This window comes from Sciurus carolinensis, chromosome 4 (assembly GCF_902686445.1).
Source record: "Sciurus carolinensis chromosome 4, mSciCar1.2, whole genome shotgun sequence".
NCBI lineage: Eukaryota > Metazoa > Chordata > Mammalia > Rodentia > Sciuridae > Sciurus > Sciurus carolinensis.
Window position 1 is genome coordinate 127,448,966 of NC_062216.1, and position 72,089 is coordinate 127,521,054.

General features: G+C 38.0%; 1 protein-coding gene across 1 annotated transcript; it reads right to left on the minus strand.

The window, feature by feature from the left end:
* Nucleotides 1–14,939: 14,939 nt before the first annotated feature.
* On the minus strand, nt 14,940–47,720 carry Mdm1 (Mdm1 nuclear protein). The gene is given in 16 exon segments (XM_047551455.1): nt 14,940–17,310; nt 18,537–18,596; nt 20,542–20,794; nt 29,442–29,551; nt 29,643–29,755; nt 30,519–30,818; nt 31,908–32,083; nt 32,407–32,436; nt 37,796–37,895; nt 37,973–38,076; nt 39,235–39,377; nt 39,380–39,401; nt 41,589–41,723; nt 42,784–43,154; nt 46,498–46,612; nt 47,591–47,720. Coding segments are annotated over 16 exon segments (2,184 nt in total). The 5' UTR covers nt 47,609–47,720; the 3' UTR covers nt 14,940–17,176.
* Nucleotides 47,721–72,089: the final 24,369 nt, after the last annotated feature.

Sequence of the window (72,089 nt, forward strand, 5' to 3'; positions counted from 1 at the left end):
AGAAAAACAAGTTAGCCAGCTGGTGCAACAATGAGAAGACAGTGATCTGAGGAGGTTGATGGGGTGGAAAGATTGCAGAACATATCACAAGGATGGGCCTAGGAGAAGCAGAACTCAGACAGATGGGATGTGACCATAGAGGCAGGGGAAACGCTGACAATGTCTGGCTCAAAGGGCAGGCTGGGGGGGTTTCATTCACCGGGCGTCTAAAGAAAGAGCAAAGTAGAGGAAAAAATGACTGGTTTGGTTTGAGCCATTCTGGCACAGAGGTCCAGTAAGTAGTTAGAAACAAGGATATGGAGTGGAGCTGAGCAGAGGCCACCGAGCTACAATACTGAAAGGGACTCATCATCTCACTGATTGTCACAGAAGTCATGAGCAAGGTGGAGCTCATCCAGAGAAAGGATGTCGCGTGTAAAGAGAGGAGTCCACAGAGAGAAAGAAAGACGTTTAAGCAGTAAATGTGGTAAAGCAATGCTGCAATAGAAATGCCTATAGAGTACAACAGGAACAGAAAAAAATAGTGTGTGGTCAGCTGTGCTTGGAAGGTTCTGGAAGTTTTATTAAAAGAAATGATTCATAAGCTGAGTGGGGTCAGTTGAGTAAGTCCCGCTTATGCAGGTGAGGAAAGAAAGATCATGGCAAGCAAAGAGTATTGCTAAAGAATGGTGTGGAGATGTGGAGAAGCTCAAAATGTTGGGAAACCATGAGTAGTTTGGAATTACTGGAGCATGGGGTGCGCAGAGGCAGGAGAATTTTTTTTTCAAGACGTGAAGCTTATAGAGTAGCCAGAGGATGGATCATGAGAGGTTTTATACTCATTTCATGCTAAGGAGCTGAATTTCATCATCACCTATCAGTCTCAGTTTCCTTTTTTTTCTTTTTTTCTTTTTTTTTTTTCTGCATGCCTAAATATGACTTTTGTTTGCTTTTGAGTCATATATAAAGGGAATCTATAAAATATTCTCTTTTGAATCTGGCTTCTTTCACTTAATATTATATTTCAATCTCCTTTGATATAAATGGAGATAACTGTGTAGATGGAGTATTATAGATAAAATGTGCCCAATCTCTAACACAATGCCTGGGTCACTGACATGAAAGAAATGTTAGTTATTACATTGCTGGCACTCCTGCGCTGGCCTCAGTGTGGAAGACGGTTGAAGGTATAGGAATGGGGGTACAAGACTGACTGCAAGGAGAGGACCTCAAGCTTATTTTCTCCATAAAGCCCAGATCAGCTTGTACTTAGGCAATCAGCTTGTCACTCCGCATGGGGCCCTGTGCACCATTTTAAATAATAAAGTCATCAAGAAACAGCACAAAAATGGGAAAACAGACTGATAAGGAAACACATTTATAGTTTTGGCTGCCAAACAGAGTGTCACCTTGTTCATCAAAGAATGTGCACACAGGGCCACTCAAAGTTTTCACTACTCCACCCAGGTCTGCAAATCACCAAAAAAGCCCCATCAGTATGGATTTTGGAGTTACAAATTTTAGCAGAGGTAATACAGAATCTCAAACAAAAAGCATTGACCAGACATACATTCAGAGAAAGGAATGGTCATTCTCTTGAGATATCAGTACCAGGAGGAGACTATTAATAAAAGCAGAAAACTAAGAGTCATATGTCACAGAAAGCTCAAGTAAAATGAGGGCTGAATGGAATCCACTGGATGTCGTCTGTAGAAGGTAATACTATCACTTATTAGAGCACTTTCATGAGCTGTTGAAGCAAGGGTATAGTTGCTATGGGTTGGAGGATATTGGGAGATGGAGAACTAGAAGGGAGACAGGATTGCTTTAGGTAGTCCAGTTGTGCTGTTCAGGGAGACATATTCAACATTGCAATGGAAGTTCTGTGAGGGTGGGACTTTCTTCTCTTGCCGCTTCCTCGGCACCTAGAAGAGTGCCTGGAACATCCCTCAATCCATATCTGTTCCAGTGGGTCTGGTCTGGTGCAGCTGGGAGGGGCCTTTGAGATCATGAAGTTGAGCAGTTTGTCTACAGTCACACAACTAGCTGATGACAGAATTATGCTAGAAAACCAAGATTTCTCACTTTTACTTCAGTGCACCTTTTTTCTATACCATGTGGTCAAAGATGGAAGATACGTGGAAATGAGTGGGAGCAAAAACATTTTAATTCACCATTACAATAGGGTTTTCAGCATATGGAGAGCCTGGTGGGCTTCCCAAGTGAAGAAAGCAAAATGCAAAACAGAGAGTGATCCTGTGTTTTTAAAATAAAAATAATACAACTGATATTGAAAAAAAAAATTGAGTATCACTATACAGTTAAAGTAGCTTTCTCTGCCAGGTAGGATTCAAAGGAACTTCGCTTTTAACAGTACACATTTCTGCAGTGTTTGAATTTTATTTTATAATATATATATATATATATTACTTTTGTTTAGAGCAAAATAAATAGAAGAAGCACTTTTAATGCCTATAGGGAAAAGTTTGTTGCTGTTAGAAATGGATTGGGAAACATGTCTAAGTAGATGAGCGGGTCTTTGACCAACATGTAGAGGTTTTGTGAGGACACCAGGCACACCCTGAAATAGCCATTTGAAGGTTTCTTCAAACACCAGAGGAATCTAGAAGACTAGGAGATGACAGAATTGCTAATACAAAGTAGGAGAAAGAAAAGGTGGTGGGAAAAAATAGGGAGGGATTCCCACTGTGGGGGTCTGAAGTGTGCTAAAAACCAACCACAGATAATCTAGGGATTAATAAGATAGGCACCTACTGAGGAAGAAAATGACTCAGAGATTGGTAGAATCAAGAACAGAGGTTTCCTGCCTCCACCTTCTGGCCCAGCTCCCAATCACATAAGCACGCACAAGTGGCTCTGCCACTCTCCTGCTGCATGACAGTTTGTAAATTACTAAACCGCTAGGAGCTGACTTCACCAGGGCTGTTTGAGGAGTCAGTGAAGCAATGCGTGCAACTATTCAAGCACAGCAGTAGACTCTATAAATTATTATTATGGTAGCTGAATGAAAAGGCAACCTCAGGCTGCATACGCCTTGGGGAAGTTCACAGATTTATTTTATGCTACATATACATTTTCTCTTAATTAAACACCCTTCCATAGCCTTGCATGGAATGGGAATCATTGAGTGTGTGCATGTCCTGCTGGTGCCGATGCTGGAGAACCTCCCACACAGGGGCTGTTTCTTGAGAACACAGTAGACAAGAGATGGGATAGGAGGCTCATTAGTCAAAGTGCAGGGGCTGCTCTCTTTTCTTTTATAGGTTCTAAATTAATAGAATCTTTCTAAAAATCAGTGAGCAGAAAGGTTTAGAAATCCAAGAGATAGATACAAAGCGATATCATTTGGTAGTAATTAGATATTTCCAGTTGGTTTCTCAGTGTTCCTCCAATGAGCTTCCTTTGCTGGAATTGTTTCGAACATCCAAGTAAAGCAGAAAACCATGTCCCCTCTCATCCACAACCCCACAACTCCTCATGTCTTTGTCAAATTAGGATGAGAAAAAGTATCATTCTTCACATCCAGTTCCAGATACCTGGGTGGCTATTACTGCTGCCCTTGCAAGGTGACCTGTGACAGAGGCACTCTGGTATTAATATATATGGATGTGTAAAGCAGTTTAGACTTTTAGACTCAAATAATTGACAAGGGCAACTTTCTTTCTCAATGAAAGTCCTAAGAGAAAAAGACTTCCTCTCTTCCCTGTAAGAAATATCACACATTATCAAAATACAGTATAAAACTTTAATAATTAAAGTCATGTAGCACTAATAGATAAGTTCACAAATAGGCCAATGGAAAAAGAATAGAAAGTCAGAACTAGAACCAAATGCCTACAGGGATTGGTATATGATGAAGATGGCCTCTCTGGCCAATGGAATAGAGATGAACTTTTTGGTGGACTATTGGATAGTCAGCTACAAAAGACAAACTTGGATCCATAACTAATACAACACTCATCAGAATTGACTCCAAATACATCAGAGATGTAAACATGGTGGGGAGGGAGAAATTGGGAAAATAGGATAAAACACAGGTAAATCACTTTGTAACATCAGAGAAGGAGCAGCATTTCTAATTATGGCTCAGAATCCAGAGGTCATTTGAGGATAAAGGTGCACTAAGTATGTAAACAAGTGAAAGCCCTCTTAATGGCAAACTAATCATAAAAATAATATAAAGTCAAAAATGGAAAACTGGACTCAGGAGACTGAGGTAAGAGGACTGCAAGTTCAAAGCCAGCCTCAGCGATTTAGGGAGTTCCTAAACAAGTTAGAGAGACCATGCCTCAAAATTTAAAAAAAAAGGACTGGGGATATGGCTCAGTGTTTAAGCAACCCTGGGTTCAATCCCCAGTACATATATATATATATATATATATATATATATATATATATATATGACAAACTGGCAAAATTATTATAACTCATTTCAGGCAATGTAATCTCCCCAGTGTATATTTTTCTCAGAAAGGGAATGCCCTTAAACATATGAAAAGACTCTCAACTTCAGTCATTTTTTTAAAATTATGTAAGTCAGAACTGCACTAGGAAACAATTTCTCACCTATCAGATTGGCAAAAATCTAAGAGCATGGCAACGTACTCTATATTCCAGGCAGCGGAAAAGGTGGCTGTCTTATCTAATGCTGGTGGGAGAGTCCTGTGCAGGACAATGACAATAACCATCAAAAGTGCTTTAACCCTTTGACCTAGCAATCCCACTCTGGGAATCTTACAGATACAACTGAATAAGGAAAAATGTCATTTGTACAGGTTTATTCATTTCAATGTTGTCTGTAATTACAATTGCATACAACCTAAATTTCTTAATGAGAACTAATTAAAGTTTAGCTACAGGATGGAATACTATGCAGAGATTAAGTAAAAAGTGAATGATGTCTATGGAATGATATGGAAAGATCACCAGGATATATCATTAAGAAACAAGGGGATTGGTTGAAAGGTATAGTTTTCATGTAAAAAAATAAAAGAGAGAGAGAGAATACAAGTATATATGCATTTTTAAAACACGAGAATAATAAATATGACTACTAATTTGGAGCGAGGAACAGAATGAATGGGAACAAGGGTAGAAATAAGACATTTGTATATATAGAGATGTACATTTATATATACCTATATGTATGTGTAAAATCACTTTGTTGTTTTAATTTTGAACTATCTGAATATATTACTTATCCAAAAAAGGAACTGAAATTTTATAGAACCATAATGACATAAAATAAGATATATTAACTGTAAAAAAAAAAAAAAAACATGCTCTGTCTCCTCCCCTTATATAACACCCTCAGGTAAAGGTCGACCCACAGCTTGCAGAACTGTTTTCCTAGTTGGATGAAAGGCAGACTTCATATTTGAAGGGAGGTAGGACATGAGAGTATTAGGTGTGGTTGAGGATAAACCACTATGATCCCTCGAGACAGCAAATCTGGTCTGCACTATGCAGGAGAGCTGAGTGCAACAGGACTCTGCAGTCAAGGGATGGCAGTTGGTAGATTCCATGAGGTGCTCATTGGCCACATCTCTAAAGAGGCTCTCGGCCAGGGTACTCAAGACAGAAGTCTCCAAAATCAGTAAGACATGAGCCTCAGCCTCAAATATACCATTTACATGGAAGGTGAACTGGGCTAGGTAGCTCAGGTTCTGTAAACCTGTTTCCTCATCTGTAAAACACGGGTAATGATAAGGAAAATCACATAAGATTATCCACGTACAGACACTCAGCACAATGGCTGGCACATAGCAAGTGCTTAATAAATAGTAGCCATTGACATTATTATTCAGTCTGTACTAAAGGGAGCCTGTTGTTTTGTTTCTCACTGGGCAAAATATCATGCACAGGCACTGTAGTTTTGAATGAGAGCTATGGAATATTGTTTTTTATTTCAACTAATATTTCAAGTTGAAAAGGGTAAAGCCCGCATTTGCATGTGACTATTAGAGTCACGTGCATGTCGGGGGACAAGTCTTCCTAATGAACCTGCTCTCTGCGGGCAAGCTAGAGGGCTGCCCCTCACTTATTGCAGTTTAACCACGAGGGAGAGAACATCTAAACTGAGGCTGAACACCTTTGCTTGAGCTCAGTGAATCTTTTAAAACCAGTTAAATCATTTGGCTTCAGAAAATCTTCTCAATATAGGTACCAAATAGCCAGTTCGCTGTAGCTGTTTTATAATCACCGTGGTGCCTCCATTTTCTCATTCCCTTGTTCATGAAAACAGTAATATCTGTAACTTAGAAAAGATTCAGTGAATACAGTACTTGGTGACAAAGAATTGAGCCACTACCCAGAAAAATCATTTCATTACCACATCAGTGCAGGGGCGTTTGTCTGGAATCTCCTGAGACATCACAAGCCCTACGAGGCTGGTGCTTGTCTGAAAATCCAATTTAGGGAAATGGAGTATACTTAACTCTAGTGGTATTTCTACAGCCAATTCACAGTTTTACAAGGAGGAATCAAATTAGTAAGACTTTATTGGAAGCGATATTCTGGACTGGCCTACTTTCACAAACACTTTGGCAATGCTGCACTCTCAAAAATCAACAGCATTTGCAATTGATGTGCATGTAAGGATGTTTATCAAGTGCTTACAGAAGGTGGGAGGCTACTTTGATCTGGAAAATCAGGGTGCAAAAGGCAATGGGAACGACATAGAACAGCATCATAATTACACACTGAGGCTCAGAACCAGACCTATGTCATTCCAAATTCCTTCTCTGAGCCCTACTAGTTGTGTGATTCTCAGAAAATGTCTGAACCTCTCTTACCTCAGGGTCCTCCTCTGAAAATTGAGGTAAACAGCAGCATTTACCTCATGGATAACAAGAACATTTATGTACAGCATTTAGTAATAAAGAGCAGACACCTGAAACCTGTCCAGGGTAAACAACAAGAGTACACACCGAATCCAGTTATTGTGGTATATTTAACCATTTTGTACCTGCAAAAATGGCAGTTTCCTTTGGTTCAATCTAATTATTTGAGGCCTCTTTATTATTTAAACCTGTTCAGAGAAGTGACTCTTCCTGGTACAACCCCATCTTGTGTGTGATGTGCTAAGGTTGTACTTAAAGGACAAGCTCCTTAGACTGAACATGGTTATCCAGATCTCCACATTTGATGACAAGTGGCAGATTGGCCTCAGGCTCCATGGAACAACGAGTGGTGCTCTCCTCAGGTTTAGCTGCTGTAGTTAAGATCTAGAGTGTCCCACAAAGATCCATGTGTTAAGGACCCAGTCCCAGCCTGTGGTGCTTTTGGGAGGTGGTGGAACATTTAGGAGGTGGGGCCTAGTGGGAGGAAGTTAGGTCATTGGGGGTGTGACCTTGAAGGGGATTGGGACCCCGGCCCTTTCTTCTCTCTCTCTTTCTGCCTTCTGGCAGCCAGAGGTGAACAAAGCTCTTTCACCAAGTGTTCCCACTGCAACACCTTTCTCCCTTTAAGTTGATTTTCTTGTGTAGTTTGTTGTGACAATAGAAAGTCCATCTTTCTGGACTCCACTGGGGAGATGAGGCAGAGGTGCCTTTTCTTCTCAGTAACTTCCAAACCAGTGGTGTGTTATAGATATTTAAGAGTTTAGCTCCCTAGGGGAAAAGCCCTGACTTCTAACAGTTGAAAATTCTGCAGTATAAATGCTCCCACGATGACCAATTTCAAACAACCAACCCAAGAGCACAGAATGTGCTGAGGTGTATAGTCCTCACTCAGTGAACCCAAGCCTGTGTTTAGAGTTAGGAAACTCAGATAACCCCTCCTTGGAACCAGCAATATCTACTCCTTCTCCTTCCCCTTTCATTCCCAAGTCTGGCCAGTTTTAGTCTCCGGGGGACTTAGAAACATTGGTTTTTTCTGATGACATAGGCATCCAATTTTTATCTTTTTTTCAACTTTCTTTTTTTGAAAACAAAATCTTTTTAAAAGCTTGACTCTCTACTTCTTTAATTATGCAACAAAAAACTCTGTGGTTTGATGAATTATATAATGTAGTAGGTAATAACAGCTTATGGCCTCAGGCTGAATTGGGAGATAGAAACAGGTTAATTGAAAATATCAGGTTGAGGAATGAAGTAGGATGTCGGAGTTTCCAGGACCCCCAGCCTTGGGCACGGTCAAGATGGCGCCTGACGCTGAGCCAAAAGCGGCCAGCTATACAGTAAACAACCAGCGAATTCCAATGATTGGCTAGTTAACGATGTGATTAGAGCATGCCCCCCTCGTGTACCTATTCTATGCTTGCAGCTGTCCGCGGTTTACCTCGTGTGCCCCCCCCCCGATTGGTTGAAGTGTATATAAGCTTGGTGGGTGGGGGAGTGAGGAGGACAGAAGTGGAAGAAGCTGAGGGCGGAAGAAGCTAAGGGAGGAAGAAGCTGAGGGCGGAAGAAGCTGGGAGTGCGCAGAAGCTGAGAGAAGAAGCTGGGAGTAGGAGCAGAAGCTGAGGGCAGAAGCTGAGAGCAGAAGCTGGGGGCGAAGAAGCTGGGAGTAAGAAGAAGCTGAGAGAATAAGAAACTGAGAGTAGGAGTAGAAGCTGAGAGTAGAGGCATGCAAACGGGCGTGAGTCGAACGGGAGAAACGAAGCGGCTGGAGCAGGCGAGAGCCGAGCGGGAGAAGAGTGAAGTGCAGGAGAGGGAAAGAGAACGAGAGAAAGGGATAGATAAGAAGGAAAGAAAGGAAGACTGTACGCAATAAACTTCCAAAGCTTCAGACGTTTGTCGTGTCTCTCTCTGCGGGCAGAGGGAGCGCGATAGTAGGAAGAATCTATATTTACTATATCAAAATAATATCTCAAAAAGTATTCAACATCTCTAGTAATCCTGGAAATGCAAATCAAAATCTAAGATTTCATCTCACTCCAATCAGAATGGCAATTATCAAGAATACAAGCAACAATAAATGTTGGCAAGGATGTGGGGGAAAAGGTACACTCCTACATTGCTGGTGGGAATGCAAATTGGTGCAACCATTATGGAAAGCAGTATGGCGATTTCTCAGCAAATTTGGAATAGAACCACCATTTAATCCTGTTATCCCACTCCTCGGTTTAATACCCAAAGGACTTAAAATCAATATACTACAGTGGTGGGGCCACATCAATGTTTATAGCAGCTCAACTCACAACAGCTAAACTATGGAACCAACCTACGTGTCCTTCAACAGATGAATGAATAAAGAAAATGTGATACACACACACACACACACACATATACATATATAGAGAGAGAAATATAACTCAACTTTAAAGAAGAGTAAAATTCTGCATTTGCTGGTAAATGGATGGAGTTAGAGAATATCATGCTAAGTGAGATAAGCCAATCCCAAAAAACCAAAGGTTGAATATTTTCTCTGATATGCAGAAGCTAATTCATAAGAAGGGGATAAGGGGAAGAGGAATAGGGAAGAATAGAGTTACTTTATATCAGGTAGAGGTAAGTGGAGGGAGGAGAAGGGGTGTGGGGGTAAGAAGGATAGTAGAGTGAAACAGACATTATTACCTCATGTACATATATGACTGCATGACCAATGTGATCCTACAATATGCATCATCAGAAAAATGAGAGATTACATGCTATTTATGTATGATCTATCAAACTGTATAAATGCATTTTAATATCATGTACAACTAATTAGAACAAATAAAATTTAAAAATTTTAAAAAATATTATCTCACTACATCATGGACATCCCACTCCCTTTCCATCTCCCACAGCCCCCACTGACACTGCCTGCCAAGGACTATACCAACATCCCTAGCCTTTCCCTGTCCCTAGCAGGTTGGGGTATGTGCGTGCTACAGGAGATGCCAGACCAAAGGACAACAGAGTGCTATCGTGCACCACTAGAGGGTGACCTTCCTATTCCTTAGGACACTTCCTCAACTACCTCATTTGCAAATTACATTTTTTAAATACTAATTTTTATTTCTCCCAACATCCCTCACTTCCTGTAAAATAAAGCTTTTTGTAGGGTATAAGACAGAGAATAAAATAATGATATTGCAATTATTGAATTCTAACTACATGCCAGCATTAAGCACTTCAAATGCATGAAACTATTTAATTATCACATTTTTTTAAATAACTTATGCTTATAACCCTATTCGACATACTCAACTACTGGAGTCCTGAGAAGTTAGGTAACTTACCCAGAATCACACTACCATCAAGTAGTAGAACCAAGATTTAAACATCCTCTTGTCTGACCCAAGAATATAAAACTCTGTTTAAATTAATGAATACTCGTTGCTGCTTCTTTTCCTCAACTCCTTGTGGTCTGTTAAGGTTGTTAAAAGAAAATCTAAAGGAAGACTTGCAGAGATTGGGTCGTTTACCCAGAGAAAATGTGGCAAGTGAATATATTCTAAATGCATTTGACTTTTTGTCATTGTCAAATCTAAATTCGATGTACCCTGGGAGCCCAAGGAAAAGGTGATTTCTGAGTCCCAGAGCAACTCACATCTTTGGATCCAGAAGGGAACAAGCTCCAGGAATCTCCTGGGAAAGCAGAAGGGCAAACACAGGGCACATGTGCTTTTAGAGCCTGTTGGCTTGGCAGAGGGGAAAGACTACAAGATTTGTCATATTTTTTTTTTATCTTACTCTTGATGCACATAAAAGAACAGTAGTAAATGGCAAAATGAGAGTGTTGGTGCTGTCACTAATGCACCTAAGAACATGTACTCACACACAAACCACACATGCACATTATTGTGGCCTACATGGACTTTTTGTTATTAGCAGTTAGGAGAAAGAATTTAACAAAGGGAACCTGACACAGGAAAATTAAGACTTGCTGGCTCTGCTGTCCTTTAGAGAAAAGGAGGAAATGGAAATTACTCATCACGGAAAATTTGAAAATCCATAAAGTCTGAGTGGAAAATGATCTTTCTCCTTATATGGAATTAACAAAGAATAATAGCTTAATGTCCAGCAAATTGGTTTGTAACTTGCAACTATGACTTGTTTAAGCAAATTACTACCAAGAGACACTGAGATTAATGTGTTACGTGCATCAGAAAATATCTGTGGAATCTTTGCATGCATTTGAACTAATTAATTAAAATAACTACTAAATCTGTATAATGAGGATCATCAGTCTTTCTAGAAACCTCTCCAATCAAAAATATCACATTGCTAAGTTTTACTCTTCTTTTATTATTATTTTTTATTGAAGAATTGTACATGTTGATATATTAGTCTCTATTATTACATATTTTTTTATTTTTATATTTGAATTATAAAATAAATGTGAACAGAATTTTTTTTGGTTCCCACAATTTTGATTCTGATAAATGAAACTGATGTGTTCTTAGAACATTGATTCATAATACTCTTGGCACTCATGTTTCTCAGAAATTAATTCAAATGAGCATTTTAGAGTGTTTGTTTAGGCCAGGTATTATTCTCTAAAGCTCTTTGGAAGTTTCATCTTTGCAAAATTACAAGGTAAACTTCATAGCACTATCACTTCTTTATGGAACTGGAGTATTAATTTTGTCACACAACCTATTTTCAGTTTGTTTTGGTTTCCCCAGTATCTCCAATGTTTTAACCTGAATACTTTTTTAACAGTACTAAAGTACTCATAGTGGAAAAAATTTTCCTGAATGAGATCTACATTTTCCCATAATATATACTTCTAGATTAGTTTCCATTTTCTAGAAATTATAAAATAGTTGTATTTAATTCACCTTAGAAGAGAAATATCTTGCAGCAAACATAGGAAAATCTTTGATATTGGGCATATATTCATTCACAGACCAACCTTTCCTATCTTTCATCAGTAATTATCGTGGGTCCTTTATCTCTGCATTTCCTGTCTCAAGTCTGATAACATCTCCAATTCATGGTTACACTAAAATGGTTTGCATATATCAGGTAATTGATTCCACCTTCTAGAATTGCTGAGTCACAACACTGCAGTCAGAATCTTTTTTGCTTCACCACATAAAGGAAATAGATCATTTCTGCACCCCTACCCAAAACTGCCTCTGCAAGCTGAATGTAGGTCATAAAAGAGGTCTGTGATGAAAGGCGCCAGGATTTCACCACATTTTGTCTTCTGCTTGCTCGATTTAACCTTACCCTCTCTGAAACAAGTTTTTTGTTTTCTCCCTGTTGTTTTAGTAAAAATTTGCCAACATAATAAAACTAATATTTTGCATCAAGTAAACTATGGAAGAGCATATATGAAGTTGTTTAATTCTCTTTAATCCTAGAACTAAATTGGTGAGCTTTTATCTTCATCTGCAAAACAAGAAACATGAGCTCAAAGCAGCTTAACAGTCTTGCTCAAGGAGGAGCTGGGATTAAACCACAGGTTATTGTAACGCCAAAGTTAATGTTTTCTAAACTACCTAACTAACAGAATCACCTGGAAGATTATACATAGATTCCTAGTCCCTGTCTCTGGGCAGTTCCACAGATATATCATGGATAGTCTCCCTCTATATATTTATTACCTGCTATTTGCAACTTTAAAAAAAATCTATATGAATTTCAGTCAAGAAAGGAAACTAAACCAAACTATATTTTGTATAAGCCAAGAAAGATGTGAATGATATAATAACTCTTTTAGTAACTTATCTTGAGCTGCCTCTTATCTCCTTTCTGAAGTAGATTGTTTTCTCCATTAGACAAAAAATATAAAAAGAACAGGAGAGACTGATTCAGTGGCTATAGTAGTGGGCTTATAAATTATCTGTGATAGAGAGCCGGGAGCAGCCCTGAATCATAGCGCTTGCTGATTTCAGTGGTGTAAATACTCCCATTGTGGCCAAACTATTGAGGATACAGCAACCAGCTCACAAAATCCCTGAATTTTAAAGTGTGCCCATGAGCCAGCTCCAGCAAGTTACTGGGTATAGAATATAGAGGGGGAATTGAACAATTTCCCAGCAAAACCTAAAGCATCCAATATGTGGTTTGAATTGATGTGAACTCTTCAAATATCACTCTACGGATCAGCTTTAGTCTATGACTTCCAAAGGCAGCTCTGTGCCCTCCAAGTACTCATCTCACTCAGTTTCCAGGGAAATGCTCTGATAGAGGTCTGGGGAACAATGAAGGCATGATGAATGGAGCCCTTGGTGGAAGAGAAATGGGTGCCATCTTTACACTCTTACCTGTCATGTGCAGCTGTAGTAGCCTAGGGAGCTGCCCCCTGCTTGAGAACACCAGGGTGGGAATGAAACATAAAATGGAACTGAAGGAGGGGCTGGTTTGTAGCTCAGTGGTAACATGCCCACCTAGCACATGTAAAGCACTGGGTTTGATCCTCACCACCACATAAAAATAAAAAATAAAGACATTGTGTTCACCTACAACTAAAAAATGTTTAAAAATAAAATATGGGACTTAAGGAAGCTTGGCTCTATGCCTGAGAACCAAGACTCTCTCTCTCTGTGCCTCCAGTCACTATAAGAAAAAGACACGTTTAGAGGTCAAGATGAACTCTAGCCTAAAAATCCACCACATGGAGTTGAAGAAACCACTGGCCTGCTTTTAATCCAGTAGGTAAACTGGAGGCGCAAGTTGTGGCCAAACATGGTGGTGCATGACCCTCACTGTCCAATGGCAGACTGTTCTTTTGCCTAGAATAGCCTTTGTGCAACAAAATCACCTTGGGAAACAGAGTGATTACAGCAGTTTGACAACTACCTAAGAGCACATTAACAACTACCTACCACATGTAAAAGTACCAAAAGCATATTCCAGAACCAAATATAAATGATTCTAGGATCTACTACCATTTTAGAATATTTGTTCCTTTGGTAAACTTCCAGGAGTCAGAATATTTTTTCTAATACTACTCTATGAATATAAAACTGCAACAAAGAAACAATCTATCCTTGAGCTCCTTAGGTAACCAACCTCAGGTTTGCTCTATGCAAGGATAAATATTTCAAATGTTAATTTGCTTTCATTCCGGTTGAATTCATTTATACAATTCAATGCTCACATTCTCTGCTTTCCTGACTAGAAAAGAAAGGTAGATATTTATATTCCAAGAAGGCAAAGGGGAAATTTAATTCCCAACTAAATCAACCAGAAAGAAATGAATCATGGTAGGTCTTAAATTTTAGTGTAAACAATCCAGAAGAGATAGTATGGGTGGATTTTGAGAAAGGACGCTTCAATTTGAGATTTTGGTCCCATCATTTAGTCTATAAAATGAAGATATTTATACCAAAATTGTATGGTAACATTTCCTGCCATATATTAACATATTTATCATGTTCTTTATCCTTAATTCTCAGCATCATCCTTCAAGAGTTCTTAGCTTGGAATTCAGACTCCCATAGGAATCCAGAGATAAGGCAAAAAATTAACATGCAAAATCTCTCATGTACATCTGTGCATTTTTATCTGGGTACTCAGCCTTAAAGAATGAAATTATGGCATTTGCAGGTAAATGGATGGAACTGGAGAATATCAAGCTAAGTGAAATAAGTCAATCCCAAACAACCAAAGGCCAAATGTTTTCTCTGATAAGTGAATGCTGATCTATAGTTGGGGGGTGGATAGGGAAGAATGAAAGAACTTTGGATTGTACAGAGGGGCGTGAGGGGAGGGGTGGGATAGGTGGGGATGAAACAGACATTATTACAGATTGAAACAGACATTATTATCCTATATTTGTTTGAAAAAAAAATTTATAAAAAAAAATGGGCGTGGGAGTGGCAGTGTGCATTTTAGAAAACCCTTCCATTTTGATTTTGATATTCACTCCTCAATCTGACTTTTGAGATATTTAGACAAAAAGACCAAGCCACTAGTTCATAATATTGATGTGGGTATACTATACCTGTATACACACACTAAAGTAGAATTATATTAAAGGTGAATAAAGATTGGACTTCCCAGGCATTTTCAAAAAGAGAAATGAAAGTTATGTCAACACAAAAGCTCACACACAAATAGTAATTCACAGCTTTATTCATTATAGTTCCAAACTGCAAACAATCCAAAAGTCCACCAGTGGGAAGAATAAATTAAAAGGAACATGTACACCAAACATGAATGACTCTTAAAAATACTGTTAAGTGACAGACATAAAAGATGATTCATTTATATAATTTTTTTCCAAACTAAAATTACCAACAGAAAACAGATTAGTGAGTGCTTGGGGACCAGGGATGGAAGAACATATTGACTGCTAAGGGAAATGAGGAAACTGTAAGGGTGATGGAAATATACCTTCACCGTGTTATTGGCTTCACAAATGTATACAGCTGTCCATACTCACTGAGTTATAATTTTTCTTAATAATTTCAGTTTGTAATACATAAAAGTTTGCCTTAATAACTAACAAAAATTCAATTAGCAAACGGAGCTCCTAAAAAGTAGCACAATGGGACAGGTCTCACTTAACTTAGACTATTCATCCACCAACACAAATTCATATCCTTCAAATTGCTTTTCTAGTATAAGAGATAAACAGTAATGATCACTCAACACTATTCTCTCCCCTGGGCCTCTAGGTAGTTTTAAGATAGAGGTGCGGTCAGTAGTGTGCTGCAGAATTAAATCATCACACAGAGTAGGGTCACAACCTTGGCTCCATAAGAACCATAACCTAATCTAATTGATACCTGGTAGATCAAGTTCATGTGGCATGATTCACTGAAATGGGTACACCCAGATATTATAGTCTGTACTTTTTGTAACAGACTATAATTTATGAACAATTCCCTGAAAGTTAGCTCAATTTCTTTCTTTACTATGTATCAGTGATCAGCCATTAAAAATTGTTCTAAACAACCAAACCAACCAACTTTTAAGGAGGAAGAAAATGATTGATACCTTAAAGCTTCTAAAGGGACAGTAAGTTCCAAATTTATTTTACAACTAATATGCTTCAAAACACATGTGTATAGAAGCTAATTTGTGTTCTCAAGTCCAGCTATTCCCTAAGTTGAAGCTTTAATTCCTTGTTTAATGCTTTAGTAAATTTATGAACAAATTATTTTAAAAGGTCAGTGTAATGAAAGCAAATATCTGTGTATCTACAATTCTTTACAACTTCACAATATAAAATCTTTAACAAATTAACTTATGGTGAACCAGTGATTGCAAAAGCACTTTTGACCAAATTAAGCACTTTAGAACAGACTGTTTTCTTGTTTTCTAACCAATGGACATTAATATTCTGTATATTTTATCTTTCATACTTTTTATATAATATTGTAAAGATTTGATATTTTATAAAATCCATTTTAGAAACTTACACTTATCATGATTTCTAAGATAAATAAGACACTGAACATGTCCTGTAAGTAGAGTAATAGAATCAAAAAGCTTGTTAAATTTTTAAAAAATGAGTCTGCTTTGAAAATTCTAAATTTATCCTACATTTGTGCAAACATAGACTCAACTTCATTGCATTTTGACAGCTGTAAAAAAGTACAACTTTTGATTAACCTGTGATAAGCAGAATATTTCTAAAAGATAGTTATTCATTCCATGTATTAACTTTCTGGTGAAGCCAAACACACTTGATCAATTTTTATTTCAAAATGTCTACAAAGTTATAATTCTTCATTATACAAATAATTTTTCAAAATCCAGACATTATTCAAATATAAGCCAAAGTTATCATACAAATAGAATACACACAAAGATTAAAAATATACATATTCTCAGCAAACTTTGTTATATAAATAAGAAAAATATATACAACTGATATTTTCAAAGTATCATTACGTTTAACACTGCAACCACATATAGAAAGTATTAAAGAAATACTAAAACAAAAGTTAAAATAACAACAAATTCATTTCATGACATCTATAATTATAAAAACACATAGAACCAATCTTAGGGGAATATGTACTCCACACTGGAATCTTAATTTTCACTTTATTTCTTTAGAATATTCTCTCGATGGGTGAAATTCACAATTCACCAGCTATCTTGATATCTAACACAAATGACAAAACATGTGAAGAACTATATAATCTATGTCTTTGTATTTTGGGATTGATGTCAAAGAATTCTTTAAAAGCTAAATTTGCATGAGCATGTATTAAAATTTTCCAAGTAAAAGGAACTACTAACAAATCGAATCACTTAAGCTGGAAATGTCAGAAGAAAATTCAAACACTCAAAAAATCTAAACATGGTGAGCAATACAGAAAAATTATGCCAATGGTTCCCTAGATAAAAACAACAAGGTTTATGTTTTTTCCCCAGAAATTCTCCTTCCTTTTCTGAGCTCGTGCCAGAGTTTGAAACGCTCGGAGGCTAGACGCAGCAGAGCGAGCAGAAATCTCAGACAATCTGTCGTCATCTGTAATGAAAGAATCCCAAGATTATGTTCAGTGCAAAAATATCTCCTGAATAAATATTATGTTTTATATAACATTAACAGAAAATTAAAAACATCAAGCCTTATATCAATGTTGGGTCTATCAGAAAAAATAGTAATCTATTAAATGTTAAGATTTTAACATTTTCTTGATAGTTCATGGTAACCTTCCACAAGTTTGTCTTATATAGATACCAAACATTTTAATGTGAAATGAGCATTTTCTTCCCATAATGTCATTAACTAAACACAGCTGATGATTTCAGTATTACCTGGAAACAATTCATCATGATACTGTTTTGTCCTACTTTCAAAAGCAGTTATTTGGGGCAAAAAAAAAAAAAGATTTTCTAAACCTTTTGAAAAACAAAAGCCATACATTAAACATTGTACTTATAACATATTTCTAAAATAATCTCACTAAATACAGAAATGTTTGACTACTCTTCATTATTATTGAAATTCCCCATTTCTGAGTAAGTAAATCTATATGTTTATTTATAAGCACTGTTCTTCCCTTAAAATAAAGAAAAGAGAATGGCATTCAAAGTTGCCAGATATTTTGCATTTCAAAACATAATTATATTTCTAGCTCAATGAATACTAAAAAAAAGTTCCAGACTTACTAAAGGAAGAAAACACTTTAACATATGTAATCTTCTAATACATAAGTATTAAGGTTCAAATTTATTTCTCAATTCGAAATTTACAAATTCAGTAATTCCACACTTCTTAGTGTGAATCAATACAATAATTTCAATAGTTCACATAAAGATTCAAAATTCTTCCTACTACTATAAGAAGCAAATGATTTTGTCAGAATGGAAATTGAATAGGAGAAAAAAAGTTCATTTTCCCTAGTTACATAAATATTTTCAAGAACTGAAATTGATAATATACAGGCATTTGTAATGGATGTAATATTAGACCAAATTCCTGAGCCCAGAGCTAGGGTAGAAAAACAGAAAGAGCACCTACTGTGTGCAAGGTGCAACCTCTTATCACCTGTTTGCCAGAGATTCTTCACCGCTTAGGCCCCAGTTACTCATTTTTAAAAAATGGGGATAATTTCATCCCCATCACTATCTTAAGGATCTAATGAAAAAACATCTGTGGAAATACTTTGTAAACTATAAAGTGCTAATCAATATATAAACAATCATATAAAAGAACCTGTATTTTCATCTTATGTTATGTGACTGAAATACCTTCATCATTAAAGGCTTCTTGTTGAGGTAACTGGAAATTGTTCATCCTTGCTTTACCCACTTAAAAAAAAGAAGAAGACATTATCCTTCAAAACCACCAAATAGCATATATCAACAGTATGGTTTGAATGTCTGCCTCTTCCAAAATTCATGTCAAAATTGAATTGCCATTGAGATGCCACCGGGAGATGCGACCTCCCAGAGCTGTTCAGGTTATAAAGGATCCAACCTCAAGAACAGACTGATGCTGCTGGCACAGGAGTTAGGTATCTGGCCCCTTTTCCTCTTTCTCCTGCCTTCTCTTTGCCCTTTGCCACGGGACGATGGAACAAGAAGGCCCTCACCAAATGATAGTTCCTCTAGCTTGCATTTCCCAGTCTCTAGAACCATGAGTCAATAAATTTCTGTTCATGATAAATTACTCAGGTTCAGGTTTTCTAATATAGCAGCAAAAAACAAACTAAGACATTATGTTAAACCCTTAAAGAAAGTTGATGATCAGAAATTTTATTAAATTTTTATATCTTGGTATAAATTACTGTCGAAGGGTACTCACTAATTTATAATGTACATAGCAAGTACAAAAACTATGAATAACTTCTTGTAATTCTTTTCAAAGATAATATTGATCTAACTTTAAAGAAACATAGTAGGCTTCTGTTTAGAGATGATAGATTTTATACACATTTATAAAAATGACATAAACCCAGAGAATAAAGACATAGAAGATAAGAAAACAGCAACAAAATTTTGGAAATTGGAAGGCAAACAAAAGGGGAGTGAGGTGTGTAATTCAAGCAAGTTGAATTCTTAAGCCAGCTGAGGAGTGAAACAAGAAGCAACCATCTTCTGCCCCATGGCTAGGGGTCTGGGAGTACTGAGTCTCACAGCAAGCTGTAGTGAAGGTGAAATGAACCAGGAAACCAGCTGAAAATCTTTTGCAAAACAGCTGGTCCCTCAGATTCTTCTTTAAATATACATAGTGACATAAATATTTCTCTCCAAAAGGAATAATGGAGGTTTTATCTCAAAATGCTCATCAGACTACTATGACTCAAAGGACACCCTGAGAGCAAGGGCGCCACAGTCAAAACAGGACTTTTTATACACACAACCCACATGTATATTTATATTTTAAAACTTGTCTCTTCAAAGATAAAACACTCCCTCTTCTGTGAAATAAGAATGGGATGCCATATAAAATGAGTTTACAGTATTAAAAAAGTTGAAATTAAATATTATAGCAATTTTTAAAAATCAAAAGGGGCAAAGGATAAAAACCAAATTAAAATAAAAAGAAAGAAAATAGGAGAAGAAAAAAGAGGGAAAAGAAAAAACCATGCCCAAAATCTGAATAACAGGTGCTGAAAAGAGAAAAAAGAAAATGGAGGGAAGGAAATTACTAAGAAAATTTCCCCATAGTAAGAATTTTCCAGATTGAAAGAACTACAATATCAATATATCAGTAAAATAAATGAAGAGACCCCTTCAAAACACATCATTGTGAAATATCAGGGCATTTGGGTGTAAAAGAGAAGATTTCAAAAGCTGCCAGAAAAGGAAATACCACATGCAAAAGATGAAGAATAAAAACAGCACGAGACTTCTGAAGATTAACAGTGGAGGCTGGAAAACAGCAGAGTAATGCCTAATATTACTAAATAAAAAATAATTTCTGATCTTAAATTCTCTACCCAGGCAACATGCACAATGTCCAGAAACATTTTGGCTGTCGAGTCTGGAGGAGAGGTGCTACTGGTATCTGGAGGGTTACCCACATGTGCACGAGTAAGAACTTAAGACACACCTTGCACTTGTATAAAAGTGAAAAGTGAGCTTAGGTGCATCACAACTCAGTGTCCCAAAGAGATCTTTCCTATTATAAAAAAAAAAAAAGCTACCACAATTTTTAATATATAGTACACACTTGTAGCATTTTACCTCTCTGTGTCACTTTCATTTTAAAAGGCAAAAAAATTGCAAAAAAGTTAACCAAAATAATTACCATTATGCTGAAACTCTGGATCTCTCAGAGAGCCCTGAATTCGACGAGCAGGGTGCCAATAGGATGGAACACACTTTGGAGAAGGTGACTGTCTGGGGGTGTTCGTTGGATATTCTGGAATTTTTGAAACTGGCAGAGCTGCCTCAGCAAATTTAGGGATATTAGCTTCAGAATCTTCCCGCAAAGGCAGAGGATCAACTGTTTTTATACCAGCAGCAGGAGAAGTCAGTAGGAATAGAGCACGACTTCCTTTCTAAACACCAAAAAAAGAAGAGCTACATACACATGTAATCATATACAAATAAAGAAACCAAACACTCAAAAGGCAAACTGAAGGACCATAAAACTAACAGGAGAAAACAGGGGACATTCCATGTAACCTCCATGGGAGTGTTATAAGCATAACACTCAATATCTATAAACAGAATTGGCTATATAAAAATGAAAAATATATACATTAAAAAAATCAAAAGAAAAAATGGCAAACTTGGGGAAAATATACAACTTATATGACTGACAATGAATTATTACTGCTATATAAATATTTAAAGTACTGAGAAAATGAGAAACCTAATTAAAACATACATAAAGAATATGAATAAGCAATTCATATACACAAATACAGCAAACATTCTACTTCACTAATATTCAAAACATAATAAAATAAATGCATTGAGAGACTAATTCTTTTATTTCTCCCTTGAAAACCATAAACTCAGTATTTTCTTGTCTTGTGATATTAATGAAAATTCAAATACCATGCTGAACTGCAGCATATCTACTCAGTTCCTAAATTTAATGAGAATGATCTAAACTTTTTGCTTTAAAGGTAATGGTTGTTATAAGTAACTTTCCTTTTATTTACATTTTCCTCATACATGTTTTAAACATAAAATTAGGTTTTAAAATGTATCAACTGCTTCCCTCCAAGTTAGTCTATTAATTTAATCAAAAGATTTTTATATGATATTGAAAAACATTTTCATTTATGGAATAAGCCCAACCTACTTGAAGATATTGCATTGTTTTCAGTAAGTTGTTAGATTTAGTTGGCAAGTATTTTATTAAAAATTTGTCTCTTTCAATCCCTATCACAGCAAACATAAAATAAGATAAATTTTCTGGTAAGACACTGATTTTTTGTTTACTAAATTGTAAACATTCATTTAAAAAAAACCAGCAATACTCAGAGTGTGCAATGATGTGGAAAAATTGTCATTCTCCCACAGACAAACTGGGAACACAATCTTTTGGGTTGTTTTTGCAAAATACAGCAAAAGTCTTAAAATTCTGTGTACTTTCATCATGCAGCAATACTTGGGGAGTACATATTTACAAAAACAAAGAGAACAATAAGGAACAATAATGTAGCTGCAGGATGGAGTTCTTTATAGCATTTTTCAAAATAGAAAAATTAAGAAATAAAAATCTAAATAAAAGTTGTCAACAATAAAATCTAGTTTAAAAACTATAGCAAACTATAGATTGCATACAATATTGCCATTAAAAATAAGATATTAACAAACATTGAATGGTATGAAAATATGCTCACAATACAGGACAAAGTAAGAATATCAAATTGTGAAATTTATTTGTATTATATTTATTAACATATACACATACAGCTAAATACCTCAAAAATTTAGTAGTGGATGTTCCTAGAGAACAGAGTGAGACCATTTATTTTATTTTTTGGTTTGGTCAGTATTTTCTATTCCACAATGACAAAGTATCATTATCCTAAATATTTCTGATGATTTTACATTTTAAGTGAATGTAAACTAACAAAATTAAATACAGTTCCAAACTTTCCTGATCATTCCTTATACCTGTTGCTTTCATTAATTAGCTTCGAGTCTATATTCTATATATTCTATATTCGAGTCTATATATTCAAAACACTGCTTTTTAAAATTTTTCTAAATTTGATAAATCATATGTAAATAGAGTGTAATTTCTCATTTTTCTGATTGTACATATTGTAGGATCACATAGGTCATGCAGTCATATATGTACATGAGATAATAATGTCTGTTTCACTCTACTATCCTATCCTATCCCCATCTCCATCCCCTCCCTTCACTCCTCTCTACCTAACCTAAAGTAACTCTATTCTTTCCTAGTGCCCCCAATTGTGAATTAGCATCCACATATTAGAGAAAGATATACAATCCATCAACAAATATATGAAAAAATGTTCAACATCTCTAGCAATTAGAGAGAAATGTAAATCAAAACTACTCTAAGATTTCATCTCACTCTAATCAGAATGGAAACTATCAAGAATACAAGCAACAATAAATGTTAGCAAGGATGTGAGGAAAAAGGTATACTCATACATTGCTCGTGGGAATGCAAATTGGTGCAACCATTATGGAAAGCAGTAAGGAGATTCCTCAGAAAAACTGGAATGGAACCACCCCTTGACCCAGCTATCCCACTCCTTGGTTTATACCCAAAGGACTTAAAATCAGCATACTACAGTGACACAGCCACATCAATATTTATAGCAGCTCAACTCACAATAGCTAAACTATAGAACCAACAGGTGCTCTTCAACAGATGAATGGATAAAGAAAATGTGGTACATATATATACAATATTACTCAGCTTTAAAGAAGAATGAAATTACAGCATCTGCTGGTAAATGGATGGAGTTGGAGAATATCATGCTAAGCAAAACACTGCTTTTTAACCTCAGGTATCACATGCTGCAATTGGAGATATGATTCCTACAAAGTGGAGATGGCACAGAATCTCAACCAACAAACACATATTTTAAATCAAGACTTCGGATAAAACCACAATCTCCCAACTTGCTTCCCTTTTTAACTGTATTATTTAACACAGTAAAATAACTCCAAAGGAAATTGTTCTTTTTTTTTTTTTTCATTTACTTCGTATATCAACAAAGTTTAGATTCTTGTCAAACCAGTTTTACATTATTAAATAAAATCTGAATATAACCTGCAAAATAATTTGAACACATGGGGTTCTTGGGATTAATATAACTGATGACATGATCTGTTTTTGAGTCTACAGCCTCCTTACTGGTCTCAGTGCTTCCGCTCTGCCCTGTGTATAACAGTTCTCCAAGTGAGTAGCCAAGGTGAGTTGATTTACCCTGTAAATCAGGTCCTATTTGCTTTGCTGCTTCAGATTTCCAAGGGCTCCCCAGTGTTATTAGAATAACATTCAAATTCTTTACTTCACCTCCCTTTCTAGCCTCATCTCCTATCCTCTCTTCTTTCCTGTCTGGGCTCCAGCCACAGGGCCTTTTCACTTTCTTTAAAAATAAAATGTGTGCCTCGCTCTTCTAGCTAAAAAGTAAGTAATACTGTAAATTAACAAGATCATAATTTTACTGTCCTTTGCTTTATTTCCTTTCTGTATAAATGAACAAAAAACTAAAGGTGACTTCTAAGTAAAACTTCTTTAAGAAAACAAAAATCGTGCCTTGTAAGATACATCAGCAGCCTGCATTTCAATTCTTGGGAATTAAAATAACTTTAAAATGTGTATTTACTTTCTAATGAGCATATGACAAAACTGAAGTTTTAATAGCATTATAGGTGGTAACCTTTTTCTTTCAATTTCTAAAAGTAATACATATGTACAAGGTCTAACCAATTCCACTCTTTTATTTCAAAATATTATAATTAATATAAATTATTCTCAACTCACAAGTCAAAATTATAGTTTTCAACATTCTTTTCTCAAGTAAGATTTGGTACTAAGACAAAAGGCAAAGGTAACTTAGGTTATTTTTCATATTGCTAGCATATCATATAATTGATGTTATGATTATTCAGAATGGTTAAGAAATCTTTGAGTTTGGAACATACTACAGTATTTAATGATGCCACTTCTGACTCCACTCCTCCAACTTTGTACTGGCAATTAACTTTAAGGGATGAAATTGCTTTTCATCAGCAAGTGATTTTGTTTTGTAAAAAGTTTTGGAATTTGTCTCCTACATTTTTAATCATACAGAAACATTAAAAATATATTTTCTTTTCTTTAAAAGAATAAAACTCAGCCCTAGGTAAGAACTTGCTGTTCTTTCTACTTGGAAAACAATCTCTATCCCAGATCCCTGCAGGGACACGTTCCTCATTGGTCCTTCTTAGCTAGTTACCTCCTTGGGGATGCCTATCCTGATGGCCTCACCTGTCCATTGGAGGTCCTCTGAAGTTTTATTTAATTCACAGCACTTCCTACTATGTAAACTTACCTTCCTAAATAAATTATTTGTCTATTTCTCCCAATGAAAAAGGAAGCTACATGAAGACAGGTATTTTGTCTTGATAATCAAGGAATCCCCAGTGCTTAGAACAGTGCCTAGCACCCAGTAAGAGCCCACTGAATATGGAATCAAGTGAATGAACATGAAACTCCTGATACTCCCCTCCAAAGAGAGTCCTTGTCCAGAGTTCTCTCAGGGTATACTCCCCATTAATCCTGTTGGAAAGTCAGACCTAGAAGTCATCCATGGTCTTTCATTCCCCATTACCTGATGCAGCACCAAGGCTTGACGTTGTTCCCCTCACACAGTTTCTTCCACTTCAGTTCCATCCACTTCTATCTATGTCCATTCACACTAACCCAAGACATCCTGACAATATCCCCTACCTGGACTACCACAATGGTCTTTAAAAGAACCCAGTCTACTCTCCCTTTCTAGTGTAACCACAAAGAACTTGCAAAATATAATCACCATACTCCCTTATTTAAAATATTTTGATGGCTTCCCATTGCTCCTGAGATAATGACAGAAATTTTAATGCCATTCTTTTCAGCCTCATGTTCCACCATACTTCCCTCGCACACTGCACTGCTCTTTGTTTCTTAGAACCTTATGTTCTTTTTCTCCACAGATTTTGGTATATGCTATGCTCCTCCTCCACACCCTCTGTATGTGGTTAGGGCTTCCACTTCCTCTTTATCTCAGGTGAATTATGATTTCCTCTAAGAGGCATCCTTGAATTCCAAGATGGTTCCTGACCTTTATAATCAGACCAATTCCTTCCAGAATAGTACTATGTATTACAGACTTTGAAACCCTAATTAGTTTTAATTTCTCTCTCATTTTTTGGTATGATTGATTAGTTTGTTTCCTCATAAGACAATAGGCTCCACAGGGTCTTGTATCATACCTGTTCTTAGTCACTGGCATAGCCATAGCATCTAGCATGTGTGTAAATGGATAAGAAACACCTGCTGAATGAAAAAAGCAATACACACCTGCATTTTTAATATCATTTATAAGATCTGAAAATGCTGCCTGAGGACAAAATCAATATCATGAGAACTCTAAAGTTTTGTGAGTCAGTGTTGTTTAGGGATTAAAATCATGAGCTGTGAGGATAGACAAACCAAAATCAAATTCTATTCCACCATGCGGTGACCATGTGACCTCAGTTTCATCATCTAATTGAGCATAAAAACACTAACCTCCCAGAGTTTATACATGTTAGGTAGAAGTCACCTTAATTGTTGCTGTCCTATAATTCTTACACAATTTAAGGTATGTGATTAAAAGTTAATGGAGAGAAAATTCCTTAATATTATAACACAGTCAAATTCCTATAGCAAAAAGAGATGTAAGGCGCTATCAAAGGTAACTAAATAATGGGAATAATTCATTGGAAACTAAAGGACTTGTGGGTTTAATTTTATATGTAACAATAGTTTTTATAAGAAAAGAAAGGAGAAAAAAACTGATTTTGCATATCAAGTTTAATGACTTAAGCTTAACGACTCTATCAACAGCAACCAAGGGACAGATAATAAGAAATAACCACATCTAGTTCCTAGTGCAGCCCCTGGTGTTGCTGGTGGCAGAAAATTCTGGTGGCAGGAATTTCTAATCAAGTTATTAAAAAGAAACCTCCTTATTTCAAAAAAGTTTGTAATTAAAACATTACAACTGTAAAGTGTGACCCATGAGGTAGTGACTGGCATTAAAATGTCAAAGGCCAGTATTAGCCTATTTATATTATTCAAGAAATTAATTTCACAGTAAGTGAAAATAATACATACAAATCCACTGCAAATAAGGATTATATCCATCCACTGTGGCAAAGTGAGTCTGTGTGCACAGCTGCTTAAAGCTTACACCTTCCAGGTGGCAGCCTGGACTCCCGGGGAGGGTGCAGAACAGTCCAGGGGGGCAAATGATTCTTAGCATTTTATTCTGATCATTCCTCTGACTATCCTCCTATTATCACATTTCATTTAATAAACCAATGCATTCATAAGCAACAAGAAATAGTTCAGATATTCTACCACTCAAATGACATTCATTCAACATGTATTTAATAAGTAGCTGCTGTCAGCTGGGCTCTGTTCTGAGCCCTGAGGTTAAGGTGCGCTCTGATACACTCTACCACCTCTCCCTGAAAACTCCCACTGAAATTCCTGAAAACTACTACTGTGCACTCTGGAACTCATGAACAGCCATTAACAAAATGTCACACAGATTTTCTACCTTTTCTCTGAATGTTCTCTCTCCTACTTTAACCATATACACCCATGAATATGTGTGAAACCTTGTCATAATTGGTAACCGCAATCTCTTCATAATCTTATTCCTGACCAATACCACCTAACTTTAAAATTAATCTGCACAAGTACCCAGATTCTAACAAGTGTTTAAGGCTATGAAGACCTTCCACCCATTGATCCTGTCACATTTGCATGTTCCATAACCTTCTCAAGTCCTGCTGTCCCTGCCCAATGACTTCCACAGTCAATCATCACAAATCACTTTCCTATATGTACTTTAACTTTCTTAGCCTGTTGCTCTCTTTGTCTTTCTCTCTTAACAAAACATATTTACAAATCGCAGTTAAATCCAACTCTACCTATCATGTGTCTCTGCAACCAAAAATATGCCTGGAGAAAAACACACAACCCGTCCCATTTGTGTTATATCAAATCTGTGACCACTAACCTAAACTAGACCCTTACCACTGCCTGCAATATTCCACATTTCCCTGACTCATTTTCCCATTCTCTGATAAAACTATTTTATGACTCCTTCCTTTTCTTCAAATCTCCAACATTTTATTCCCCAGCCTCATTCTCTACAAGGATATCTTCATACATCACTGAGAAATAATCAGAAGTTTTCCAAAAGTTCCATCACATCTTCCTATGTTCATTAGCAGTGCCCAGGAATTCTGCCTCCCCTCTTCTAACAATGAAGGGATGGGCAGACTGCCCAAGACCAACCCTTCAAGTCCCCACCAGATCCCAACCCCTTTCTCCTACTCAGTATCTTTGAACAATTTTCCCCATACTCCAGCCTCTTCAACTCCTCTGTCTTCAAAATTATAGTTATCAACATACAAACATGCTGTTACCTTTTCAATCTTCATCTCACTTTTTACATCAACATTGTATTACTGTTTCCCTTTTTGGAAAAAAATTTGAAAGGATTGTCTGTGATGGCTGTCTCCAATCCCTCTCCTCATCTTTCTCTTGAATCAATTTACATTTAAGCTTTTGCCCCTTCTTCCACCCAAACTGTCCTTTATCAAGGTCATTAATGACCTCCAAGTTGCAAAATCCAATAATCAATTCTCATGCCTTACTGACTCTTCAGTAGCACTGACATTGCCTCCTTGATACCTTCAGGATACCACACTCCTGTCTGTCACCACCTCAATGGCTAGTCCTCTGCTGTATCCTTTGCTGGTTATTTCTCAATTTCCCAATATCACCTGTTCTTTTCTGTCTCCCTCCCTTGATGATCTCCAGTCTTGAGACTTTAAATGCCTTTACCACCTAGATGATAAAGAGTCTCAAATCTGTATCTGCAGTCCAAATTGCAGATACATGCTCACTTGTATAACTAATAAGCTCTCAAATTTGACATGTTCCAACACAACTCTTAATCTTTCCTGACCAATTTTTTCTTCATAGTCTTCCCTACCTCAATTACTTGGCAACTCCATCCTATTTCCAGACCAGAAATTCTGGCTCTTCCTTGATTATTCTTCTCCCACCCCACACCTAATCTGTCAGTAATTCTTGTCAGCTGTGCCTTCAATGTATATCCAGAATTGAACACCATCATGTGACCCTCACTACTACCACCATGATCCAACAATCACCTCTTACCTGAACATAGTAGTCCTAATGGGTTTCACATACGTGTTTTTGCTCACCTACTGTCTATTTTCCACACAGTGCCTAGAGTGACTTTGGAAAAATTAAGCTAAATCATATCACTCCTAGTCCTTTCAATAGTTTCTCTTCTCACTAAGAATAAAATTCAAAGTCTTTCCTATGAGCTATAAGGTCCTACACAATTTAGCAAGCCATTGTGTCTCTGAACGATGATGTTCTAGTCACATGACCTCCTGGCTAGCCCCGGAGGAACCAGGCATCTTTTCACCTCTGGACTTTGCACTTGTTGCTCTCCTTGCCTAGAATTCCTTTCTAGATACTTATGAGTCAATCCCTGACCTTCTACACATTTTCCTCTATTGCTCCCCTCTCAGGAAAGACCTCCCTTGGCCACGTGTCATTTACTTCCCCTGCTTTATTTTTCTCCTTAGCCTTTATCACTACTTATATATTTACCTAGCTATCTTGTCTCTCTCCCCTCAAGTTCAGTGAGGCCAGGACTTCTGCTGTTTTTCACTGCTATATCTCAAAGACTAAAATATAGTGCCTGGAACATAGTTGGAATACAACTGCTACACAGTTGGTGCTTAGTAAATAATACCTTTTTTCTTCTCTCTCTCTTCCTGTTGAGTCACTACTAAGAAGATTTGAAAGCATATCTGCAACAATGCAATGTTGCCACTCAATACCTATCATTCACTTATTACATGTGACAAAAATAATCTGCTACAAGATATGTTCTTCCCTCAGATATAAATATTTACCTTAGTAAAATCATTCTTTGAAGTTTCTGAACAATCCTGAGAGGACATTCTTCTCTTCTGCTCTGGGGCTGGAGGCTTCACTTTAGATGGGGACACTAAAACAGCTCCACCTGGAAAAATGCAGAAGACAGGTTTCAATTAAACTACCTTAATACTTAGAAAAAGTACTAGAACAAGAACTGCGCAGTGCTCGCCTATTACCAACAGCTGGAGTAGTAAGATCATGATGAGTCCTCTGGATTCCACCGAGTTCTCTCAGTTTTGGAGTAGGAAGCCTGCCTCCATTTCCTGAGGATACAGAAGAAGAACGCGACCTACAAATTGGAACAATCTATTAGGAAGCATTTCCTTTGGAAAATATGATTAAAAAATAGTTTTCAGCATTATGCAACAATAAAATACAAACATAAGAGAAGGTCATTTTGTTTCTGAAAAAAATAACAAGTCCATATGCAGTTAAGAGGGACTGAATACTACAAAAGGGTGGGGGAAATCACTGCAAGTCAACAACAACACAGCTGAGAACTCAGGACCCAGGCCCCACATTAGCTGCAATACCCACGAAGGAACAAGGGCTTTGGACTAGAGACAAAAGCATCACTACCAGTGGTGTAGAACCAATCCCCAAAACAATTTTCAAGTAAAACAATAGGCAGTAGCTGGCTTCAGAAGTCCTTTTAAAAAAATTCTATAAAACATTATCCTTTCTTTTTTCATACAACCATCTGATATTAGTTAACATGCATTTTTTACCTAAAACATAAAAAAGTCATTCTTCCAGACACATTTGCAAATATGACAAATAAAAACTCCAGGACACAGATAAAATAATCCTACTTTTTCCACAAGTAGCTCAGAGTTTTAAGTGTTCATTACCAATTCGTGGTGACTCAAATATCTGAGTGAATCAAATTATAAACAATATAGCAGTGACTACTTGGTAACATTAAAGTATTTAAATCTGCTCTTTATTAGTCACAAGTTTAAATGTGTAAACCACTATACTTAGTAACAAAACAAATACATATTAGTCATGTATGATAATACTCTATACACTGAGAAATTTAAAACTCTCACCCTTCTTTTATCTTGTCTGCCTTAGATGCCTCGTGCACGTCCATCTTCTCTGGCTCTCCCATGTACACCTGCTTGTCTCCTCCCCTTTCCTCTTCCTGCTCTTCCTCCCCATTGGGCTCTTTCTGTATGTCTTCACCAGCATTCTCTGCATCCCAAGCCAGCCGCCTTCTAACAGGCATGGTGGGAGAACCTGACATGCCCACTTCCTCTGTGGTATTTTTCTGGGGCTGTTCTTCCAAGATGTCTTTTTTTTCTTCTGTAGCAGCGCATTTGTGCAAAGTCTTATGACTTGTAGGATCTCTGCATAACAAAATAAGTTTTATTTTAAATTTGAGTAGCTTGAGATTTCCAGTTTATACTAATTACAGTGAGATCATCATTTTCTTCTACTGTTTACAACTGTATGCTTTACACAAATACTGCCTTGTCCAGGTATTGAACAAAAATTCTAATTGAGTTCATTTCATAGTATAATAAATGAAAGTTACCATCTCAAGTTTCTATTAAAATATTCCAAAATATTCTCTTCCCTTACTCCTACCTTCACGCAAAATAACTGCACCTCTGGTGGCAAAAGTCATATTTAGCCCCAAAACTGGAATTTACTTGCATACACTAGGACCCCCATGGTATTACTTGTTCAGTTATTAACTTAGTGTTATGCACAAATTCAAGTATACTTGGAACCAAATACACTGATTCAAATTTCATACTTTAGATTCATCTTTTTGATATATTATTAAAGACTAGATTTTATGATAAACTTTTAAATCAGATGTAGTATAATTAGAATTTACAGATTAATATGATGTTCATGATTATATTGATATACTATAATAACTAAAAGCTATTTTATTTACTATAAATCAATATGTAATTTCTCTTCCAAATAATTAAATCATGTTCACTTTAAAACCTAAAACAGCAGAGAATTTTTCCATAAAATCAGGGGCCAAGCTCCATATTAGTCACAAAATCCATTAAAGAATGATAATGGATATGTACTAATAGCTTATATTGTCTCAGTTTTTCTGTTGTTGTCTTTTTTTTATAATTTCTAAAGTCCTTTATATCTGCCATATAAATCATTCTAATTTTGCTACTGTGACAAAGAACATTATAAAATCCAGCCTTCCAGAATTACATTATGTATTATTTATATGCAAATACTTAAATCGCATGTATGCAAAAAATTATATGTATAATTATATATACATATATATGTATCTTTATTTTACACAGAAATAATATTAAAATAATGAAATAAGTGGTGACATATTTTCATTTGACCAAAAGACAAATTTTGAGTAGGCATGTCATCTTTCTATATCACTCCATGAGTCACATCAACTACAACATACTTTCTCACCATCCACAAAGAAATCTCACCCTGCAAGATCTAAGGCTCTGATGTTGCTACTAATGGTTCCCTCCGAGCTTGTGGTTGACGAGACATCCCAACAGCAGTTTTTATCAGACAGAATCTGATTCAGATGGTCCCGAGAAAAATGTGTTCCCTGAACTCGTTTCCTATAAAACTCAGCCTTTTCTCGGAGTTCTTTAACCTATGCAGGAGATTCAGATAATATCCATTATTGTAAATGCTCCTTTATAAATATCACAAAGTAGCAAAACACTGCACAAATACAGCCAGGGACCAAGGAGAAAAGAAGGTGAAAATAGACACATACAGTCATCAGACTATGTGCACTAAGCAAAATTAAAACAATCAAGCTAAAGCATGATGCAGGTATTTATTTCAGACTAGAAGGCAGGGAGAAATTTGTAGGAACTAAGAAAAATATTGACAACTACTTTTTATTACAACTTAAATTAGACAAGGATTTGATGCATTATTACAGTTTTAAAAAACTCAAAAGCAACCAACCTCTGCATACCACATGGCATTTAGAGAACCCTAGGGGAGGAATACAGAAACATACTTAATGACAGGTTAGTGCCTTAACTGAATATTAATGAAATGATGAATAATAATGAAATATTGCAATCATTATTCCTCCTTATAAATACATACTAAACTTATCAAACAGTATTTCTTAACCTTTTTAGTAATGATTAATTCAGTAACCATGGTATCTTAATATTACCTTGAAAACCAATCACATTCTTGCATGGCTGGGATACTGTTGGTGACAGGTAAACTGATGCCTATTCCTATCTCCCTACCTCTGAAAAAGTACTTACATGCCAGAAACTCCCATTCTGGATTTATTACCAGCTTTATATACACCTGCTACTACTATAGAAGACCCTTGCCGGGCGTGGTGGCGTGCGCCTGTAGTCCCAGCTACTCGGGAGGCTGAGGTGGGAGGATCGCTTGAGTCCAAGAGTTCTGGGCTGTAGTGCGCTGCCGATCGGGTGTCCGCACTAAGTTCGGCATCACTACGGTGACCTCCCGGGAGCGGGGAGCCACCAGGTTGCCTAAGGAGGGGTGAACCGGCCCAGGTCGAAAGACCCTACTGAAAGAGTTGTGAATTTCCCTCTCCAAATCCCTCAAATTCCCTTAAAATCAGAAATCTCAACTTTAAAAAAATATATATACTAAATACATAATTAAAAGAAATTCCACCACATCATGTATACCACCACAAGAATGGAATGAATAAGTAATACTCCATGTATGGATAATATATCCAAATACACTCCACTGTCATGTATACCTAAAAAGAACTAATTAAAAAAATAAATTCCAACAAATAATAATTATAATATATTCAACAATATGACAAGATATAAAAAGAATATTCTGATAGCTATGGGATAATTTGAATTCCTTAATGTGCAAATAACATTTTCATATGAAAAAAAGCCTTATACCCATTTGAAATCCTTTTATTTTATACATTATACTGCCACCTACTGGCTTCACTAAATACAACTGCAAATGTAAAAAAAAATACATAAATCAAAGCTTTACCCTTAAAATTCTGCTTAAAAATCTTTATTCTTGAAAAAATTCTAACATTTTCTATCATAAAAGTAGACCATTAGCATTAAAAGGATATCATGATATTGTTACAGAATTGTTTTTGTTTCACTTAGAGGCAAAAAAAAAAAAAAGGAAATAATGAAACTTGGCAATGCAAAAGCCATTGAAGGAACATCCTCAGTTCCTTAACAAGACACTCTTTTGAAAGCAAAGGGATTTAAAGTGTTACTTTTTAAGGAAATAGACAAAGCAAAAAACAGCACCTTATAAGAAAGGTGAATATAGAGTAAAGGGCATAAGAAACCACATGATCCCTACAAAGTCCTAATACTCTGAGCTAAACGTGAAAAAAATCCTAAAGGATATTTTGAAATATTGTTTTCTTCCCTGCCCCTGAAAAAAATCCAAGTATGCTTGTTTTTCATTTCTTTCAACTGCTATACTCGACAGAAAATGTCTAGTAGTGGGTTTTGTATTTAAATGGTAGAACTAAAACACATGGGTTGTCTGTTGAATGTTCAACCAGTGTATTCTGAATGCACAGGAACCTTCTTATAAAGTGCCTTGACATACTCCTGATTGTATGTCTAGGAAGTGCCCACATTCCATGTTTCATGCCACTATATTACCCACATGAAATTCATATGCTTTAGCATCACTTCCCTCCCTCTGTGTTCTCAAAGTCCTCTTCCACTAACCTATGAACTCCTTGAGGTGAGTGGGAATGCAGCAGGTAAGCACCGACTCCATAACCTTTTCTGAATATGGACAAAGAAGTAGACCTGAGCTGCAGAGCTACCTAACAGTCAGAGATAAGCAAGAAACTCCCTGGTACTCAATGAGTTTCTAGTCCAATTAAGAAGGCCAACCTGTACTTAAACATTCTAATACTGGCACAGTCTATGTCACAATAAACCAGTGAGCTATAAACTTAAGAAGAGGTTCAAAAGGGGATCCAATCAGTACATCCTGTGTGTTAGGCAGAGTGTGAAGGAGCAGTAAAGGAGGCTGCATTCTTTCCATGTGGGAGCACCTTATTGCTTGTTCAATGAGAAAATGGATGAAGATCCAGTTTTGATACCAATTATATTTAAAAAGGAAGGAGAGAAGATACTTCATAGAAATTCTGTAAAATTTTAGTTTTCAATTTTTACTGACATTTAAAACTTGATGCATTAAATTTTCTTTATTAGCAATCTTTTTGAATAATCTTGATGCTAATGCTGTTTTCACAAATGCAGGCCTTCGAACTTCCAGAATTCTAAAACTAAGATGAGAAGTTAAGAGGCTGACATCTCCCAAAGTAAAGATTAAAAAAATGAATAGTGTAGATTAAGAACACCCCTACAACCACAACTAGAGCCACTAAAAAGGAGAGATATAAGTCATTTCCAACCCAAAACAATATACGTAAACCTTTCTCAGTTAAGTAAGGCCATCAGATTAAGATATAAATGCTACAGTAGGATTTTTCATTATTCCATTACATTTTCCAAACTAAGAATTAAACTTTATCCAAATCAAGAATTAAAAATCATTTGAAGTTTATATGCAGAAAAATCAAATGGCTCAGCTGAGGCAGAAGGATTGCAAATTTTCAAAGCCGACCACAGAAACTTAACGAGGCCCTGAGCAACTTAGCAAGACCCTGTCTCAAAATTTAAAAAAGTAAAAATAAAATAAATCATGCCCCCAAAAAGAGGAGTCACTTTATACCTAGTCCTTACGTCTGTTGAATCTTAAGATGACTATTGAACGTGAGACTTTATCTTGAAACAAAGTTCTATGGGTCCTATTCTAATGTGTCTTTCCATTACCTCAACCAATGCTTTGGAGGACTGAAAGATTACCTAACAATCAAGCAAAAAAATAAATTTAACACAATTCAGCAATTTTTCTGAGAACAGGGATCTAACAATTGCAACTTTTGGTTGTTATTTAAAACAATCTTGTAAGTAAGCACTTTATAAAACAATTGTACAAGTGGTTATATTAGAGAGATGACAGACAAAACCACCAGACAAAGGCAACCACTTAGTGAACAGGTACTGAGAACTTAGGATAAAATACCCAGTGACTTGACTATAAATAGATTCCAAAAGTACCATGTTTCAACAATATAGAAGAAAATGAAGATTGATATCTGGACTAGAAAACTGTATCATGACTCAAAAAGTGACAATATTTTCATGATAAAATTCACTGATGTCAAAATTCAAAGAGTATGAATATATACCTTCATTAAATTTTAGGAGCAGGGAAGTGACAGAATACCTTATATTTAGGTACCTCATTATCAGTCACATACTGTAAATGTCTTTGGGCAAGGAGGGGAGGGATCCAAGATCTAAATAAAGTATGGCCCTTCTTAAATGTCTATGACTTGGTTAACAAAAACTTACTAATAACGCTGACACTGACTTCTTAGAGTAAATTTTTAATTATTTTCAAATTCCAATTTACTTTTTAAAATTATTTTTCTCAAAAGAACTTAAGGCAAACTATACTTCTAATTTGGATATTTACAAATACCAGTAGCAATTAATAAATTAAGCAATTGATTACAAGATATCACAATAGGAAACCTTGAAAAAAACATCTTAAATTAACAAAAAGTCTCTTCCATTGGGGAAATATCAGGAATTTCCTCTTATCATGACTTCAACATAACAATTTTCTCAGTCCATTAAATGTTTATATATGAGGCCTAAACACCAATTCACCTTAGTGTAAAGATGTCTCAAGAGACTAGGAAATAATCTTTTCAAAACAAGAGTTTCTCACCATCTCCCCCTAGTAAAGTGCCAAAGCATGACAGGTCAGCAGACAACCCTATTTAGTGGCCACCTCAGTGACCCTACTATGTTCTGTCTGTGTCCTTGGCTTTTCCCCTGGCCCTATCGCAGAGCACAGTTCCTTGCCAAGATCTGGAACACTCATAAGCAGCTCAAGAGTTTAGCTGAAGCATTACAATAAGTGAAATAAGCCAAATTCTCAAAGTCAAGGTTTGCTCATTACTCAAGCTAGAGCAAAAAAAAAGGAAGGGGGCCAGGCAGGGAGGGAGGTGGGAGGGGATCTCATGAAAACAGAGAAGAGACCAATAAAGTAGAGGAAGGGGACCAGTGGGAGGGAGGACAGGAGAGAGAAGAGAGGTACTGAGAACAAAACTGACCAAATTGCATTGCTATAATGTATACATGTATAAATAGGTAAAAACAAATCCCATTATTTTGTGTAATTAGAGTGCACCAATAAAAGAAGATAATAAAAAATTAAACAATAAAAATAAATGTAGTTGACTTCTTTCTACCATCAGGGCTGCTTTTGATGCTCAACTTTTTAACTTGATTTCACTAAGGTGAATAGATGAATGTTGCCCCAGATAAAATCTGGGACAGCTGGAGATTTGTCTCTTACTCTGCCTATACTAACTCTGAGCCATGCTCAGGCAGAAAGCACCAAGAGCAACCACAGTAGAAGGAACCAAGTAACCTCCTAGAACTATTCAAAGCCCAGAAGCAGCCAAGAAATGTGTCTGGGAGTTGCTAGCTTAAAGAGCCAGAAGCTCAAAGTGCCAGCACCTTCACTAGGGGCAAGCAACCTATGGCAATGGTTTTAAGTACCAAGCTAAGTAAGAGATTCATTCCCCATACAAATTATCCCTCTCTTTAGAATGATGGGAGAAGAATGTTTACTAATATCTTTAATTAAGTTTATGCACACAGAAATGGAAGAAAAAGAACTTTCAAGATATGGTTTTAAAGATGCCGATTAAATGATAATTAAAAATGCTCCATTGCTTATCCTTTGCCTATAAGAAACTCTAGTGAAGTAACAATTCTCAGCTCTAGTGAATGATTACCCTTTCCTCAGATCTATCTTTAGATCCCCAAAGTTTCTCTCCTATATCAGGGTACCCAACACTAGAACTTAACTTCTAAGAACTCAGGCTGCACCTTCCTTTTGCCTAGAGATAGTAATGATACACACTGACTGGAGGTTTGACTGTCATAAAAGAATCAAATCTATGATGCTACAATTCTGTAAATTGAGTTTATTAACACAATCAAGTGGTTTACTGTGAAACAAAAGTTTTTAACTTTAAACACTTTAATAATAAATACTAATCTCTAAGAAGACTTTGGTATAAAAATAGTATACACATTGATAAATCATATTCTAATGCGTCTGGCTTGCAGCTCCTGATACTTTTAGTGCTATTACATGCATGTACCTTTAGGCTGTAGTCTCGGTTACTAAATAAAACTCATTATGAAATTAAACTGGCATACAAATTGAAAACAAAGGGGAAATAGCACACACTCACCTGATCTGGCACATTTTCCTTCACCTGTGTCCAAGCTCCACCTTTATATAAATATTGAGCTGGGCTCAGAAATTTTGCTCTATATTCAGAATTCACCTTCCTAACAGAGAGGAAATGAAGTAAATATTTTGCTATGTTGACCACCTAAATACCATGTTAGTTTTCTAAAATACACACCCAAGCCTCTGATGTCTCCAAGGAGTAAGCTTCTTTTTAGGCTGGTTTGAGTCCTTTGAGGCCATCTCTGCTTCTAATTTTAAAGGGTCATCTGTTTTATTACACTAAAATGGAAATAATTTAAGCTTTTATGCTTCAAATATATTATACATTAAAGTAAAAACAGATGTTATAAAGTTAGACATGGACATTATATTCCATTTGTTTTTAGAAGTAAGCTTTAACTACTAAAGATAACAGAAATCACAACAAATCAATAAATAAGTTTTGAAACCAGTAAATCTTGTTAGTTTTTGAGAAATATAACTCAGGATATAGTTTTTTTTTATTTTCTAACAAAGAATTTAGAGACTTCACTAGGGAAGATTAACAAATACACATTTAAATAATTGAACTTAATGTTACTACATATTGAACGGTGATCTTAGATTTTCCTTTGACATTCTAAATTTACATTTAATTGTTGTAGTAATTAAGTATAAAGTTCTGATGAATAAGTTACCACAATGCTTTACTGAGTACCTTAACATTTTTCCCCAAGAATGTCAGTTAAAGGAAACCCAAATACATACACACACACACACACACACACACACACAATTTACTTTCAGTCACATACTTGTTATTTTTAGAAGCCATAAAGTATCAAGTTATCAACATTACAGGGGACTCAAAAATAACATTTATATTTCATTTTCCTGTCATTTATGATTTTAGCTCTGATGCTGTTACTTAAAACGGGTACAATTTTCACACACTGAAGCAACTATTATATTGTATATAAGTTGTATGAATTATACCAGTTATAATTTGGCATGCTAAGGTTTTGGTTTAAAATACATATGTATGTGTTTGTATTTAACTTCTATTACTTAATTTAAAATATGTGTTTCTATCATTCTTATTACACCTGCAGCGTACATTACTGTAAGGTCAACAATCATTTGCTATCAGATACAGACTTAAGTGCTGTATTGCTAAGTGCTCATCATACTGCATTATTTTTAATTACTTATATATGTCTCCCTCTAGCCTAAGAGCTGCTTGGTGTTTATCATCCCTGTAATCTCAGCACTGACCCAGTGCCTGGCTCCAAGTAAGTACTTGATGAACATCTGGCATATGATGAACAAACAAAAGAATAAATGCACTAGTAAAGGAAGGAAGGAAGGAAGGAAGAATTGCATCTCATGTGATAGTGAAATAAAACGTAGTCTAAAATCATGGGGATTTGTTTGTTTGTAGGTAGAGTTGATGAATACCTTCTTTTCAGGAGATACAGTTTCAAGATTTCCGTTTCCTTTTGGATCGCTTCTTAGTTTTGGTTCTTTCACTGGAGATAAACCCTTGAAATTTCTTTTGTATTCAGTTTCATGGACAAATGGATTACCTTTGAATTGTGGACAAACTGGCTTTTATTGTGGAAAACCTTAAAACAAAAATTAGTTTAGTTTAGTTTTTTGCCAATTAATAAAGAACTCAGATCTTTAGTTGCTTTTTAAAAAAATCATATATAAGTTGAATTATAGGATACAAAAAAGCAAATTATATATGAGTGTTTGTAATTTCACTTCATATGTCTAATCAATATCCAAAAGTCAAATTTTCTATACTCATTACTATATTTTGAATAATAGTAACTGCAATCAAAATAATGCTTAAGCCAAAATAAGTAATAAGCCACACTTATGTTTCATCTATTCTCCCCAGCTACCTACACCCAACCTCCCATCCGTTTGGTAATGGAATAAGTAAAATAGAAATATTTGAATAATATAAATAAACATTAATTGTATTAAGGCAATTAGGCTGTCAGCTCTACAGGTTTTGTTCCCTCCTTGACAAATTTTCTTTCTTCCTGTAACAAGGTAAAATTCTTAATATTTTGAATACCTGATGTGTTTGATCTAGTTTTTCCTTCATTTCCTTATTTTTACTTTTTTCATTAAGGTAAGAATAAAGTTCAGGTAATTACATTAAATGTTTCTTTTTATCCTTAATGTTTTACCATATGGTTTCCATCTTATGGTATATAACCACTGATTGCAAGGAAGTCAAATGGAAAAGATAGGCAGTTCAAGTAAGGTCTCCAATATTGTTGCTTTAAAATACTGAACGGAACACCTTCATGCAGATCTAATCCAAACAGTACACCTTTTTAAATACAATATAACCTCAAGGACTTTCCAGTCAAAAGCTGTTCTGACTCCTTTATATATTAATATAAGACATCCTTTCAGAGGATAGGTGTCTGATAAAATAGAACTGAATAGTTCTATTACAGGTTCCTCATCAAGTAATGAAAGTTTGTCATAGAGCTTCTTCAAGTCATAGACCCTGAAACTGATATGCTTTTAAACTTACAAAGCACATTTGCTTCCAAAAGAAGTCTTTAAAACCGCACTAATGAAAGTAATAAGATTACTAGTAAAGATATTGTTAGTGATTTATTTCATATTGTACTTTTAATACTATAAAAAAAAACAGTTCTACACAATGCTTTCACTGACATGTAAAATTTGTCAATATGGTTCTGATTTGAATCAGCTTTAGCTTATGGGTTAAATACTCCATGAAAACTGAACAATCACAATTTTCAGGTAATAAAGTAATTTTTTTAGGTACTTATAATCCAAGAATATCTGTGAACAAGCAAAAGAAGTACTGAATCTATTTACAGGTTAATATGTTCCTAAAATGTTTTAGGTTTCAATAACAGATAAGCCCAAAGCTGCCACAATTTATGCAATTACTGGTGTTATTATCTCGTGTAAGATGAATGACATCATTGTCCTGCAGAACCTAACTATCCTCTTAATCTTTAAAGGTATATAAAGTATACGAGTACATGTTGAAGTATAGGAGAAAATGAGTGTGACAGGGTATGAAGGAGTATGTATGTTTATAAAGAAAAACACAAAGACCAGGAAATAGAAAAGACTAAGTGTCAAGGGTCCTGGAGACATTAAAGGTAGAGATATTTCCTACGTAGTATGGTTAAGAAAATAAACCAGGGTTCAGAGCCTAAGAAATATCTAGAAGATTATAGTAATAAAACAGCAGAATATCTAAAATTGTACCAAAGTATAATGAAATCTAGTATCACATTTTGAATTTTATAAACTGGAAGTAATTATTATTGTTCATCTGGTAAAAAGACAAAATTACATTTCTTGTGTTACTTCAATGTATTTTATATTTATTAAAATATATATCCAAACTAGTTATGTCTTTCTTAAAAGACAGAAAAATGCAAAAATAGTAGTCAACTAAGCACAACATTTTAGAATAAAACCCATTTAATGAAATTTTTTAATAAAAAAATCTTTTAGCATGCAAAAACTTACCAGTTCCCCAAGTTTTCATTACCCTGTCTCATATTTAGTGTATGTGATGGATCTGGCAACAATGATCATCAGTAGCCTAGGACAGTAATATTACTGCTATAAATCATAAGTAATAAGAGGATTTTAGTAAAACTCTCATTCTCAGTTTTCTAGAACCTGCCTCCAGGCCTACTTAAGTACCAAAATTCTTTTAGCTTTTAGTTCTGTATAATTCTACATCACTACATCAAATGATGATACTTAGAAATGTATTACATCCTTTAAACTACCTGATTGGCTGCGAACACTGGAGCAGTTTCTTTAGAGGTCTTCCAAACAAACTGCCTTTGATATTCAGAATTTCTCAAGGCATTATGTGAAGGAACAACTGTCAATCCAGCTTTCTTACGTAGAAGTCTATCCAACTGTTAGAAAAAAACAAAAACCACTCAAAGCCATTAAAAATTTCTAGTCAAACTTTCTTTTAATTGTGCTTAAAAACACATAACAAGAAATCTACCTCTTAACAAATTTTTAGGGCAACTTCACAGTATCACTAACTCTATGCATATTATTGCACAGCAAGCTTTTTTAAACATTTAAATTACCTTATTTAAACTGTTAAACTATTTCAAATTCCATTCTTAATACTTTCTTAATACTGTCAAGGGACTGTTATGCACCCCAGAAAAAGGTACCATCTCTCAGTCCCTTCCTTCCAATCACTCATAATTAAATCTATTACTAGACAAACAAACCAAAAAACTACAGTACCTTGCCTAATCCACATATTGCTTATATAGACACCCCCTTCCCCTGCCCACCAGACTCACACATCACCTTCCTTGATTCCCTTGTACCCCTAGCTTTCTCAACAAGCCATAGATTCTTCTCCAGCGCTCTGAAGTCACCTCTGCAGGGTTCCAGTCAGTGGTGGACATGAAACAGGGAAGAAGCCATGGATTGGAGGCAATGAGATCCCCACAAAGGAGCCCCTGAGCCTCTGCTTATGTGCTCACAGGGACCAGTGGCAGGCCAGCTGTGACAAAAGAGAGCAGAACTGCAAGATCTTTGACAGCCAGCCAGAACTCTCCTTCCTTTTGCATTTGGTCAATTGAGATTCTGTTTGTTTTCTTGCTGGTACACAATAAGAAACTGAAATGGGAATGGGTAGAAGTCAGCTCAGCACCTCTGCCAGAAGTAATGGCCTACTCCCTTTCTGTCTCAACTTGATCTCTCCCTTGGGATTCAGATACTGATTTTGATGACTAAAATCCAGAGGCAGGCTGTCCACCCAATGAAGGCATATCTTAGTAAAACCAACACAAAAATTGAGTATTAAGAATAGAACCACTCACGATAACTGAAGTCAACAGCTTCCTTATCAACTACACCACAGACGTGAAACAGGAACATTACTGAAATGATAATGAAACCAATAAAGAATTCTAGGCCTTCGAAAAGAAGTACAGTGACTATGCCTACCCCATTATCTACATTTTCAGAAAGAAGCTTGGTAGAATGTTCCAGTTCCACATTCTCATTAACAGGTACATGGTTCATTATTACATCCTCGTTCTTTTCCACAGTACATGAAGCCCCTTCAGCTCTGGAGTCTGCAGAATGAGATCTTGTTCTCTTGGGGACCCTGGAGCCCTCTAGTGAGAGAACTCTTTCTTGGTTGATATCATTTTGTTTCACCTCTTGTGATATTGGTGTTTCTGGGGCTTTGGGTCCTGGTGATCCAACCACATCATTCTTTGAGATAGCTCCATTCCACTCCAGAGATTCTGAAATCTGTGTGTCATGGTAAGGAACTCTTCTTTTTGAAATAAAACTGGGCTCTCTGGTGATTCCTAAAAAACACAGCATACAAAAATAGCTACCAAACCACAAAGTTACAAAGAAAACTGTAATAACACCTATGAAAGGAGAAACAGAATTTAAAATTTCAGTTGAAGATATATATACATACACCCACAAACACAGTTTCCTGTGTTTTCAGGATAAAAAGCTAAGTACATTTTCAACATAAAATATTTAATTTTTCTTCAATCACCCTATCCCCATTTTGCAAGTATTAAAAGCTTAACCATAACCATAAATTAAAAATCGGGGTCACAATGCTCAGGTTATCTTTACACAAGTCACTAGAATTACAAGGTGAATAGACGGCAAGCCAGGGAGGACACGTTGCCTCAGTCTCTAATTACTTTCCTGTTCTACTTAACAGAACAATGGGCCCTGGTCTGTCAAATTTGGAACTCTGCACAAAGCTTCTCTTATGCAGAGCAGACCAAGATGAGAAGGGATGAGATGTCATTATGCTGGATCTTGGTTCTACTTTTGCCTTGATTTCCTGAGAATCAGAAATAATGAATCCTTTCAACAAGAGTTAAGATACGACTTCTCTATACTTCTGTCTGGCAAGCAAATGTCCAGAAACTTCATGGTCTACTGAGGTAAGAGGAGCTCTGCAAAGGACAATACTGAGACACTGGCCCCGTTTGGGGTCATTCTTTAAAGAGAAAGAAGACTGCTGCAGAGTGAGGAGGAGTGTGAGGGCCAGAAATGGTAGAAAAGGGAAGGCAGACAGAAAATTGGTGATAAGATAAAACCAAGAGCTGCGTCACCACTATCACGGATGTGTTGGCCATCAAACCCAGAGCTCCCATCTTCACAGGCTTCCCTAGACCTGTGGTCTTCAAATGGGTAAGGTTAAGACTTCCCAGGGGAGTAAACAGAAAAGAACATCTTCCAGATCCCTAACTCCATTTGTGCTCTTGCTTTACACTGATCTATCTGCCAAGAGCTGCGTCTGCCATCTGCAGTTCCATCCCCACCACCCCCCTTTGATAATCACCCTATTCCCACTTTACAAAAGAGGCATGCCTCTCAACCCACCTGATATTTACTATGGTGCATCACCCCAAGGTATAAGAAAATCTCAAGGGTGGGGAGACAAACAATGGGACAATTCAAGAAAGCACAATTCCTAAGGGAGAACAGCTGACAGGAGAGTAAAGACAGACTTGAAATAACAAAGGAATGGCACCTTATTAAATACACTTTCACATCTTTTCCATCCACCTATCTTAGAATCAAAATTCAGGTACATGAGAGGGATGTCATGTGAAATGCACATATGCATATTAATTTTGAACTAAGAGATAGATTTTTTTCTCATAAAAATAACTAATTTGGTTGGTCAGCTTGCCAGTGAGAAATGACTTTGACAATTATATGATTAACATCTTCCATAAATTGAATGAACTAAGTTGGCAGCTCTGATATTTTTAACAAAATATACATAAAGCATCTATCCAATATCTAATATGCCAGAAAGTACATTCTTATAAACTACTTATAAAAACATAAATAAAAATAATATCAATTTTAAAATGTATAAGGGGTGGATATCAAGATTGTCTAAATTCTTTTAGGAACTATGAAAGCAAAAAAGTTTGAAGAACACTGCCTTGGACTCCTGTTTTAATACAAAGTCAGGATTTGGGTAGGTACACCAAAGGCAAAGGGAAGATGCTCAAGAAGTCTGCCCCTTGTCTCCCAGCAAATCCCCAAGGTGATAAACACACTATGTTAAGAGAATGTACAGTTAGTCCTCGGTAAAACTACTATGGTTCCTTGCTAACCTCCCACCTCCACTTCTGAGCATCCTGAAGTTCTGGTTTCACCCTTTGCCCTTACTTAAAATTCCCATTGACATTCCTCCCCTAGACCATTCCTTCCTTCTAAACATACCCTGCTCAAAAGTGGCTTTGTTCCCATGATCGCTTTTCATCTCTGTCCCCTCAAATGTAGTTGATCTAAGTTAAAATGTTATGGAGGTAACTATCTGGGTAACAACTGTTCAGTTCTTCATATCCCTCTGGGCCTTCAGTGGGATAGCTACACTTTAAGATTTATTTTGCATTCTAAATCTAATGGAGCCTTGAAAATATGGAATTCCTAGTCACTTGAAAAGAGAAGATTATGAGCAGAAGGGTATTCCCAAAACCCTGCCGGAGGAGCAAGGGACACCTGCGTCTCTAAAGTCATGTTTGGGCTGAGTATCCTAACACTTCAGAAGAATCCTAAGAGCCACACATTAGAGCCCACTCTCCCTTTGTTCCCCAAACCTAATCCTAGAAACACTCTTCCTATTTCAGTAACTTCCCAGGCTTTGTACTCTGCCCATAAGTCTTTCCTTTTCCTGGCTTCAAACATCTAACATTTAAGGAACTTACATACCACATGTTGGTCATTCTCACATGTCACCCATGAGGCACCAGCACTGATCTGTGCACATATACACATGCCCTAAAAAGTAAACATCTCATTTAATACCTCCCAGGAATCCTGTGCCATGGGCTGAGTCTCACTTGGCAAAACAGGCTCAATTTACCCAGATCATACAACTACTGTGGATTTAAATTCAGGTTTATTCATTCATTCAAAAAATCAGTTTTAATAAGTAGTAGAGTGCTTCAAGGCCCTGAGTCAGGTATTGAGAAGAAACAAGAAGACAGAGCCCTGCTCTCAGAGATATTATACTCTAGTGAGGGAGAAATTAAACAAGCAGATACAGTAAAGTCGGTCTGTCTCTTTTCTGTTATGGCTGGGAGACCTTGCCCAGGGCTCAGAATTCCCAGGACATGGGGATGCAGCACGTGTAATAAGAATGTGACCTCTGAGTTCACGGGCTCTGAACAAAACAGATTAATTAGAAATCATGGCTCTGCCATTTACTATGAACTGGGGAAAGACACAATCTATCTGAGCTTCCATTCCTCAAGACTTTGGGAGTCCTCTTTCCCAGGATTATCCCCTCTCTCGGCTTTCTGTTTCCAGCTCAAATGTCACCTCCTTAGAAAAGTCTTTTCCACCTATCAAATCTAAAGTGTATTCCCTCCAATCCACCTCTCCCCATGTTATCTATCCCACATTCCTACTATTTCATATATAACCTGAAATTTCTGTTTATTTCTTGAATTACTTATTATCTCTACAATTAAGGAATTTTGGTTCAGGGATATAACCCTAGATACTGGGATACTTGGAGTCATAGTAAACCTTCAATAAATATTTGTTAACTAAATGAATGAGTCAGTCAGACCATCTGGAGTTTGAAGAAATCATTGTGTAAAATGAGCCCAAGGTTTACTAAAGTTATAATGACTATTAGTTTGTTCCACTTACCTAGTTGATCTGATCTAAGTCCAGCCCACGGGTGCTTTCTCCCCACCGAGGCATTACAGGAATCTGACAAATATGACTTTTTCCACAGAAAGTTTCTCTGGTATTCACTTAGTCCCTGTAATGCAAAGTACAATTTGAGTATAGTGCAGTTAATGAAAGTTGTTTTAAGGCAGGCATCAATAAAAATTATTTCCAAAACACGGAGGAGTTGAAAGACTCAAGACTGATAATTAAACACAGACAAGCTCCTTAATAATAGTTAATGTTCACCCAGACTTGTGCTAAGGAGTTCTTGTGTTATATCCTTTAATCCTCACAACTTGAGGCAGGTACTAGTGGGAATCAGAGAGATTCCCCTTTGGCTGGTTCCCTGATTCCAAATTGTCAGCGCATCTGATAACCTGTGACAACCTAACTCCTCATCACTACCAAGTTCCCACCGAGTACACAATATTATGTATCATGCCTAGTGCCTTTTTATATGTTAGTAAAATCAACCAAAGAAAGACACACTTCCTCCCATTTTGGATACAAGCCCTTGAAAGAACTAATCAGGGTTTGTGGAACACTGTGGTCACCTACTATGTTGAAGAGTGATAGCTCCTGAACAGCTACCTGAAACTTAATAAATCCTAAAACAAATGCACAACTATGAAAACAGTGTACTGCCCAAACTCTCTTTTACTAATTACCCATTTCTCAAGCCTTTATAAGATTCATACACTTTACAGTTTTAAAGGGAAGGGGAAATAAACTGTTAAATGGGTCCCAAGTGTCCCAAACTGAAGTCGCTTTTCGTTCCCATTATAAGGTGTCTTCCTCCTGTCTCTGCTCCTCTGAATTCCCCAGAATGAATCTGCCTTAATATCACCTAACATCCCCACACACGGTAACTGGGAAGTGTGTGAGAGCCACGAGGGAGCCAGGTAAGAGGAGTGAGCATCCACTAGGGCCACAGCGGGCAGGCTGGGGGCTGGCAACCTTTGCGGGGCCGAGATGCGCAGCGCAGGAAACCAGCGCGGCGGCCGCGCCCCGCACCCGTCCGGTCGCGGCTCCCACCAGCCGCCCTCAGGCTCGGAGACCCCGGCCTCACCTTGAAGCGCACTGGCATGTCGGCGGGCGTTGGAGCCCCTCCACTCCGACAGTTAACGAGACAAAAAGCCCCGGGGGGCGGGGCGACAACAGTCGGTTCCCTAGCAAATGCCTCGGCCTGGCGTCCCCGACTACGCGCCGGCGCACTCCGCGCCTCCCTCCTGAGACCTGTCGCTCTGCCTTTCCCCGCCCATTTTGAAGCCTTAAAACCAATAAAACTTCGCAGAGGCCCTCGCCGTCTTTACGATTTGACCAATCAGTGCCCGGAAGGGAGCCGCCCACCTCCCTTGCCAAATCCAGAGGGCGAATAGAGATGGCGGGCGGAAGGCCGGCCAATGAGGCTCTCAGGATGGGAATGAGCGGAGCCTCGCGGGCGCTTCATTCTAGGAGGGCTCTCGGGTCCTGGATTCCGCTTTGCGCAACAATAGGGGGCGTGCTGGTGGGGTTCGGGTGTAGCTGGTTTCGCTGGGCCCTGGATCTTGACATCATAAAACCTGAAATTGTTTGTTTCGTTCCAAAATCCATGACGAAGCCAGCTGTTTAATGAAACAATGTTTTCAGAAAAGATTTTGGGGGCTATACAGCTAAAAATTATCTACATTACACTGTTGTCACATCAAAAAGTGTTGGGTCAAAAAATAGCTAAAACTTAGGCAGGTTAGAATAAATTTTATTGAAATTCAAAAGGTAAATCGATGTCTTCCTCCAATCTCTGCCTGCCTCCAAAGCTAAATGAACATACAGTTCTTAGCTTTAAAAATCTTTATTATTAAAGATGTTTGTCTCAACTTCCAAACCTTTGGCCTTGTTTCTCCCCTTATCTTTTTTAAAAAATAAAATCCCATTTGATTTTAAGACTCTTATGGCCATCATCATCAATATATATTTCTTGACAGAACATTGTGCTGACTCTGAGAATTGGGAAAGAGAGAAATTGCCCAGTTTAATGATGTATACTTGGGAAGGATGTGCATATATTCATTCAATAGTAGTATAATGTGTCATGTGGTGGGTTTCTAAATAAGAGGTGTAAATGAAAGGGGTAACTGAAGTTGTAAGCAGGGAGTCAGTCATCCCTGAGGGCAGAAATGATCAGAAAAGTCTCAGGAGGAAATATTCAGACTCAGTCTTGAAGACTAGAAGGCCTGCAATAAGTAGAGAGAGAAATAGTATGATCAAAGGGCAGGTATCTGGATGGAATGCCGCCAGATTTCTTCCAGGAACTATGAATATAGTACCTTCTACTTTTGTCATTTGTTTAAAAAAAAAAAAAAAACTCTCTTAAATGTTCAAATATTAGCACCAACCCTTGATGCACTATCCTTTATGCATTTTCTGTCAAGACTTGTCTTTCTGATTCCTAATTGATGTCTCTGCTCTTATTCTTTATCACTGAGATACTTAAAAATTCATTTGAAGGAGCCACCTGATATCTGAAACAAAGAGAATATTAAATTAGCCCCTATGCAGCCATGTATCCAGGGGGCCCTTGATTAATGTTAATTGGTGATGACAACAGCTCTGTTGTGCAAATTAAGAATGGCACAAACAAGACACAGTGGAACATAAAACAAAGTCCTCTGCAGGAAGACAGCCCAGATCTTACAGGGTAGGAAAGCCCCACTCTGGTTGCACAGACAGCTTTGTTACCATGTAATGCTAAGGTAAAATCAGCAAAAGCAAATGTGTAAAATGTAGCTTGTCTGCTAAACAAGGCAATGATGACTGCAATAGAGTTTTGCTTAGCAGAGAATGACAGAAAAACCAAATGGCACATGATAAAAATAATTTAGTCACTCCCAAGCTTTGCTAGAGATATATTATAAGGACTCAAGGAAGAAGGATATTTTAATCTCTATTGTTAAGCAAAAGCCTTTCCCCAGTTTATGAGGAAAAGGTGTAGAAATGAAAAAAGGGACAACCTCAGTAAATGAGTTTTGTAGCCTGTGTTCTATCAGTTTTTCTGCTGCTGTGGAAAATAAACCCAGAACCCTACAAATTTCCACATCAGTGCTTTTGGAATTCCCTAGTAGATGTTTTATATGTGCCTTCAGCTACAATATACAGTGTATCCAGCAGCACTGCCCCTTGTTCCAGTACCCACACATCCCTAGGGGTGTTGGCTACTGATTCCTATGTGATCAACCATCAGGGCCACAACAGTTTGGTGCTAAGACTTCAGTGGACACAGGTGCTCCCCAAATTGTCCAAACCTGGGGGTAATCTGTGACAAAGTACTTTTCTCCCCTTTTTATGTTACCCTCTTAAGTGAGCACATATGTGTCCTAGAGATAGAGAACTCATTTTTTTTTTCCTTTGTGTTTTAACCTTACTTATCTCCAGAGGGTTCAAAGTGAAATCCATGGAGCCTAGGTCAGAAAGTGATTCCTCAAGTGATAGATGTAATACTGTGCTTCTGTCTTCCACTAGCAGGCCCTCTTACTGGGACAAGAGTATCATACCTTCCTCACTCTTCCCTTTGTTGATTTCTGATTTTCATACAACTAGATTTCTGCCTATTGCCTCTACAAAGGGTTATCCTTTTGACTCAGCAATTCCTCTTCACGAACAGGGAGAAATTTTATTTAAGATTACTTAAGGCATTGTTTGTAGTAACAAAAGCTGGGAAACAACCTAACTGTTCATCTACAGGGGACTAGGTAAATACTAGTTAAATACTTTTGGTTCATCCAAAACCCAGAGTAAGAACATGCTCTGCAGCAGGTCCAGAGGGCAGTGCAGGCTGCTTTTACGTAGGCCCTTGTGACCCAGCATGTTCAGATGGGTTGGACCCCTTTCGGGTAACAAGTACTGTGTCCGTTTGGGTCCAGTCAGGAAAACAGAAGCTACCTAGGCATTTCCACAAAGAGAACTTAATATAAGCTATTGGTTATTTAGTTTTTGAGAACTTCAAACAGCTAAAAGGAGAAAAAGGGAACAGTAACTCCAGGAAGCAACTCATGCCCTAAGACTGAGAGAACAAAGGGAAAACGTTGAGGTTACTAGAATTCAGAGATTTTCAGGAGAACCCTTGAGGGAGGGTCACTGGTCAGCTGGCGTGAGTGCCTCTGAGAGAACAGAATGAGGTTACCTCTGGGAATGCCAAAAAAAGGAAAACTGGAGACTGCAATCAACTGCCACTATGGGGTAAAAGGTCACTGTTTAGGTACTCCTGGGAGGAACAGCAAGCAAAAGAGAGCATTCCAGTCTCTATCCAGTATCCTGTCCTGGCAAACCTCATAGGGAGCAGGCCTGTGGTTTGCAATCTGAAGAGTGAGACAGGAACTGAGAGGCAACAGTGTATTGACTTGCATACACCCATACGGCCCTTGAAGAGGAAGAGGCATCTACGTGAGCTAACATGGAAGACTCAAGAGAAAAAGCAACCATCCGTTGAGGTTAAAGGAAGAAAAATGAAGAAAAGAAAGAAAAAAATGCCATATACTATCATATAATGGCACAACTCACAGGTTCTTTTTCCCTCACTCATTCTAACTCCATTAGCAGCAGCTATTAAAGATGAAGAGCATTTTATTCAGCTTACTTAGAAAGATATGGAAGCCTTAAGATACTGATAGTTACCATTAGAGTTGTTCTTCTTCCACAAAGTAACTCCTGTTAGGGCAGCCAAGCCAGGGAATTTGCCTTGATCTGAGCTGGCTGGATTCAGTCATTCACTCACATAAGAAATACGCAAACATTATAAAAAGGAAAAAGTTAATTTACTGCAGTTTGGCCAAACTGGGGAGAAGCAGCTAGATTGTTTCCATGCTGGTCCTACAGAAGCATTTATAATTCATAGAAAAAAAAAGCCAGGAGATATACATATACAGACTTAGCTATGCTGTGCTAGCCGGAGAACCTGTCAGTTTTAGTTTGCTTGGATTCCACCCAGACCATGAGATAGTTTTGTTTTTTTTTTTAGTTTCCATTTTCAGCCTGAGGAAGTTGGGGAGTTAAAACACTTCAGAGCTTTTTATTTCAAAGGGATCTTCACTTCCAATGGTCCTGTCTAGAGTAATCTTAATCTGCGTACATCACAAACAAGGATGTTGCTTCTTTCAAAGACAAAAACAACAAAATCCTTTAAAGCAACTTTTATTTGCACTTGAAATATAAATGCACTCACATTCTACTCATTCTATTCAAAGTAGGAAGTCCATCTTTTTATGAACCTAACAATCTCCTGTCATCTCCTTGGTAGCAGCTGAAACATTGGAGAATTGGTATTTGCCTCTAACTATATTTATTTTTATTTAACAACAGAAAAATTAAATATGATCAGTACACATGACAAGTCTTGAATAAATGTGATATAAAGATGAGTAAGACATCATCCCGCCTTCAAAGACAATTTCAGCCTGAGAGGGGAAGGAGTGGGGAGACACAAAGAACACAGGAGATGAAAAGAAATGAGGAAGCAAGGCAGGGGCTCCATGGGATCACCTGGATATTCTAGAGATGTTTTTAAATCTAGTGCCAAAAAATTGGATCCAAAAAGGGACCTGAGAGCAGGCGAGATAAAGGAGATGCTTCTAAATTTCATCCTAGAAAACACCTGATCTAGGGCCTTTCATTTTCTCTTTGTTCTACCCTGGGTAGCTGAATCCAGGGCAGACCTTCCTTGGGAGGATTCAACTAACATTTGCTCCAGATCAGTTCCCAAAAAGGTAAACCGTGATATTGTGCTGCCTTTTCTCCCCACACCCACATGTACACTTCTCCACCCCCCATTGCTTCAAAAGTCAGAGTAAAGCTTTTTAGAAACTACTATTTTATCAACAGAGTGATAACAACTGCCTTATGTTTGCAAATATGTAATTTTCTCTAAAATACCATAAAAGGAAACTGAAATTCCAGTTTCCAGGCTGCCAGTTCTTGAGTTCTGTAACTTTCATTGGTAAATCTTGGACTTCACCTTTTGCCAAAAAAGCGGTCAGTCTGACAACCACTTTCTTTTGCCTTTTGCCATAGGTCTAAAGTGACTTTTCCTTATGTGAATGAATTTCTAATTGCACAGCTTTAAAAAAATGACAATTAAATCAATGCATTGTCTCAGACGCAGAATTGCTGACATTTCACATTAATATCAGTAAGAATTAAATAAGCAGGGTCTGTGATTAAGACTCACACAGGAGCCAAGTGAAATTTGCCTTCCAGATTTTTAGTTGTAGGATGTCTTTGTTGACCCGGAAGTGTCTCTGGCATTTGAATGAGTGGGGGACACCTTTCCGAGGGCTTTGGAGGGACTCCAGATTCTCTTGACAACAGGACTTCATTTTTTTCTTTTAGTGAGTCTGAGGGATTTCTCACCATACAAGGACATGGCTGAGTAAATAATTCTTAGTAAGGCATAAACCACTGCAAGCCTCACATACCATAATAATAATGTTGGGCCTCAGTTGAATACAACACAGGGAACAAAATTGGGGGCACAAAATTCCTGTCTTTTTAAAGCCTCCGTTGTCCATGATTCTGCTTTCTAAGAATTGCTTTTCCCTTTCTTCACTGATTATTCATAGTCTTAAATCACCATTCTTTTACAAAGCACCTACAGTGACACAGATTTTTCTAGAATTGCTAACTGCTGATTTGGAAGCATTTGTTCTCTGACCACATAAAAACAGATGCCGTGTTTTAAGACCAGAGCAGAGGATGCTATGCAACTGCAACCTCTCCCCAGTGACCTGTCAGTCTCTATCCTTATACTAGAATAAATTTTGAAATATTTTCTTGTCACATAGTTAATGTACATACACACATAGTTAATGTACATACACTAAATAATCTGGTCTGCAGGTCCAGACCAGATTGCTATTTTTATTCTTTCTGAAATCACTGAACCTTCTAGTAATGCCTTATCAAGTATCAAGAAGGAATCAAGAATTTTTCAGAACATAAAGTCAGTTTTTTCTCCTTTGTGCTTTTAATTATTGGTTACCCTGAGAGATTTTTACATGTATTTTGCTGGAGCAATGTGTTCATAAAATCCTAGTATTATGTTGTTCATCCTCAGTCTCTCAGCTTCTATTAATTAAATTAATGATGTTTGACAGAATGGATATGCCCAATTATAAAATATTGCACATATAAATTTAAAGACATAGTTTCAGTATCATTGAGGACCATCTATGGAATACATTTTAGGATTTGAGTTTATTTTAGTTCATCAGAGTCATGGCAAACACTGAGACTGACTTAGTCCATATCTACTCCAACTCCCTTTTCCTACTGCAGAAGCTATAAAGCTGAATATCCTTTGACCTCAGACTTGTGTGCAGTAGAAGTCCAGGTATAATTTACATTCTGCTGAGCAGAAGCACTTGCATAAACTGAGTTATAGAGAAAAGCAGAACGTAGGCATCTACTGTGGTGGTGTAAATTGTGGTGGTGGCGGCAGCAGCAGCAGAGTTCTGGAATGGGCAGCTCTATCAGCAACTTCATGATCATGGCAGAGGTGAAGTCAGGCTTGTAGCAATGGTTTTCTGATTAGAAGGCAGCTTCCTGCTTCTCTAAGTTCCTGACTATGAGTGTGTTCTGTGTTCTGGCCCTAAAGTCTACTTCTTCAGCCCTCCTAATGATTCTTTAAGGCAGTTGTACCACTTATCTATTGTCACGATAATGCTGTATAACAAACATTAAGCCCCCAAATGCAGTGGCTTAAAATAATAATCATTTATAATTGCTCTTGAATCTGTGGGCCTGCTAGTCAGTTCTGCTGATCCAGCTTGAGTTTGGCTGATCTCACTAAACTTGCTCGAGTATTTATAGTCAGCTGATGGTTAGCTAAGAGGCTGACTGGTCTCAGTTGATCTCAGCAAGGACAACTCATCAATGTTCCACATCAGTTCTCATGTTCCAACAGCTAGCCTGGATTGTTCTCGTAGCAAGAAGGGATCCTAAGAGCAAAGTATGCAAGGCTTCTTGAGGATTTGGCTTAGAAATGACACACCCTTATTTCTACCACATTCTGTTGGGAGGAGCTGCAAAGTCACGTGTTAGAAGTCACTACTGAATACCCTGAAAATATCCTTTCTGTTTGAATAGCTAGAATAAATTCTATTCTTTGCAATTTAACTCTGACCAATACAATTCTGGGTCAGACACATCCATTCGTCTCTGTTTCCTCTTTAAACTCCATAAAAGGACAGTCAATTAGTAAAACAGGTATACAGAAGTGAGGTCAGAGAGAATGACAGAAAAGACAACTGTAAAATAGAGAGGTCAACAAATATTGGTGATGTGGACAGCAGAGTCTGCTATAGATTGAATTTTGTGAGAAGTAAACTCCGAGGTGAAGTTTAATGTTCTGAATGTTCACAAGTGAGGGTACTTGGGATTGACACCAGTAGAGAGGAAGGCACAGGAGCAAAACTGGATAGAAGGAGAAGTCAAAATTATAAGGCAGACCTGACAACAGCCTCAGCCAGCCCCAGAAGGAGTTCAAGCTAAAATGCCTTCAGAAGTTGTCCTGCCTTGGGCCAAAAAGTCCTCCTTAGCAAGATCAGGACCTCGGCCTCTGAAGTGGATAACCTTCTACCAGCGCTGACAGCAGAGAATTCTTCCAGAAGTGGCAAAATGTAACATATCTTTCTTTGAATTAAGATATGGATGGTGCATCATTGATAGCAGGTTCCTACTAAGAAGCCAACTTTCTTTTCTTTTCTTTTCTTTTTTTGTTCTGTGAATTGAATCCTTGGGCACTTTACCACTGAGCTACATCTCCAGGCTTTTTTTATTTTCTATTTTGAGACAGGGGTCTTGCTAAGTTGCTGAGGCTTAGCAAGTCCCAAATCACTGGGATTGTAGGTGTGCCCAGCTAGCAGTCAGTTTTCTTAATGCAGAACATATTTGAAGCCATAGATTTGCATGCACGAAACTAAACTCAAAATGGATTAAGGATCTCGGAATCAGACCAGAGACCTTGCATCTTATAGAAGAAAAAGTAGGTCCAGAGCTTCAACATGTCGGCTTAGGACCAGACTTCCTCAATAGGACTCCCATAGCACAAGAAATAAAAGCAAGAATTAATAACTGGGATAGATTCAAACTAAAAAGCTTTCTCTCAGCAAAGGAAACTATTAGCAATGCGAAGAAAGAGCCTACAGAGTGGGAGAAAATCTTTGCCAATCATACTTCAGATAGAGCACTAATCTCCAGAATCTATAAAGAACTCAAAAAACTCTACACCAAGAATGCAAATAATCCAATCGACAAATGGGCTAAGGAAATGAATAGACACTTCACAGAAGATCTACAAGCAATCAACAAACATATGGAAAAATGTTCAACATCTCTAGTAATAAGAGAAATGCAAATCAAAACCACCCTAAGATTCCATCTCACCCTAATTAGAATGGCGATTATCAAGAATATAAGCAACAACAGGTGTTGGCGAGGATGTGGGGAGAAAGGTACAGTCATACATTGCTGGTGGGACTGCAAATTAGTGCAGCTACTCTGGAAAGCAGTGTGGAGATTCCTTAGAAAACTTGGAATGGAAACACCATTTGACCCAGCTATCCCACTCCTTGGCCTATACCCAAAGGACTTAAAATCAGCATATTACAGAGATACAGCCACATCAATGTTCATAGCTGCTCAGTTCACCATAGCCAGATTGTGGAACCAACCTAGATGTCCTTCAATTGATGAATGGATAAAGAAAATGTGGTATATATATACAATGGAATATTACTCAGCCATAAAGAATGATAAAATTATGGCATTTGCAGGCAAATGGATGAAATTGCAAAATATCATGCTAAGTGAGATAAGCCAATCTCAAAAAACCAAAGGACGAATGATATCGCTAATAAGTGGATGATGACACATAATGGGGGATGGGAGTGGTTAGTGTTAGGGTTAGAGTTAGGGTTAGGGAGGGGGGCAAGAATGGAGGAAGGAAGGACTGTATAGAGGGAAAAGAGGGGTGGGAGGGGTGGGAGGGGTGGGGGGAAGGGGAAAAATAACAGAATGAATCAAACAACATTACCCTATGTAAATTTATGATTACACAAATGGTATGCCTTTACGCCATGTACAAACAGAGAAACAACATGTATCCCATTTGTTTACAATAAAAAAAAATAAAAAATATAAAAAATTTAAAAATTAAAAACAAATTTGTTCCTATTGGGAATTAGTCTCAAAGCAACTGTTAGAGGTTTGATCCCCAAATCTTTAGGCATGAAGGAGGGTACATGATACATGATACATGTCAGTCCTGGATTAAACATTGCCTTGACCTTTCCAGGTTCTGCCTTAACAAAGAACTGATTCTTAGTGCCACCAGAATCCTAGACAGAATTCCTTACCCTAAACCTTTCTAACCCCTGTTCTGATTAAAAACTCCTAGAGACAAAACTTCAGACCTGAATGTTGACTTTCCTTTCCTGGGCTTACCTGGAGGCAGGGCTCCTAAATCTGATGGTTCACAGCCTTGTGCTTCCAGAGATGCTGCTGGTGTTGGTGCTATTCGAACAACTAAGAAAGCTCCATCCGTGGGCCCAGGACATTTTGCTTAAAACTTCCACAGCAAAGGAAGGATGGGAACTGGGGATAAAGAAGAGCAGAAGAGTCCCAACCCTGGAGGAGAGCAAGGAAAACAGGAACCGTACCGGAGGAGCTAGTCCAAGGTTTTTGTCTTTTTACCTGTACGGATAACACACACACACACACACACACACACACACACACAATATGCAATATGAAGGGAAACTGTCAACCAAGGGAAATTGGTAAACTAAGAGGAAAAATAAGAATGGGGCTACGACCATTTAGGCCTAATAACAACCAGCGCAATAAATAATTGTACTTTTTTTGTTGTTGGTACCAGGGATTGAACCCAGGGGGGTTTAACCACTGAGCCACATCCCCTGCACATTTTGATTTTTTTTTGTTTTAATTTTGAGACAGGGTCTCGTTAAGTTGCTTAGGGCCTCACTAAATTGCTGGGGTTGGTTTTGAACTTGCGATCCTCCTGCCTCAGCCTCCCGAGTCACTGAATTATACATATCTTAAAGCGTGTGTTCAACTCAACTTGAAAGTTAAACTCTGCAACTCTAGAGATAGCCTGAGTGTTAGTGTAAAGTGAGAATTCAGAATTGTCCCTTTTTGTACCACTGCACAAAATTTAACATTATTATCTATTAGCCTCAAATTTATTTTCAACAGTGCCTTTTCTGATTATTGTTGCTACTGGTTAACATTTATGGAGTACTTGCTACATGTCTCAAGACTATATATGCCATGTCAGAATGGTTCAATCAGGAAAATGGAAGCATGGGGGCTTCATACAGAAAAGAAATGGGATGTGAGAAAAGCTAGGGGAGTGAAAGTCGAGAAGGTGACAATAGAGGACTGCAGAAAAAAGTTCCTGATGATGTCGGCCGGAAACCTGGAGGGTAGGAGGAGAAACTCAAGCTCGTGGGTGAAGTCTGAGAATCCTGATGTAACCACACAGCCTTTTCTATAGCTCCTGCATCTGGTGAGGCCCTCAGCAACCATTACCCCAAGAATGGTCACCCTTCATTTCTGCCTTCTAAGGGTTGCACAAGTCACAAACTCAAAATCTGATTCACAAAATCCAACCGGGATCCACATATAAAGGGAATTCTGGGAAAGTTAGGCCCCAGTCTTAGACAGGAGTGATCCTGCTACTTCTAGTTACCAAGAAACCACCTAGCACACGAACAACTCTAAGATGTAGGAGGTAAGTTTTCCTGTTAACATTTATTTTATTTTTTATTTGTTTAGTAAGTTATACATGACAGTAGAATGCATTTTGGTACATCATACATGGATGGAGTATAACTTCTCATTCTTGTAGTTGAACATGACGTAGAGTTACGCCGGTCCTGTAATCATATATGTACATAGGGTAATAATGTCAGATCCATTCTATTATCCTTCCTACCCCCATGTCACTTCCCCCTCCCTTTACTTCCCTCTGTCTAATCCAAAGTACCTCTATTCTTCCCTATTTACCCCCCTACAAACCTGAATTAGCATCTGCATATCAGAGGAAACATTTGGCCTTTGGTTCTTTGGGATTGGCTATTTCACTTAGCATGATATTCTCCAATTCCATCCATTTACCAGAAAATGCTATAATTTCATTCCTCTTTAAAAACTGTGTACATACACCACAATTTCTTTATCCATTCAACTGTTAAAGGGCATCTAGATTGGTTCCATAGTTTAGCTATTGTGAATTGAGTTGCTATAAACATTGATGTGGCTGCATCTCTGTAGTATGCTGATTTTAAGTCCTTTGAGTATAAACTGAGGAGTGGGATAACTGGGTCAAATGGTGGTTCCAGTCCAAGTTTTCTGAGGAATCTCCTTACTGCTTTCCATAGTGGTTGCACCAATTTGCAGTCCCACCAGCAATGGATGAGTGAACCTTTTTCCCCATTCCTCACCCTATTAACATTGTTTTGGCAGATAAAATTGAGATATTAAATAACCTGTCTGACATGAAGAGAGGGAAGGATGCACTTTCCATCACCTCAAGTTGCGTGAGAAGCATTTGGAGAGCAAAACCCATGCCTCCTGGACTTTGTAAAACAACAGCTATTATCTAATTCCCACTTGGGGAAACACAATGGGGAAAGATCGTGGCAGAAAGAAGAGAGGCAGGTACGTTGGGAACAACGTACACTTCTGCCCAATGTTGGTCACGAATGTCTCCTTCTGGAGAGTGGGAGAGAGCCAACCTGGAGTCGTGTTTGATCCCACCTAAGATTACTGCCTGGTGGGGAAATGTGATCCAAGGGTGGGTTGCCAGAGGTCCAGGTGCTGAGAGTGGGATGGGGGTGGCCCCTGAGGTGTAGCCCCACCCACACAAAGGGAGTCACAGCCAGAGATCCTCAGTGGGCAACCTTCCCAAACACCCCTCGGGGGAAAGGGCTGGCAGTTGTGCACCTGCCACCTCAGAGGAAATCATCAGATTACAAACTGCATAAACCACAAAAGGCCCTTTTTCATTAACCCCTCTCCTCCTGAGCCTTGCTCTGGAAATGTAAGAGAAAGCATGGAAGAGGAGAACATGTGGAAGGCGAGACGAGAAGCAGAGAAGTCAAGCATGCCTCTCTCCCAGCTAAGGTGTCCAAAAGGAGGTGAGGACAGAAGGGAGGAGGAACGGGGACCTGGGGAACTTTCAATGTCACTAAAAAGAGGCTGTTGTTTTCACCAAGAGTGACCAAAGATTTTGTTTTGTTTTGTTTTGTTTTTTGTTTTTTTCTATTGAAGAGTAACTTCAATAGAAACCTAGCTAAGACTGCATCCAGAAATGGTAATTAATAGGAAAAGAACAAAGTCGATGTCAGTTTTACCCTATTCAGTCTTGCTTATTGGTGATCATACCAATATAATAAGAACAGCAGGAAAACATAACATGACTCTAATAAACTACAAATATTTTAGCAGAATTTTAAAATGTCACATCAGAGTTAGAAAATAGAGAAATTAAAACACAAAGAAAAAATCAGTTAAAAGAGAGAAATAGTCAACAATCATGGAGAAGTTTCAAAATATGATACCTTAATAGGGGTTAAAATAAAAAGAAAATAGAACAAAAATGTCAAAAGGGAAATTACCAAAGAAACAATGCAAGGAGTCTTCTTAGAATTGAAGACACACATTTCCAGAATAAAATTGCTTATTCAGCACATTCACTAATTCATTCAGTGATTATCTGGAAGCAACTTGTATTTGCAAAGCGCCATTCCAGAACTGTAACAGAACTCACACAGGAAAAGCCCTGGCTATGGTGAGTTTATGACCTGGGAGACAGGTCATAAATGAAGAAAAAGTCACATGAGGTGGCAGATGGCGATAGGTGTTATTAAGTAAAATAGACCAGGGTAAAGGAATAGGAATACTAGGGTACTGTGGAAGGATTGCCCTTTTTTATCAGGTGGTCACAGAAGGCTTCTCTGAGGAGGTGACATTTGAGTAGGGGAGTAAGAGATACAGATGTACTGGACATGTAAGCACAGCAAGGTCAAGATTCTTTGTCCACCTTTTACTAATATATCCCAACCACCTAGAACAGTGCCCAGCACATAGTAGAACATTCAAGAAGTGTTTGTTGAATGAATGAATCATGGTATGGGGGAACGGCACATGCAAAGGACGTGAGACAGAACATCCTTGGCTTGAGTTTAAACCCCAGTTTAGGAGTCATGTTGAGCTTCTCATCCTTTGCAAAATGGGAATTACAATACCACCTATTGCAATCAGTTTCCATGAGAATGAAATGAGCTCAGATGTGTAAAACACACAGAAAACACTAAAGATGACTATCATTATCGGAGATCACACTATCACCACAGACTCAATCAATATGACACCCAACTCTTCATTTGCTTTCCTCCTCCCTCTCTTCCTGTCTTTCCACAATGTCTCTCATTCTCACAACCATGGAACTGAACATTTGTAGTAACCTTTGATTTGCCCTCGAACTCTTTTATCCAAATAGTCAGCAGACAGAGCTTTCCAATTTTTCTGTTTTTTCTTTTGAAATGCCACTTAAATCTTTCTCTTTCCTCTTCCTCCCTCTGCTATGCCCCAGCGTGGCTCCCATCCCCTTACACTAGGAAAGCCAGAGCAACAGTCTCTTAGTTAGTTGTTAGTTAGTTAGTTTGTCAGTCAGTCAGTCTCCATGGCCTCAGGCCTTAACCCCCAATTATTATTCTTTCTCTCACTCAGTAGTTTTCAGTATTCCCTCTTTCAGTTCCTTCAGGAGAAAAAATCCTCCAGGTGGAGAGACTTTCTAGAACTCCCACAGCGTGGCTCCACTCTGCAATCTCATTTCCTTCCTCAGGGCCAGCTGTCTCCTCACTGTCCCAAGGCCACGTCACACTCTGGCCTCTCTTTTCTAGCATGCTGTTCTCATCTGAATCGCCCTCCTCCCTTTTTTTCCACCTATCTCCATCTACCTCAGGTTTAGCTTTCTCCCCAAGGTACACAAACCCGCTTGACTTCTTTCTATGACTCCAGCACCTGAAACCAACATTTGATCCTGATTACACACTTAGCACAGTAATCCATGTTGTTTCATTATAAGCCATTTTTAAAATGTATTTGATTATAAGGTCCTAAAAGTTTGTGATGTTTCCTAAACTTCAGAGCCTGATCCACCCTCCCCTAGGCTGCCAGGGATATGTGGAAAAGACTCAGGAAACTTTGGTATAATGGTAATAACAAAACACACCATAGTATACACTGAGTATTCTTAAAAAGAATTTTACATATATTAATTTGCTTAATCCTCACAATAATTCTATAAAGCAGAAATGTTATTATCCACATTAATAATTGAGAAAACTGAGGTTCCGAGGTTAAGTGATTGCCTGTGATTGATCACCTACCTGCAGTAGTCTTCACATACACACACCCTGGGAGGAATGTGAAATAAAACCTAGGAAGACTATGTTGTAAAAAAAAAAAAAAAAAATACATCAAAGACCAAGGAAGAGAAGTCCAAGGATGTGATGTGAAATGGCTGTTTTTCTGGATGGTGAGGGGAAAGGAATGAGGAGGATGACCTTTTTTTTAAGATGCAATTTGTCATTTCTTTATTTCTCTAATTCTAAATCAATCAAAAGAACCCTGAAAAATATCTAGGTAAGGTCACTAGGATTGCTTTGAGAGCTCACCCAGTCACAATCATCAACCAGTCTGTTAGAAAATAAACAACTATAAATTGGCACCTGCCTTGCCCTAGAGAAAGACACGTGTGACACGGTGTGCTCTGAAAGTCACCTGCTTCTCTCGTCCCTTGTCATAAGAACAGTTTAGGATGTGTACATACAATGAACCACTGTTTTAATTGGTGCTTGTTTTGAAATCAGTCAAGTATTCCCCACAAATGGCAGCCTGTCCTCACCTACCTGAGCTCTGGGGTCTCAGCGTCAGAAGGCAGTGTGAAAGGACTGCGACCCCGGGACTGCTGAGCAGCCTGTACACTAGCATCCCAAGGAACAGCCCCACATGGGGCTCCTGCCCAGCGCTCATCACCTCCCGTGTGTGAAGGAGAGTCAACTGTCTCTCAGTCATTCGCTCAGTCTCCAGTGAATGACTGAGGTGGTGAGTCACACAGCTGAACAAATCCTTCACTTTCCTGTGACCTAAGTAGGAATTTGTGCCTCTTGGCTTTTTGCTAGAGAAGGAGGGGAAAACAGTGTCCTGTTACCTCAGAAAACTCTATCCAGTGAGAGGCCATCTCTCCAGGGTCTCTGTCCTGTTTGCCTCCATCCAATTAAAAACCCCTTGAAATGATAATGTTTGCTTATTACAGAGATTTTTTAAGTGAAATGAGAATTAAGAAATGTTTCTGTATAATTAACATTTTCCCCACCTTGCTGGTATTCCAAGATGTTTTTCCTAAACTCAGATGATTTCCATATGGATGGAAGACTTCAGATTATATTTTATTAAGGACAATTAACATGCCTTTAAAACAGCAGTTACCTACATGTCATCCTACCTCCAGCAAAATATTTGCGCAAGAGGATGTTTCAAAGTCACACACAGTCTTGACTGACATATGAGTAGATTATTAGCTGTCTTGCCCCTAGCATCTATTCTGCCTTAATGGTTTCTATCCTCCAACACTGCTGAAAGAGATTGAGGCCCTACAGATTCCAAATGTAGCCTGCCAGATTAAGCAGAGAAGCCGCAGGAAGTGTGCATGCATTTTGAGAAAGAAGTCGGTGCAGTTCCCCTGAGATAGGTGTGCACCAACGTAACCATGGTTTTTAATCTTCTCAGATACTCTCTCTGTACGTACGCATGCCTTGTACAATATGTTCAAAAGAAACATGATAATAGCTAACAGCTGGACTCTTTCTAGCACTTTCTTATCAAGTACTGTCTTTTTTCCCAGAAAAAAGAATGCTTAAGCCCAGAAACTTGATTTATAAACTTAGCATAAGGAACCCTGTCAAAACTTTATTGCTAGTCCATTTATACCATAATGAATGTATAGAGTGGCTATTGAATACAAGGGTGACTTATTTTAACACATTGGAACTTTCTGTATGTTACCTACTTTTATCTTAGCCCTGAGAATTGTCATTTCATGCCCCCCTTTCTTTTTTTAATTTCAATAGCTGCTATTTAGTCAGTTGCTGTAAAGATAGTCATCGCCATCTGCTTTCTTTGGTGTTACAATTTACATAGCAAACTGGAAGCCATATCTTTATCTTGGGTGAAGAACAAAAAAGACCCTGTCTACAACTAGTCTAACACCTGTGTGTTCTCTCTCTTAAAAGTCAATTCCCAAATTAAATCCTGCTTTATGTGTAATCATTATAGTCCTCCTAGAACCTACAAATGTCAAAGCATTTTCTCCACAAGACGACCTGGAACCAGAGTGTAATCAAGACCTTCACTGGTCCCACTGGACTGGACTATGAGTCATTTTCCTTTCTTACCCAATTGGCACAGGTAAATAGCAACTGACAGCATTTTGTCTGAAAAAGAGTATAGTTTCCTTGAATTACTGTAAGGTGCTAGTTGTACTACTTGCAGTTTTTATAGGACCAGAAATCTCTCAGGAAGTCCAAACAAATATCAAAACGCACCTGGCATATGGAGAAACCCTTTTGCAGAGTTCAAAACCTCATAAGGATATAAAGTAGGCAGAATCATCCTCATGGGTCACCTGCCTGGAGAAATTGAGCCATGGGACTTGAAGCACTGTGGCTCCAAGCAATGACACCACCTTTTGTTCCCAGGTTCATTTTCCTGCCTAAGTCCTTCTGTCACCTGCTTCTTCCCCAGGGGCTGAGCTAATAGAAGATTGTTACCTCTCTCAGCAAGTCCATCTGGTTCCCTGAAATTTATCTCACAAAGAGCAGTAAGTCCAAAAATGGGAAGAAGGGTACAAAGTGATCTCATTTCTATAAGGACCCCTCCCCAACTTTGTGAGAAATAAAAGCAACAGCTTCCCTTTCAGCAGCAACCTGTAAGGTAATGGAGTCTTTTGGAGCATTCTGATAGTGCCCAAGTTGGGCTGACATTGATCTAGCTTGTTTCTGGTATTTTTATTCAGGTTAAATTTACAAGGCTTCAGATTCCACTGGAAGGGAAGTCCTTTCTTATCTTCATAACTGGAGGGAGCAAAAATCACTCAGGTGTACACAACATAAGGTATACAACATAAACAAAGAACAGGGAAATCTTTATTTTCCCCTGGGAATTTCTGCTGAATATTTCATGAAACAGTGAGTGTTGTGGCACTTAATCATTTTTTTAACCGTGAGTCAGATTTGCATTGTGCCCCTGCCCTAATCTGTGGCTAGACCCACATTTCCCAAAGTGGGTACCTTAGCATGGAAGAGCCACACTCTGGAGCCAGCCACCTCTCTGGCTTTGAATCCTAGATCTTCTACACTAGCTGTGTGAGTGCAAGCAATTTACTTAATTTCCTCATATCTCAGTTTCCTCCTTTGCAACATGGGGATACAATAACACCTACCTTGTGAGATATTGTGAGAATTCACTTATCTAAAATAGGTGAAAAAGCTAAATAGTGGCTGGCTAATCATAAGTGCTAAGTATTAGCATAGTCTTCAAAACACTAGTTCTAGGAGATGTTCCTGGGGAAATAAGAGCCTGTGGTCAAAATATTAAAAAAGCCTCACACTGACATATTTTATCAAATCTTCAAAGCTATCAGTTATATACCAACAAGAAAGATAAACAGTGGCAGTTAAACTAGGACACAATGCTTTCCTGGGGATTTGGCAATTTTCCTGACTTTAGTTTCATTGCCCCCTTGGCATGTGGTAGGCAATCCTTTTGCAGCTACTTCAATAACAAAATACAGTTTCATCTACTGGGTATCTTCCTTTTTAAAGTTCTCCCAAGCACTTCGCTATTGTTGTGCAAAAATATATGGAATTGCAGTGCTGTGATCTGAGTGTTTGTGTCCCCCTGAAATTCATATATTGAAATTCTAACCTTCAAGGTGATGGTTTTAGGAGTTGGGGGTCTTTGGAAGGTGATTAGACTCTGCACTCATGAATGAAATTGATGCCCCTACTAGTCTTCACCCTGAAATCCCTCACCCTTTCCACCAAGTGAGGACACAATCAGAAGTCACCATGTATGAACCAGAAAACCTGTACCCATTGCCAGTCACCAAACCTTTCAGGACCTTGACCTTGGATTCTCCCATCCCTCAAGTTGTAAGAAATGCATTTCTGTTGTTTTTAAGTGCTCAGTTTATGGCATTTTGTTATAGCAGCCTAAACAGAGTGAGATATGTAGCTATCCCTTCAATGATGAGTTTTTGCTGCTGTAACAACACACATCTACCCCTCTGCTCTGTTTCCATGATGTTCACTGTTGTTTTGCTTTATAGATTAAGTTTCCTCCCAAAACTTATATGTGAGACAATGCAAGAAAGTTTGGAGATGAAATGATTGGGTTATGAGAGCCTTAACCTAATTAGTGCGTTTATCCAGTTGAATGGATTAACTGTGGTAACCATAGGCAGGTAGGGTGTGGCTGGAGGAGGGGGGGGTCACTGGGGGTGTACCTTTGGGGTTTTTGTTTTGTTACTGGTAACTAGAGCTTAATCTCTCTCTCTCTCTCTCTCTCTCTCTCTCTCTCTCTCTCTCTCTCTCTCTCTCCTTCCTTCCTTGTGGCTCTGTCCTGAGCTGCTTTCCTCTACCACACACTCTTCCACCATGATGTTCTGCCTCACCTTGGGCCCAGAGCAATGGAGACAGCTATCTGTGGACTGAGATTTCTGAAACTGAGGGTACCAAATAAATTTTTCCTCCTCTAATTGTTTTTGTCAAGTCTTTTGGTCATAGTGGCAAAAAAGCTAAAACAAGTGTATATAGTAATTTTTCATGTCAATGCCAAATTATGGTGTGATCATTATGAAGACATTTTAAATAGCAATAAGCATCATGATATGTTGTGCTCAGAATGCATCTAACTCAATTAATATGACAATAGGAACATCTATGACCAGTCACATGCCTGACCCACAGCCACCGTAAGACACCATTGACCTTAAGAGGCATCGTAGTTTCAGAGGTGATGGAACAAGAAGGAAAGTGCTGCTTAGAATTGAAGAAATATTTATTCCCCTCTCTCAGGGATTCCCAAAGCACATTAGCATATTAAAGGTGGAAGTAAGTCGTGCAGTAAATACACCATCTTCCCTGTGTATTGGGCCAGACAGCCTCTCTACAAGCTATACCTGTTGATATAATGGGGTGTGCTGAAATAGAGCCTAAAATATCTGAGCATAACAGACTAATCAGGAGGAATTTTTCCTGCCTCTTTATAATTAAACAGCAGCAAAGGAAGGAAGACTGATCTGTTATGGTATCGAAGACAAAAGTAGACTCACAGACATCCTAGAGACTAATGATGAATCAGTATCTCCACATTCTTAGAAAAAATACTTGCCTTGATCCCAGCCCAGAGTTTCCACCATAACAAAGTCTACTACTCAGCCCTGGTTAAGTTCCAGTTCGATATTTTTGAGCCATTGGTATATATCAAGCTCTAAGCTCAGCACCAGAACTACAAACAAATTGTGGTACTATGTAGAATTATCTGCAGAAATATTATGATAACACAGTAATAACAGGATCATAGTTTGCATGCAATTGAGTAATGCATGCACAGCACTAGACAGAATGCCTGGTCTGGAGGGTTGCAAGCCAATGAGGGAGGCAGAAGGGTAATGAAGGAAATGCTGAAAGAGCCTGGGCCGCTGCAGGATCTGGGGACCCCAGTCACTCCTCTGTCCCTTATTCTAAAAGGGAAGATTACCATTGAGACTCAGATTCAACCTATTCTAGTTCCTCTGTGTTTAAAACCACAAGAACTAAATGAGGCTTCAGTCAACCTGGCATTGGTCATCTGCTGCCTATTAATGCTGGGATACAGAAGAGTACAACAGCTTGTTCTCTCTCCAGCTTGGCATTGGGGTGTGAACCAAGAGTGAGGGGGAGATCCTTTGGTAGGGGGAAGAAAGGGTGCATACAGACCCCAGGAGTTTACCCACAGACAGATGTCAACTCAAGGGTCTTCAATTTGAGCCGCAGCTCAGCCATCAAGGTGAAGGGTGGTGCCCCAAAACTTCCTGGCACAGACATGTGAACTGGCAGAGATATCCACTCAGACTAGGGCTCCAATCCCAGTTAGAACCACATCAGGCACAAACTCTAAAGATAAGATACTTGTCCCCAGGACACCCATCTTGCAATCCAGCTTCCAGCTCTTTCTCCCTGTCAAAGAGGCTTACTGATGACTCCTACAAATCCACAGTGCTTCTCACAGGCTGGCAGCCACTTCATGGCAAGGAAACGTCAAAGACTTCAAAGCTTAACCTCCTACTAGGAAAGAGAAACTAAAGTGAGAGAAAAATGCTTCAAAGGGGATTATTTGGAGGATGGGAAAACCATTAAAAGAGCATACTTTACCCACTATTTTTCATGTTAAGTGACTCAAAAGAAGGGGAAGAAGTAGGGGAGACACTTCAATACTGAAAAAATAACTGCAAACAGCTACCAGAGAATCGATTTGGAATGTTCTCTTCAAGGCGAGAGAATGTTTTGTTACAGTGGGGCCAGGTCTCACTGCAGTACTTAATGGAATAATACTTGGTAACATAGAAAAACTTATTTAAAACACTCATTAGGGAATGAATATGCTTCATTGCTCATATCATAAGTTATCTTTACACGCAAAATATCTCAAGAGAATGAAGAGTATCTGATTTTTGAAAATCTAATTGAATTCAGTTACAAAATGTTTACTAGTAGAGGCAACCTGGTAGAATATTTACCTGATACACCATAGATGGGAAATTAGTGTTATTGATTTGATGTCACCTGTCTTTGGGAATTACAGTGACAAAAACCTACTTATGGTGCCTTCTTAGTAATTGAAGCAGCATTGAAGCCAATAGCACCAAGTTGGCTTGGCTTCTCCATGCAGACATTAATAGGGATAAAGAACAATTTGTTGACCTGGAAACACAGATTGTTCCTGTTAGGCCAGATGTTAGGGGCAGTTTTGGTTCCTCGATAACTCCCAGAAAAACGCTCCGCAGACACAAGTCCCACACAAGGAACTTTATTTTATGCGGATAAATCACATCCGCTCGGGGAAAGGCAAGAAGGAAAAGAAGATGGCACAGGGTTTCTCCTCAGTTATCGGAATTTCGCGGGCTGGGAGGAACCAATCGTGGAGGAGAATTATTACAGACTGACTGATGGACCAATGACGTATTAGAACGTAATGTGGGAGGCAGGAAGATTACGGCAACTTAAGCCGGAAATTCCTATATCGGGAAAGGCGGCATAGGGCAGATTGACAGGTGGGTTGGGAGGCCAGATTCCTTACAGTTCCCACATGCAAGGAGGAAGGAAGAAGGTAGGAGAGAGGAATGGAAAGACATGCCTTGCAGAACCTCAGCTGAGGGGATGGGGCCGAGGATAGTACAGAGAGGAGAGATGTAGGGGGAAGTAGAGGGACACATTCAAGGAGAGCTTAGCAGTGAAGGCGTCTGCAAACCAGCGAAGGAACTTAAAGACAGTAAGTACAGGGAGCAAATCACTTTTACAGCAGCCTGTGGAAACTGTCAGGAGGATGGAAAGAGGCCCTGGAGAAAGAGATGGCATATATCATTGGTTTCCATGGTGATGCATAGAGTGTCGCCATCAGAACATTATGACTTCAGAATAGAACTGAAGATATAATGGTAGCACATCCTAACATTTCCCTTTTCAATTCCTCCCCAAGATCTTGGTATTTATTCCTAATTTTCCTATCACCTATGAAGCGTGCAGTATTATCCATTTTATTTTAGAGATTAAGCAACAAAAATGGGAACTGTCAATTGATATAAAGACTGTTTTATTGATGCTCCTAGCAAATAACACATTGAGTATTTTGAGCTAATCACTTTTGGAAAAAGTGGCAGCACCGTATGCTGAAGCACTGGATAAAAAATAAATAAATAAAAAATAAAAAACTTTCAAAGAAGTGCCTTATGTTTCTCCTTTGTGAAAAAAGAAAAACAAAAATTTCCAACTTTTCAACACCTCCAAACTTTTTGCATCTAAGACTGCTGAACCATCTTCCCATGAATGACTTGTCTTGCAACTGGCATTTTTTCAGGGTTTTGTTGTTATGGTTGTTTTGTTTTGTTTTGTTTTCCAGGCTTTGTTTCATGTTGGCTTTCTTCAACCTCCCCTCTCTCATTGATATAAGCCCCCTTCAAGCACACCCCCAAAATCAGGGGTGGGAACCGTGACTATATGGCTGTAGAATTCTTAGTGGGACACTAGGCACCATGGAGAGGAAGTCTATAGCATGGAGGAGACTTTGGAATCAGACAAACTGGGTTTTAGTCCTGCTTCCACCACCTACCAGCAGGGAGACCTGGGACCAACCTTAATTTTTGCCACCTGTAATATGAGATTCTATTTATGTGTACTTCTCAGGGTTCCAGGGATCTTGTGAGGATAATTGGGTAATATATATAAAACATCCAGCAAGAATTATTCCTGGGGTTATGACAACCCGAGAGTCCCTCCCCAGGTAGCTCACATCCCACTTTCTCACATCCTACCTCACAATCCCCACCCTGGCTCTGAAGCCATCTGATAGTAACCTCCCTGGGGACTTTCTCTCTGTTCCTGTCCTGAGGACAAAGAGAAAGAATGCTCAGGAAAACTACATCTTTTAGGACCTCCAGAGGTGGCTGAAGGTCTGTAGATCCAGAGACCAAAGTGTTCGTTTGGTGTTTCCCCACTACAAATCGTGATTTTCGGCAAGATACAGACCCTCAATTTTTTTATCCTATAAAATGACATCACAAATACCCCCTTCATAGGGACCTTGTTAATGTTAAAGTTGAGTAGGGATATAAAAATTACCTCATACAGAAGCACAGGGCACAATAGATGCTCAATTACATATCAACCGAATATGACTATGAATTAAAAATATTCCCTAACATTCTCTCTTTCCCAGAATTTAACAGTATTTAAATTAATGATATTGCTAATGATGCAGTTACTAAAAGAGTAGAAGAACATTTACTGACTTGAAAAAATGTTCATTATCTATTGCTAAGTGAAAAGTATTTTACATCATGTTTGTTTTTTAAAACCATACACACACCAAAAGGGAAAAGGGCTATAAGGATTTTTGCCAAAATGTTAACCACGATACCATGATTATCTCTGGGTTTTGGTCTTACTAGATTGTGTGTGTGTGTGTGTGTGTGTATTTTCTATGTTCTGCACTGAGCATGAGTTCTTTCCTATTTAGGGAAGGGAAGTAATTATAAATTTTTAAAAGGCAACTGTGTTAATAGGAATTATTATTTGGTGATCCTTAAGTACATAGGCCTGACCCTGGAGCAGCCACACTAAGCACAGCAGGGACTATGGAGAGAGAGAATGGGCCAAGCGGGGTGAAGGGCAGGAAGGGAGAGGGTCAGAGAGAGGATAAGAGAGTGTGAAGCCAGAGCTAAGACTCAAAAAGAGCCTTGTCTCTTCCAAGCCTTTATTGCCAGGATTACCAAAAAGCCCCATGGGGATACAGGGCCCTGCCTCTGTCAGGGAGGCTGCAGACATTCAAAGTTCACTGGGAGCCAGCGGGCTTCTAAGCACAGGAGGCTTTGAACCAGCCTGTTGTTTCTGTCTCAGATCCACAGAAAAGGTGATTTACTTGCCTGCTTACATAAAAGCTAAAGACTTTCCAGCCTAGGAGAGTTTGATTTACTTGGGTTTGATTTACCATCTTCCAGTGAGCAGTAAACCAAAAACTATCACCACTAGGTGGCATGCCCCAAATACTATTTAACTTTGAAACTGGCAGAAAAGTTGGCATTTCAGCAGACACCTTGTAAGTCAAAAGTGTTGTTAGAGGCAAGAGGATGAAGACCACTGGAGGGTTTCAATTTCTCCCTGTTAAAGATGAACAAAGTCAATCAAGACAACCACCACCCCCACATCCTACTCTGCTCTCCACAATAATGCATTCAGTGCGGTTCCTTGCGGCTCTCTTGGGAGACTTGCCCACCCCCATCAGTACTTAGAATCAACAAACTCTCTTATCGACCAAAATAAATGTGTGCCCCTAAAAGACTCCAAAAGCAGAAGGAGGTCTTTGGCTTCGTGAAGGAGTAACATCCAGCCATAGATATAGGATTAGCATTAGTTGTGACAGGATGAGAAGAGTCCTCATGTAGGATCTGTTAAGAGTTGAGGAAGGACAGAAAAGCTATCCAGGCCAGAAAGAATATGCTCCTTCTGACCTAATAAGCTTCTCTTTCTAAGTATCAGTGCTACTGTTGGGACCTCTGCATTAATATTTTTTTATTTTTAATATTTTTTAGTTGTAGATGCACATAATACCTTTATTTATTTATTTTTATGTGGTGCTGAGAATTGAACCCAGTGCCTCACAGGTGCTAGGCAAGCACTCTTATCTACCACTGA